General features: G+C 41.0%; 3 protein-coding genes and 2 long non-coding RNA genes across 6 annotated transcripts; 2 read left to right on the top strand and 3 right to left on the bottom strand.

The window, feature by feature from the left end:
* Window positions 1-1070: 1070 nt before the first annotated feature.
* On the bottom strand, window positions 1071-3915 carry LOC143100859 (uncharacterized). Of its 2 annotated transcripts, none has more exons than XR_012981956.1 (4): window positions 3555-3915; window positions 2806-2925; window positions 2380-2479; window positions 1071-1443 (listed from the first exon to the last, which is right to left on the bottom strand). It is a non-coding gene; the product is annotated as an uncharacterized LOC143100859 (long non-coding RNA). The 2 variants fall into 2 exon arrangements; XR_012981957.1 differs by having other exon boundaries at window positions 2384-2479; window positions 3555-3914.
* A 15605-nt stretch (window positions 3916-19520) lies between these two features.
* On the bottom strand, window positions 19521-21270 carry LOC143099796 (uncharacterized). Its single transcript, XM_076262720.1, has 4 exons — window positions 21185-21270; window positions 20739-21068; window positions 20099-20264; window positions 19521-19969 (listed from the first exon to the last, which is right to left on the bottom strand). Exons 1-4 carry the CDS (start codon window positions 21225-21227, stop codon window positions 19690-19692), a joined length of 819 nt encoding a protein of 272 aa, XP_076118835.1. The 5' UTR covers window positions 21228-21270; the 3' UTR covers window positions 19521-19689.
* A 7408-nt stretch (window positions 21271-28678) lies between these two features.
* On the bottom strand, window positions 28679-30907 carry LOC143099795 (uncharacterized). The gene is made up of 4 exons (XR_012981760.1): window positions 30574-30907; window positions 29759-29844; window positions 29389-29476; window positions 28679-29285 (listed from the first exon to the last, which is right to left on the bottom strand). It is a non-coding gene; the product is annotated as an uncharacterized LOC143099795 (long non-coding RNA).
* Window positions 30908-33028: 2121 nt separating this feature from the next.
* On the top strand, window positions 33029-50024 carry sh3bp4 (SH3-domain binding protein 4). The gene is made up of 5 exons (XM_076264410.1): window positions 33029-33127; window positions 36132-36338; window positions 36523-38867; window positions 47100-47288; window positions 48014-50024. Exons 2-5 carry the CDS (start codon window positions 36221-36223, stop codon window positions 48236-48238), a joined length of 2877 nt encoding a protein of 958 aa, XP_076120525.1. The 5' UTR covers window positions 33029-33127; window positions 36132-36220; the 3' UTR covers window positions 48239-50024.
* Window positions 50025-54488: 4464 nt separating this feature from the next.
* On the top strand, window positions 54489-56418 carry arl4cb (ADP-ribosylation factor-like 4Cb). Its single transcript, XM_076264408.1, has one exon. The coding sequence runs from the start codon at window positions 55027-55029 to the stop codon at window positions 55603-55605; it is 579 nt and encodes a 192-aa protein (XP_076120523.1). The 5' UTR covers window positions 54489-55026; the 3' UTR covers window positions 55606-56418.
* The last annotated feature ends 15671 nt before the right edge of the window (window positions 56419-72089 follow it).

Raw genomic sequence — 72089 nt, 5'->3', positions numbered from 1 at the left:
TGGTGGTGGTGGCATTTCTCAAACTCAACAGCAGTGCAAGATCTGGACAGGCTGATGCTACGCACCTGTTAAGCAGATATTATTGCTTGAACATTTTATTTGTTCCATGGTGTTGAAATTTGAAATGTTTTCCCTTCAAGGGGACAGTCAGACCAACAAGCAGGGCTGTGTAGCTATTGTTGGTAGATTGTAAGATAATGTGTCAAATGTCAATTAAATGAAGTGTCAAAATCGTTTGATTAACTAGTACCATTTGTGTATGTATTAAATAAGTATATTTCATAAATGTATACTTTATATTTATATTATAAATGTGTTTCTATCCTCTTTAGTTACAGGTATTGAGAAATGTCCTTGCTTGATGACTGGATCAGGAAATGCCTGTGATGCTTGGGTATTCAGGCAAGCTACAGGTCAAAGATGCGTAACCTTGGATGTCCAGTGACCGCCGTTTTCCAGAAGAAGAAGGTCATAAGTTCCAGAAGAAGGTTTAAAGGACATAAAATGACCAAACATTTGAGGATTTTGCAAGGTGTAAGTTTGTATTACTATTATTGTTTACTTCTCTTACATATTACATACAATGATCACATTGGATCTGTTCCTTATTACAACATAGCGACAGATAGAGGCATTATAATTTTGTGTCTAACTATAACTGGACTCCTCACACTGTAAAACCCGACAAGTTAATTGAACTCAAAAAAATTGGTGAAACCGATTACACAAAAAAATTTAAGTAATAGTAACTCGGTTTTGCTAAGTCAAAGAAACTTACCTTTTTTAATTAGTCTTCACTAGCAAATTTTGAGTGTGTTCAACAAGGTTTTTTTAAGTTAAAGAAACATCAACTACATGAGTTCACGGTAATTAATAAAATTAAGCTTAGATAGCTTAATTGGATTTATTGATGTCAGCCTGAAATATTTCATTTTGCTTCAACCAATTCTTTAAATTAAATGTAAAACTTAAAAGTTTTAATTTCCAGAAAGTTGAACAAACTTGTCAATTTTGATTAGTTTCAACTAAGGACTTGAAAGAAAATTATTAAAAAGGTTGACAAAGGCCAGTGAAATTCTTCTTAATCTTTTATTTTCATGTAAACCATGGAAACAAATACAGGTTGGAGTTCAGAACAGGGCTGTAGTGGAGGCTAAATTCAAATAAACACAGTTTAGATCAAGGGCATAAAGACTAGATAGATAGATAGATAGATAGATCGATAGACAGATAGATAGATAGATAGATAGATACTATCTATCTAGATAGATAGATAGATACTTTATGACAAATGCCTGACCAATGCTAGGAAATTCAACAATCATTTCAATCCAAAACAACAGGAGTCTTCTTTGGGCAGAGGGATGCATTTGCACTGTTCGTGCTGATCAGAATGAGTTCAACAGTAAGGTCCTCAATATCTGGGAACTCCGATTGAGAGACCTGAAGAAATGAACAAAGAACAATTGTGTGTTAATTGAATATCTAATAGGCATTACATGTCAAGTGATACCATGTCATATTAAGTTTAACATTTTATCTTCAAACTTTTCCAGGGCAGTTGCATTATTGAAATAATTACTTGAAATAATACTAAGTAACTTCCCTGGAGTTTCTTGGTGAAAAAACAAACAGAAAAACAAAAGCTTGAAATGTAACTCCAGCGTTATTCGACACATAGCCCTGTTGTTCGAGGTCACGGCTGTTCGTAAGAATAAAATTAAAAGAATTTAAAAAATTGGTGCAACATAGACTGAGTAGTGGCCCAGCAGCTATTGATAACCTACCAGGGAATTTGGCTTTAGTTTCAGTTCAGTTAAAATGCCTTGTTAGGTTAGTTTAAAGGGGTGGTTCAGGATTTTGGACATAGGACCTCATTTCCAAGTTACCAAGTGTGATATTACATTAATACACAGGATTAGGTGTTATAATCCCTTGTGCCAAGATCCAAGATAAAAACACAAGTTGGAGACCGTTTTCAACACGTTTCATCCAGTCCTTCTAGTTGCAGAGTTCGCAGGTGCTAGGCTGGCGCGAGTCAACAGTATGTGTAAGCCTGCCACTAAAAACAGTCTTACCCACTCCATAGTACACCGAGGCAAATAAATATAACGCCTGAATAGACGAGGACTGGGTGAAACGTGTTAAAAACGGTCTCCACTGATAAATAACACACTTGCTAACTTGGAAATTAGGTCCTATGTCCAAAATCCTGAACCACCCATTTAAGCTGCTGGACCAGTATTTGCTTTATGTTGTACTCAATTTTCTCATTGTTTTTCATTCTAATAGCATGCGTTGACCTCGAAACAACAGGCCATGGGTCGCTTAATGCCACAGTTACGCTTTAACTGTCATGTCAATAGAAAACATACTTACTTACATCCCATGTCTTTAGAAAAGTGGCATCATCCTCATGGAGGTAGAAAGGAAGGCCACGGAGCGTCACAGCACGTCGGATATTTACATCTGAGGATCCCTGCATGAGAAAACATGGAGTCAAGCCAGTTAATAACTACAAAATGCAATTCAATAGGATTACCTTTCTTTGATAGTACAGCTTCTGAAACCAAAGCATTCTTTTTATCTTAAGTCCATGGAGGAGTTGTAATCTACAAGACCTCTGCTTTCAAAGGGGGTCAAGCACTCTTAGTATGTGGAAACAGGGCCATTGTTAGTAGGCGGTGTGCAATTTCGAGCAAAAACTCAAAATAGGGGGGTAAGTGTAAAGATTTAAAACACATTTGGTCAGAACCACACATGAAATGAATCTATTCCAAGTATTTGTACAAAAGAAATGCTTACCTGGGATTCCAACATGATTGCAGGCCACCACCGAACCAATAGGCTATGTCTGCGGGGAAGGACGTCTGATATGATCTCCTTCCTTCTCAATGCCAATGTTGTTTGCATCAACTTCTGAATCTGTGAATTGAAGGACGAATACACATTTGAACATACTGACAATCTCTATTAGGACAATCCACCATCTCATGATGTCGCTTTAAATGCCACTTTAAATGCATCCTTAAATGGCCGAGAACAGTTTGCACATTAAATGGTTGTTTTCAACTACACAGCTGACATGCGAATAATACACATTCTGACTGAGCATGAACTGTGTGTGACCGTGTCAAATGAATTTAGGCTACTGACTTAAATGTGCAGACAGTCAGTAACATGACAGTGGACTAACGTTAATGGAGGAAACATTGCTAACATGCTGTAAACGATAATGTTGCAGGACCTGTGCCCTGTTATCAAGCAGTGCACCACAAAGCTTGCACTTCCAAGCTATTGTGTTAAATAGTGCTAACGGGGGTTAATTAGTTCATATTTTTAGTACTCACATTGGCAAATTGAGTTAGATCGCTGGCTGATCCAGCAAGTGCTGGCATACAGCAGCCAAATTCTTAGCTGCTAGTGCTAGCTAGTTCTAACCGGATAAAGTTACGTCACGTAGCCTAAGACAATATTTTCAAACATTCGGGTTTTTAAACAATATGATAAAGGACGTGCTTTAGGGTCAACATGCACCTCACTTTTCCACTTACGTTTAATTGCGGTTTTTCTCTCTTCTCGTCGTCTCCTCTCTCGTTGTCTATTTTCACTGCTCTTGTTCTCGTCTCTTGTCATCTGGTGGTCGACCGTTGCCGGCGTCGCTTGTCACTCGGCGTTGGTGCTGTACACAAGGTCCACGTATGGCAGAAGATCCGCCTACAAATTTGCTACAATTTGCGAAGTTTCCCACGCTTTCTATTTTTTCAAATTACTTAAAGCGGATGAGTGCTGTCAACTTAAAAGTTCAAATTTGTTCAAGTAACACAGACGATTAGAGTACTATTAACTTTTTTTCATTTTTGAGTGTTTACAAATCAAAAACATTGTTTTACTTGTACTGTTCGGTTTTACAGTGCAGGGTTGATACGACTACATGAGTCGTCATACATTTACCCACTCACTCATTTTCCCGTTGCTCACATTGTTCCTTCCCCAACTGGTACACTCACTTATTAGCCTGATGTCGTTATACTCAATTCCTGTCAGAATTTAAGTCTGGCGCTGCTTCGTTGGGACGTGATTGGGGTGTGTTTCAACCAATACAGGGGAAAGAAATGCTTGCCAAATGCCTGTTTTCTGTTGCAAAGCACTCTGAACTGAATCTTCCGTATTAAAAGTGCTTTATAAATAGAGGTTATTATTATTTAGAGTATTGATTGTATTTTCACAAAATAATTAATATCCCTGTATCTGAACAGACAGAGACTGTACATCTGAGGAGGGAGGCAGCCATCAAGACCCCGTGCCTTTATTTTGGTGAAGATGATGATTCTCTCATACATGTACATGGTAAGTAACACTAACCAAGGGCATGTTGAAATTGCAATAAAAATTGCATTTTTATGCCAATTTTTAAGCCAAAAACCTTTAAGCCAGCTCCCAGCTCGTACCTTTTCTCAAGCGTCAACCTAAAGCAGCTTTTTAAATTTTGTAAAGGATATCCATGGCAAGGAGGTGTCAAGAGAAAACCACCCCTTGGAACATGAGGACATCGGCATCGTTGTGGATGGAGGCATCATTTTGGAGGAACCTTGGTCTGTTGCACAAGGCTGTGCAGTGAAGCCAGAGACTTTCTAATGAGGAGACACAGCACTCAAAAAATCCTCCAATCATGTGTTGTGAACTCGGTGCTGGAGTAAGGTTGGTGTCGTGAAGCCTTGCGCACGCGCATTTCTGCCGAATAGGATGCCCGATGAGTGCCAAAAAAGCATTGCATTATGGCTGCCGAGTGCAGGGACTTGCCTAAAAGGACTTTGGTGAAGCTAGGGGTCATATACACATTGAATCAACGTTGAACTCTTCAATACTATTACAAATTCATGCAAAAAGTTGTCATTCAGATGGATGGTGATAAGCTCCTACCCAAGGTTCTCAATCTTAAGAACCAAATCATTAGATGGGCAAGTGGGCCTCTTCTCTCTCTTCCCTGCTGTCTCTCTTTCTCTCTCTCTCTTTATCGTTCATCCTCTCTCTCTGCACACTTTTACACACACACACAGTCATGATTGACTTGATTTGAAAGATTCAATAAATGGTTGTGAACCTTTCTTTCTTTCTCACTGTCTTTCTCTCATTCTTTCTTTCTCACTGTCTTTCTGTCATTCTATCTCGGCACATTTACTTACGCACGCACGCACACACACACACACACACACACACACACACAATCACTCACTGGTAAGGTGTTTGGCTTTGGTCAAAGTTTCACAACCATTTATTGAATCTTTCTTTCTCTCTTTTGGTGCTCACACTCTCTCTCTTTGGCACTACTGCCTTTGCTTTTGCTTTGGTTTGAGAGCGGGAAAATTATTATTTTTTAGAGCAAAGGGTCACAATGTGTGTTCATATGTGTGTTTCTGTGTTGAACATTTGTTTTAATAAAGACAGTTATACCATTTCTGTTTGAGATTTAAGTTAATACTATTTAACCTGAATTTGAAGTTTAACTTAATTTTTACCAATGAAATTATATACAAATATTAAGCAAATTCAACTAAATCTATATGGCTGGATGTAGCTAAATTAAATTGAGTGCAAATGGTTACCTAAAAAAAATTAAGTAATTCTTGCATTAGAGAATATTAAGCAAATTCAACTAAGTCTATATGGCTGGATGTAGCTAAATTAAATTGAGTGCAAATGGTTACCTAAAAAAAATTAAGTAATTCTTGCATTAGAGAATATTAAGCAAATTCAACTAAATCTATATGGCTGGATGTAGCTAAATTAAATTGTGTGCAAATGGTTACCTAATACACATTTTTACTCAAAATATTTGATTGGAGTTTGCTTGGCTTGATTTAGTTGTAACTACTCAATTTAGTTTAGCTTTAATTGCAAGAAAATATTAAGCAAATTCAACTAAATCTATATGGCTGGATGTAGCTAAATTAAATTGAGTGCAAATGGTTACCTAAATAAAATTAAGTAATTCTTGCATGTCATTTTTTTCAGTGTACAAACATCGGCGGCATTTCACTGTCAATGTGTGTCGTAGTGCTACATCTACTCGAGATCTTAATGTCTAAAATACGATCGCGTTCCAGTTAGAACATCTTATTTTGATCTTACAAACGGTCGCGTCAAGACACATTTGAGTTCTGAGAGCTAAGATTTCCAGCAAATAGTACGCTTATGAGCGCTCATGCAATGTGTGCGTCCCTGCAACAAGTGAAACTGGAGGTAACGTGGGCTAGAAGCAACAATAGTTTAAACAACAACGTGGCTTCCTCTAACTATCAATGGAAAAACCATAGAAACTGATAATCATAATCTTTAAATTGACATTAATTAAGCTGGCTACAGTATATGCAACACAATTTATTTATATTCTCTTTGCATATGTTTGGGTAGACTTAAAACGTTTTGGAATTTGAGCTTACAGTTCTGTCACTATTCTGTGTCTTTACATTTATTTAATAGGTATTAGTGATACCTCGAAATTAGGCTACTGTCTGTTAGGCAATTTATTGTAGCCTGCTAACCCATATGCACAAAACATACTTTCTGAAATGATTTCTTGATTTATAACATGAGATATGTCTCCATGTAGGGTAGTGTCAAATAGAGAAGTGATAGCAGGTAGATCATGTAGGCCTACATGTCACATGAGCCACACATACAGGGATGGATTACTGCACGGGCCTACCGGGCCCAGGCCCAGGGGCCCAAGGGGTCAGGGGGCCCTGAAGCCCAAGCCTTTGCATGGAATCATTGCTTCAATATCAACAAATCAGGATGTAGGATATGAATCTGATTGAATTTAGTATTGGCCATTCCCAAAATGCACCAGAATACAGGAAATCACATCAAACAAATTAAAAAAATTCTGGGGGAGGACCCTCAAACCCCCCCTCCCACATATACGACAATTAGTGGGGGGCCCTTAATACATCTGGGCCCAGGGGCCCGAAAGTTCATAATCCGCCCATGCACACATAGGCGCTGCTTCTTCTGTCCCTCTCAAACTGCATTAAAATGGTGTGTTTAGCAATCAGAATCTCAATTTTTTTTCGGGGGAGAAACTCCCGGACACCAATATAGTCGGCACCCCTCTCAGAAAATACTTACAACATCCCTGTAGGGAGTTATTTATCATTTGGCCAGATTGTTTTATTTTCCTATCCCACAACCCCCACACTTTTAAAAAGCTTGATACGCCTCTGGTTACATGTCACATGAGTGTAAACAGTGGACGTAAACAAAGTCAAATTCTTCATAATTGGGCTTGGTAAATGAAGACATACAGTTTCTGATTCGGATCACAAGGGTTTCAGAGAGATTGGATCAGTGATTGAAAGATCTTTACATTTGAATTACCCACTTCCTCTATCAATTCTGAATTGTAAGTGCCATATTGGGTTGTTCAGGTCACTGTAGAATGTCAGTGCATTAAGGGCTGTGCATTGTTGTGATCTTCCATTGCCAGTTAAAATAACCCTCAGTAGATCCATGTTACTTTGTGTAATTTCCGGTATGGTACCAAAGAGAGGGCCAGCATAATAGAGGAGCACAATATACTCTAAATATGCATTACAGCCATTACTGTATTCTGATGTGTTTAAACATTAAATTCCAAAATACATAAAAGTATGACATTTTTGTCTTAATTATGCACTCGCGACTAATGAGAATGATAATTAACTATAGATAAACCAATAATTTGGTTTATCTATAGATCTCTCCCTGAGAAACAGAGTGAACCTTCCACCACAGCTAGATTGAAGGTCGTATGCAGGTTGCACTGGGTCCAATAACAGTTATATCCACCCTTTTTGAAAGCTATTTTTGAGACATCTCAACTAAACATAATGAACAAATTGGTTTTTAATTATCATAATAATATACTCGCCACACATATTGCTTGGATTAATTTAAAACATGATATGGCTCACCATGTGACAAGTGACATGTTTTCTTCATGATAAACTTGAAAAAAATTAACCTCACTGAATGAAGTTGATCATGAAGCTGGCTGTTGACATTTCCACAATAATTCTTACTGAACAGAGTGCTTTTGGAGAATGCTGATTAGGTTTATCTTCCATTTTCCAACTAAAGCATCAGTGGGCGATACAATAATTAAAGCTGCAGTAGGCAAGTCTGACAGATTGAGGGGACTTAGCCACATTTTTCATGGCCCTCCCCCACTACCACTGAGCATCCCCTCATCAAGTTTGTGCTCGTCAGTGCGCACCAGACTGCACCAGACTGTGATTGACAGTCAGATCTCACACAGCCCTGCTGTGATTGGACCAGAAGAACCGGGAGCTGTGGAATTTTGCAAAACAAATAACAGGCTCTAGGTGGAGGTAGAAGTGCGGGTTTTTTTCTAAAACCAGCTGATTTATGTTGTTCTGTCAGAGCATAGTGTCGGTTTCAGTGAATATGATCAAAGAAATCTTGCCTACTGCAGCTTTAACTTTGATTAACCACCATATGAAATTATAAGAAAAGCTTTCACAACATAAGCAAGATTTAATCATGCCTTATAGGTATCTAATTTTAAACCAAACCACCTTACTTTTGGTTTCACTACAATTGGGGTTAAATAGCGAATAATTCATCAAAAAAACAAGGCTGGTAACAACTGATAATATATCCAACACTGTATATGGTCTGTTAGAACTGAGGTATTTACCCTCATGCTCAGATTTATTTTCTATTTTTTTCTTCTTTTAGTTTTTGGTGTGCAAGTCTGGTTGTATCAGTAAATCATCAGACCCGTAACAATTTTTCTCTTGACCTGCCTTTAAAATGGGCTTTACTTGTTATGTACGATTTCTTTTTTATAATCGAAAAACTTTTAAAAGTGTGCATGTTTGTGATATGTTAAATATTTTTGATAACACCTTGCTTCTTGCCTGCCCTTTAATCACAATCACATCAGTTTTTCTCTTTTTCTTTCCTAAAAAAAGCCCTAATGTATCTCTGTGCAGCAGCGCTCTATGAAATCTTTTGTTGTTCGACGAATGAAAGTAATCTCTGTAAGAGCACTTCTTAAACGCACAAGGGGGGGCATGAAAACAAGCCCTGCATTTGAGTTGTGACGGCTGAAGGGATTTCTTCGTGAGATCAATATGTGCGTTTGAATTCTTTTGAAAAGAGGGGTGCAAAAAGAGATGTTGGTATCTCACAAGAACCAGTGGGTCAGGTCGCTTTTTAACTTTCACTGCTTCACGCAGATGAGTAGTCTCATTCTTTTTTTTCTTCCTGAACTTGTGCTGGGTGTTTGAAAAAAATAAGATAAACTTGATTGCTTCACAGAGGTTAGTAAAAAAAAAGCTTAAGACGGAAATTAAAGCAGCCAGGCTTTAATGATCCATTCAGGAGCATAAAATGCAAAACTGATTAAAACAGAACATTTTCTGTAAATGGTTATGCTCTGGTATTGGAAAAACTGGAAAGAAAAGCCACCAGTAATAGAGGTAGCCATGGCACATGTATGTGGAATGATGGCAGTAAAGCAATCATTATAGTCTGCTTTAGACATTATGGTGATTAAACGGCAAATTCTGTGACATTCTAAAACCCCTCTCTGTTTTCCGCGACCAATTAAGATTGCTGCTTCTGTGGATCAATACTCTTCAATTATGAATGATGTCATTAATCGATTTCCTGGAATGTTTAGAGAGTGTGTCTGGTTTCAATGCCAGTATGACCATCAGTGCACAGCTCATGGAATGCGTCTGATGTCCTTGGCATCAAATTGACACTCTGCTGCTGATTATGCTGACGAAAGTGATCTGTAAACAAACTCCAGGATGTTATGGGCAATGTGTGTGTGTGTGTGTGTGTGTGTGTGTGTGTGTGTGTGTGTGTGTGTATGTGTGTGTGTGTGTGTATGTGTGTGAGAGAGTGAGAGAGAGAAAGAGAGAGTGAGTGAGTGAGAGAGAGAGAGAGAGAGAGAGAGAGATATGAAACTGGCTTGGTTTTTCTAAAAACAGACTTGATATACCACAGAATGACAGAGAAGGTTTGTATTCTCCTCAGTGCATACATACTCCTCAGAGCATTCAATAAACATTTTATATTTAGGCGCAAAGTCGTTTTCAACAGTAAAAGTGATATTTAGCAGACACTTCCAAAGTGACTTGCAACAGTGGGCTCAGGAATCGAATCTGGCCCGACTTCTTGTCGGGCTATTACGCTACCACTGGTCCTGCCCTAGCAGGAAAAATAGTTACCAAAATGTACATATGCATATTTTTTCTTTCTGCTGAAAGAAAATGAACTGAACTTTATAAAGTGGATGTACAAGCAGGAACACTTCAACACATGTATGTATACTATGTATATATACTCTATATATATTTTTTCGTTGTTTTTCGTTTTTACTTTGTTGACAGACATGCTTAGGTGTAAAGAGATATGAAAGCTTTATTCTGCAAAATGAGAATGTGTATAAGTATTGAACTACTGTACTTGCCTAAACAACAAATATCATCTTCTTACGCTAAGCCGTCTGTGTCTGCGCCTGATGAGGAAAGTGAGAGAGACAAACTCACCACACTTGTTTGTTCCCATTCACACAAGAAAGGTACAGCAGTGGAAATCTTAATGGGAGGGGAAGATCTGTCAAACAAGTATCTGTCTATTTATTTGTGTTTGTTGCAATCCCACAGCCCGCAGATGTTGTCCTTAATTTAAAATTGTATTTCTTTAAAAGACTTATGTTTTGTGTTTACTGCTTCTAACAGTGATTTCCTTGCAACTGAGAAATGTGAGGCAGCTCCCACGCAGTGCAGGTCAAGAAAAAATAATTTTGGCTGATGGCAGAAAGACCCTGTCCTGACTGACCTGAACTGACCAAGTCCAGTAAGCATGCCAGCATTTGGGCCATTGGATCAGTGACACACATCTTGTCTCACTCACTGGCTTCACTCATTGTACTTGTATCCCTAAGATGACTAGGTAGCCAGAGGGTGTCACAGTAGGTCACAGCATCTCACAGTAGGACTGTTTTGAAAGGAGGCGAGGTAACCATACAACACTTTCTCATTTCCACTGTTCCACACCTGTAATTTTACACTTTTGCTGCAGAATTTTCAACTTGTTTCATTTGTCTTTCACCACCTTTCAGACTAGAATTGATAGAAACAGCAGTATGGAAATTAAAAAAAAATATATATATATATATATAAAAAAAAATGAACTTAGATTAAAAAATGGTTAGTGAACCGACTAGGATCTTCTGTTCCTTGCAGCACTGATGGAGAATGAAGCCAGAAGAGAGAGGCAATTATGTTGTGTGATCTGGGGGGGGGGGGGGGGGGGGGGGGGGTAAACTGTCTCTTCTCTCTGACATGGAAGAGCCCCTCTGGTAATGCCCTGGGAGCTTTTATCCCATCCTCAGAGCTGCTGAGGGACATTTTAAACCCATGTCTGTCCATCAGAGGGTGGAGAAGCTGACAAAGAAAGAGACGAGGGGCCTGAGAAAATGTACCCTCAATGTCCCTGAGGCTTGCAAAAACACATGACATGCTTTTAGGGCATTATATAAATGTTCTTACACAAAGCGTAGGGAAAGCTCTAGTCGGGCTGTAGTTGTACACAACAATTTCCTTCTCTATGCATGGGAACACACAGTGTGTCAAAGTGGAGTCTCCAGACAACATCTATTTGATCCTGTAATTTACACACTGAAAGTCGTTTACCCTTTAGACCATGAGATTGATTATTTACACAGATTCAGACACTGATTCATGAATAACTCATAACTAACATCTCTGAAGGATGATAACATATATCGATTTGGCGCAATCACGATCAATTTTTACACATCCCAATGTTAAGGTATAAGATCAGCATTTTGCTGAAGACGGTGTGACCATTAATGCACCAACACATCCCCAGAGATTGAAGATGAATAGTCAGGGTGATTTGTCACCTCACACAGAGTGCAACTAAGGTTTTTGGAGGGGCCAGGTTCTGTGTGTGCTTGGCATCCGATTCCGAGATTGGTTTCGCCCCCGCGAGGAGCAGCCGTGCGCGCGTGTGCATGCCACAGTCCACCATGGGCAGGATTGTGCATTGCGGGCACCATCATCCATCATCTCGTTTAGTGTAGTGAGACTCCAGGTGACACAGCTCTTGGGGTGTTCTACCGCTGTCAGTTATTTTCGGTGGTAAACTTCTCATACGGCATTGCACTATAAGCAAAACACAAGTCACCTCCCCTATGAACAGTGCTCCTATACAAGGACGCAATCTCAGCAAGAGTGCTGTAGTCATTTGCTATGAGATCTATTATAATTTTTTGGAACAATATGACATATTTCAAGCGGCTCATTGATCTGACTTACAGAGCGTTCGATAGTCATTGTTGAGTTGACTATTATACAGCAACAATCTTGGGGGGGGGGGGGGGGGGGGGGAACAGTGCTTACATGATGAGGACTGTTGCAATCTCATGCTTACATGCTGTTTATGCCAGTTCAGGGTACAGGACTATATTGAAATCTTACTACTGAAATGTCTTATATGGATGCTGAATATTCTGTAGTGTCACTGAAATAGGACTTGTTAAACACTGTATATGGTGGACAAATAGACAGATAAATAACCCCTGTCCCCTACCACCAACCCCAGATTATGCTTTCATTTGCCCGGGTCCTGAGGCAGTGCTGACTGATGGTATGCTAGGATTGTTTTCATCCATCATGCCCTGGAGGTCTACGGTAAGCAAAGGGGGGAAGGGAACCACAAAATCGCTGGTGAAGTGGAGGTTTGGGTATTGCGGAAAGGCAATGTCAAAAAGATCATCCACTGCCAGGAACGAATCCTAATACAAAATATTGAGAGGAGAGTATCCCCACTCTTTCAAAGTCATCCCTCACACGTGATTACTGATGCACTCACACTATCATATAGCTTTGTCACCTGTGACCCTGGTATAGATTTATATATATATATATTTATTTTTTCTTTTTTTTTTTGCTGTCAGAGTGTGCATTCCCTGGGGAGTAAATGCATGACCTTGAAGATTTTGGCCCCTTGTTCTACTAGCAGAGCTACAGAAATATTTGAAATATCTACCATCACAGAAATTATCACACATTAAGAAAATAAACATGTCATAAGTCTTACACAATTCACTATTCCAAACTGTCAGTGTAACCATGTAACCACTAGCCAGGACAGTTAAGTGATTGTGCAGACATAACAATGATTTGCATTCTTCTGATAGTTTGCACCATATAATTGTGGATATCCATATGTCAGACACATTGCAAAGCCTTACAAAACAGTTTGACTGTAGGTCTATAATTAAACAATTAATCAACTATAATGCACTGCTGTTATTAAGTCTGGTCAAATGAGTACCTGTCAATAGCACGAGGGTAAACAAACAATAAGATTAATTGCCTAATTCTCTTCAACAAGGGCATTTGTAACTCAATTTGAATGTGTGGTGAATATTGATTATAGTCAATTGCTGGGCCGTTCGTCATAGATTGCGTCATGACAACACCAGTGATAGGTTTGAGGAAGAACACCAGGGGGAGTCTCTTATAAAGAACTGGCTGAAGCAACAGAGCTCTTCCTACTGCCATGGCTTATTAACACGAGAGCGATGTTAAATAGATACATGTTGAAGACCCCACATCTTGTTGAAGGGGGATAAGCAACAGTGTTCACAACTGCAATCATATATATTCTTTCATTTAGGTTGTGTTGAAATGACTGCAGTGTTTGTGTTTTGAGTGGGGGTGAAGTCATCTAGCTTAATTAAATATTGATGGAGATTTATATAACGATTCAACTACAGAGTAGATGTATGGAAGCATGATGATCACTAATAGCATTAAGAAGCACATGCTCATGGACAGTGTCTGTAACCCTTTTATTTTATTTTTATTTTATCTTTTTTTATTTTATTTTATTTTATTTGTGATGCACACTGTGAGCTTTCTGCAGGTCTCTCAGGGTTAACAGGAAACCTTAGAGTGTTCCTGTAGATTTTGCTGCCTGACCAACAGGAAGTCAAAGCATGAACTGGTGACAACCACAAAAGTCTAATGTTATAAGTCACCCAAGTTACTGTATATCTATATTTGGTGCATATTTAAACATAATGTGGAAAACATATCATTATGATCAAAGAGAACACACAATGGTGAAAGAACAGTGTATGTTTTGGTTTAAAGATCAAATAAATTGGGTAGCTCTTTGTCAAACCCAGTGCAAGTATCAAAATTAGTAACATTGTTGTCATAATGACATTAATTACATCTTTGGCTTAGCAGGGGCTGGATTTGGTGTTTCTTTCCCCCAATATGTGGACCTTTTCAGAGTGCATGCACAACCACTTTCAAACCTATTTCAGATGTTGGATCTGTTTTCATGCCTAGTTTCTCAATAACTCAGCCTGCTTATATTTGAGACATTCGTCTATTTAGGAAAAGGCCTTTAATTCCTTTCATACAAAACGTTAGCCCAGCAAAGCTATACATACATCAAATTGATTACGGTACAATTATGGCCACGGCAGTTTGTGGATCACCACTTTCTTCCACCTTTTTTTTACCATGCTGGTAAATCTGAATGAATTAGATTATTGCCTACTGTGGAGCTCATGGGTTCTGTAGAAGATGAAACATTTAGGAACTCTGGCTAACACTGCCTGCCTCTCATCACTGGCTAACACTGCCTGCCTCTCATCACTGGCTAACACTGCCTGCCTCTCATCACTGGCTAACCCTGCCTCTCATCACTGGCTAACACTGCTAACACTGCCTGCCTCTCATCACTGGCTAACACTGCCTGCCTCTCATCACTGGAAATGTGTGTTTTCAGCAGAACTCCTCTAATAGGAGATACAACAGCACAACAGCTAAAATTCAACAAAATAACATTGATACAGCTATATATCTTGGAGTGCTGACAGGAAAAATGTCAACATGAACTTTTTACATAACAGCATTATCAGAGTGACACTAAGGGCCCTGTTGTGCACCTGCGGCGCAAAGCGTGACACGAGGCTTACTCTCATCTCTGATGCCTGTGTTGGTGACACACGGCTTATTCTTATCTCACACCTGATGCCTGTGTTGGTGACACACGGCTTATTCTCATCTCACACCTGATGCCTGTGTTGGTGACACACGGCTTATTCTCATCTCACACCTAATGCCTGTGTTGGTGACACAAGGCTTATTCTTATCTGACACTTGATGCCTGTGTTGGTGACACAAGGCTTATTCTCATCTTACACTTGATGCCTGTGTTGGTGACACAAGGCTTATTCTTATCTGACACCTGATGCCTGTGTTGGTGACACAAGGCTTATTCTTATCTTACACCTGATGCCTGTGTTGGTGACACAAGGCTTATTCTTATCTTACACTTGATGCCTGTGTTGCATGTGTGGAACAGCCCCATTGCAAGTTGATTTTCATGTTGGCGCCCATGTTAGCAGGATACAGAAGCCACACTGCCTCCATCATATAAGTCTCAGGCTCAGCTCCAACCACGCTGCAACCACAATCCAGCTAGAGAGAATAAAAGGGGTGTTTTTTTTTTTTGCTTGGCGCAAGTGGTTCCGTGTAGAAATACATTGAACAGACCAGCTGATAGTCATAATTTGTTTAAAAGGGGAACGGGAGGCTTCATCTGTACTTTAAAGTAACAGAAATAGGATGAGCACTGGCCACCAACAGACCAGACAGACAAAGGAAGACACCCTCCAAAATGAGGCCAAAATGAGGACACCCTTAAATGTTTGCTTATAGTTTGAATGGTTGATTGTTGAAGAAAGCTGCAACTCCTATACACTAACTCACTAAGATCTCTACAGAGTCAGGGATCATGTGGAGGCTATACACTAACTCACTAAGATCTCTACAGAGTTAGGGATCATGTGGAGGCTATACACTAAATCACTAATGTGGAGGCTATACACTAACTCACTAAGATATCTACAGAGTCAGGGATCATGTGGAGGCTATACACTAACTCACTAAGATATCTACAGAGTCAGGGATCATGTGGAGGCTATACACTAACTCACTAAGATCTCTACAGAGTCAGTGGCCCTCTCCATCCTCAGCTCTGTGAAATGTCTAATTGCAATAATATCTCTTGTAAAATGGTGCCAGCTAGTACTGCTATTTTAATAGAGCTGTTGAAGCCGATCTTATTAATGGCTCGTACATTTGTGTTTCAGAATATCACATCACTGAGTTCCCTCACTATCCTCTGTGAATCGTGTCCCGAATTGTGTCCCAAATTTCACAACGTTCTAACATACAAGTGCCAGTGTTAACCAACACACAACATGCAGAGGTATTATGTGTGTGATTGTGAATGCAAGTGAGAGAGTTGATTTGATAGTACTCTTCACCATCCACCAGTGCCTCTCCGTGATAACAGGCATAGCCAATGTTCACGGCTCATTTGAGTTCATTACCATATTCTGTCTGCCTGATTGCATCGGTTCTCAGCATGGCCTTTCATCTCGGCGCTATAGCAGTCACTTACAGGGAGTTCCTGCAGGGTGCTATCCAGTTCTGGGTTTGGGAGAACGACGTACTGCTGTCAACACTGGAGAAAAAATAACTACAACAACGGCAACACAAAAAAAACATGTTGCTGACAAATTATACAGCATGCCATGTGTCTGAATCCCCCCCCAAAAAACTATGCAAAGGTTTGAGAGATTGTTGTGTAAAACTTTGCTGAAATTGGACGTCACACACAACAATGTATCCTACTTTAATGGTTGACAATGTTTTCTGGTTAAATAACCAGTTAGCCATGTTTGATATGACTGAAATGACAAAGCCTTTACAGGAACAATGAAAAGAGCATGTACTATAATCTCTCACTGATGGTTCTTATATATTTCCTTCCATCATACTGAAGGGCACACAGAGGAAGGGGCCTGTATACAGATGCTGAGTGCAAAGTGTCTCTTCATCTTGAAATGACAAAAGTCTAATCCAAGCTGTCATCTAAATCGTCAAAATGAAGCATTTCGAAGATCTTGTACCATTTACAATGTACCAAACTGTTAACATAACAGAAAAAACCCTCAGAGAAAATGCTACTTCAGCAAGTTTTTCCCTGCACTACAATGATGTACTATTATGTTCTGCACACCAGGCAACAACAGCATTCATTCCTTCGGAGGTTTGGGATGTGACTCAAGATTGGCACAGGCAATGCAATGGGGCCGTGAACATCTGCCACACACCACCTTTCAATGACAAAGAAGAGCTATGCACTGCGCAAAAAAGGACACACAGTAGTCTATGAATGACTTGACACAGCATTTAAGAACTGAGTTGCCAGATTTACATTACTGTGCAAGTTGTTGGGCCCTATTTTGGCGATCTAAAACACATGGTCACTGGCGAATAGCTTAAATACATTTAGGGGTTTGTCCAGTCCACATTTGGGGTGGTTTTGATATCAAACGTTGGGCGCTTGGCACAAAAAGGCAGTTCTTATGTTTCTTAAAACAACACCAAAGCACTATTCCTCTGTCGCACGCATGCTATTTGTTTATCCAGCACCGGCTTTGGAAATAAAAATGTCCACAGACAAGGTAGAGTATGTTGCATGATTTTATGAAAGTATGATGTATCGTGACATCAGAAGCAAGTCAAATTTGTAGTTTCTTATGTCTCATTCCATCGAACTATAGATCCGCTACCCAATCTGGCATAGTGCGGTTATAGCCGATAGAGGGTCGTGAAGCAAATGTAGAAGTGTCGTTCACCCTGTTACAAGTTGATGAACCACTGAAACAATTTTGGAAACATTATTTTAATGTACAAAAAACTCTTTGGTGTTGCTCTAATCAGTCATGGGTGTGTTTTGGGCGTAACATCCTTTAAACCAATGAAAATGACATCTGTCATTCCCTTTAACAGCAAGCAGCGCAACTTCAAACAGCGCATCGGTATTTTGATAGTCAGCGGCGTATTTGAAGGAATCTGCTTGCACGCGAGACCGTATGGAATAGGTATTCCATGCTTTACTAAAACCTAGCAGAGTATAGCCTACACACATCTGCACTCATCTATTGTAGATGAACTCATAGGCAAAGTGAAACTAACTTCACCGTGGTGACATAGTCAATGACAAAACAGTTATACACAGTTAATTACTTTCACTATTAACTGACAATGGGTTACCATCGAAAACATAACCTGAAAAAAGCAACACTTTAAGCAACACTTTACACCCAATAATGTTCGAATGACTGAATAAAAATCCTAAGGGCATTTATCCTGCAGAGAAGTTGCTTACATCTCGTGACAGTGCGTCTTCAGCTGTGCTTCATATGCACCTTTCGCTGTAGACCAGGTTTTTCTTGGTCAGTGGCGTAATGCTTTTTAGATAGTGTAAGATAGCTATTTTTAGATCATGCGCCAGACCACACCTTATGTCGTTAATTGCCACACCCCTGGGCACATTTTTTAATAAAAGAGAAACGCATGGCGAAAAATTAGAGTGTAAGATAGAAATAAACTTTGCGTTGTGATAAGAATACGCTATGCGCTGCGTTTCTGATCGTCAAATAGGGCCCTTGAATTAGTTCAAATCGAAGAACTCGCAACAAGTGTTTGTAAGAGTTGACTTATATGGTTTACTTAAAAATAAAAATATATACCCACAAACAACACAACTATAAGAGGTCGCTTGGGAAATAATTCACACTTGGCCATACACACACACTATCATAATCTGACATACACACTATCATAACTCTCACATAGACCTACCCAAATAGTATTTGTGTCTGAGTAGTGATGTATATGTGAGAGATAGTGTGTATGCGAGATTATGATAGTGTGTATGTGAGGTTATGATATTGTGTGTGTATGCCCAAGTATGAATTATGTGGCACCTCATAAACAACTACATTTAGTGAATGATAATGTGCACATAATATTTTCTTTTATTATCTTTATACAGTTTGCACTGAGGCATCATACTGAGTGCAGAGGTCTCTACAATATTTCTCTTTGAGAAATTGCTTGTTGATTCAATCCTACATGCAGAGATATTATTATACATTGTATTAGTTTGAAATAGAACAGTGTGTGAGAAAAAAAGTATTTTTGCACACTTTCGAGGGTCATTTGTCATCCTTACAGCAGTGGTCTCTGCATGGCCTGGACATGCTAATTATTCATGAGCTGTCATAATTGCACCAGAGCATGCAGTTTCACTGGCTGCATATTTAACCACAAATAGGGTTGTTGTCAGTGCTCTCATGTCTGTCAAGCCAACAGAAAGGAGTTGTCAGTGCACAAAATGGCAGTGAGGTTTTTTCAAAAGTTGTCTGATTTATTTCTATAATGTATGATATTTCCGTTGTTAATGTGGTGTGTATTTTAGATATACCTTATTTGTTGAGTGTTTTGACACAGAAAAAGAAATAGAAAACGTTTATTGGGTTAGGATAAGCTGATTCACAGATACCAAAAAGTTCAGAGTAAAGATAACAAAAAGTTCAGAGTAAAGGTAACAAAAAGTTCAGAGTAAAGGCTTGGATTCAAGTCGTAGAGCCCTTATAGTTGTTCTGAAATGGAAAGTCCAATGTTATATATCATCGTCTGTAATCAGTCAGTACCACAAAAGGTTCCATACATGAAGGTGTGACTCTCAGAGGTTTTACTCTAAAGACTTCCTCCTGTCTCTGTAGCGGCAGTACAGTGAGTTCTCTGCTAAGCTGTGTGCCACACTGGGCTGATGGTGAGATGTGACCAACCCAGAAGAAAAGCCATCACTCGACATATCAGGCGTCATATGTGAACTTGGCATTTTCCTTCTTTTCTTTCTGAAGTGATGGTATGCCATAAAACCAAACAGGTAGAGAGTGAGGCCAAAGAAGAGAATCCAGCGCCCGATGCTCCACACACCCCAAACCAAATCTGGAGGTTTGTAGGTTGTACTGAAGAGAGAGAGAAAAAAAAAAACGCCTGTAAACCCCCAGTTGTTGATTCAGAGAGACAAAATAATACATTCAAAATATAATTAACAATTCATTAATAATTGAAAATATAGAAATGTTGTTCATTACCTTTCCGTTGTTCTTGACAAATTTGTCGGACTGCTTAGTGTTTGTGTTTGTTCATTCGTCGTAGATGGTAAACATAATGTCGTTGACAGCACAGAACTTGTGGTTACCTTGACTTGTGGAGGTATTGGGGTTGTTTTTGAAGTCTTTGGAGACTGATATGGTGTACCTTAATATGAGAAAAATCAAAGGATGATCATAACCATTACTGCATCAATATAACTGTACACATCAGCACTAGAGGAGTAAACAAAACTGAAACCTATACTCCATTCTCTTAAAAAATGTGGGTTTATAATGGTTGTCTGACTATTCTTTGGCCGTGATTGCACACCACCACACAATAACATCATCTTGTCAGTCACTTGGCTCCAATGTTTATTGCCATTGCCCCCCCATAACAGTGTGGGTGGACACACAATCTAAGATGAAAAGATCAACTAGTAATAATTAATAACACTTTTTTTGTGCCAATCTGACACAAATTCTGGCAGAGACAGAAGATACAGTATGATTGTACAAGCAATAGGGAAAAAAATAATATATTAAGTTGGACTGATGACACATATTGCAACATGGTGAAACCTTTCTGGTTTAAATCTGATGGCGTCATTTGTATTACAAAAAGCACACATACATGTACCTGCAATTATTGTTACCAGCACACCAACTTTGACATGCTTGCTGACCCTTTCAATTGCACACCAGTACCATCCACCGTCTTCCATGTTGACATTCTTCATAGTGATGTTGAATGTCCTGCTGTGTTGGTCATCTAATATCTGTATTTTCTCCTTCTTGTTCTTAGCCTCATTTGTTTTGACCAAGACAGTGCAGTGATTCCAGTAGTAGCCCTTGCACCAGTACTTCACATAGGCAAGGTAGAATGTATGGTAATGGCATGAGATAACAGCACTACCACCCTCAACCACACATATTTCTTGCGGAGCAGAAAGTGGTGCTGTGAAAACACCTATACGACAGACATGGTGACGACAAACACGGCATTGTTCAAAATTAAACAAAGTATCGATATCAAGATGAATTGATTTTTAAAAATAGATATATTGTCTCTGTAGACTCCCTTACCCTTTAGGATTAGAATCAGAATAAATGGTATGGGATGTGCCATGAAGAGTTGATAGTCGCTGACTGTTTACAAAGAGAGAGCTAAATAAAGGTTGAGTGGAAATGAGGTAAGAAAAGGAAATGAGCCTTGACAGAGCCCACCGTTGTCGCACTGTGGACTTCCTGTGACATTTGTCATATACACTGTATGTATGGCAGGGCAGGAGTCACAGTGAAACTTACTTTTTTAAATTGCAGCTCACTAACCACTACAGTAGGCTACTTCATTTCACTGAAAGTGTGATACACAGAGAGAGGGGAGAGACAGAGAGAGAGAGAGAGAGAGAGGGAGGGATGGAGGGAGGGAGAGAGAAAAATTGGCACAGGTTATTTTCTTGAGAGCTTCTCGTCTCCGCACTGTGTCATTTGAATGCTCCCCCTTAGAACACAGCTGGGACGCCTCAGCAGCTGCGGCCCTGTCTCTGCAGCCTCGCCAGATGTTGCTCCTCTGCCGTGTCCCACATGATACCGCCGCCTCCCTCTCCGCCCATCGCACTAATTTCATATAAAAGTAAGCAACCCGCATGATAATGTTGCACATATGTGAAACCATCTTAATGGGCTATTATTTAATGCATCAAATCCAAGGGGAAGTGTAGTGAAATTTAATGAGAGGCTCATTAGATGATGCTTTCTTTAATCAAGCTATATCTTTCACATGGCTTGATAACAAAAAACTGCTCGCTTTCTCAAGGACAGTTAACTAACCTTGGTCTGTGCAGCAAAACTGCTAAGGTTGGATGGTTTACTGATGGAAGTCTTTACTAACTTGTTGGCTCATCTGTCATGCTTGCGTTTTCAGTATACACACTGTTGTAACCTCTAGTGTGTAGACAAGTCACAGTCTTGCACCAGACTCAAACTGACAAATTCAGGCGTGAGGGTTCAGCAAGAAGGCTAAAACCCATGGGTGCTATAGTGTCTGCCCATGGGTGCTATAGTGTCTGCCCATGGGTGCTATAGTGTCTGCCAGGTTAGTGGAGGAGAGAAATGTACTCACAGCACAACACGTGTACCTGCTGGCTACCATTACCCACTGGCTACACTTGCTCACTTCTTCACATCAAACAGAAACATGTTGGTCTCCTTTTTGCTGTGGTTTCACTGTGGTGAACATTTTGTCTGAAGCAGCAAGACAAAATCTTCTATGTAGATAGACAGCACAACTGGCAGCATATGCATATCCAGTGTGTTACAAGTTGGGGACATTGGTATGCTCTCTGTTATGACCACACATTTACTTCCTTACCTCATAATCCTGATGCAGCACTTCAGAAGATGGTTAAAGCGATGGTTCGGAGTAATTTCACCCTAGGGTCCTTTGCACCATGACCCCGAGCCAAACACCCTGCCAGAACCTGTTTTCCCTTGGTCGAACGCTGGTCGAGTAGTGCTGTCAGAAACTAATGACTTTCTTATGGAACCTATAGAGTATCTCATAAATTACCCCACTAATAATGCCCTGAATGGTACGAAACTTCTACAGTAGTACAATTATGTTCTATACTCATAAAACGAGGCATTGGAAAGTTTGTAAGTACACCAGGAGTTTATTTAAACTAGATGTACCGCAGAGCGGTACAAAATACGACCGCCGCCCAGTCCAGCACATTTTTTTCACAAAAATAAATGAAAGGCCTATATGATTCTAACTGTCTCACTAAATTGCATTATCCACACTCAATTCTCACTGATATCTGCTAGACAGCAAGTACCAAAACATGATTAGTTCATAGATTTCACATGTAAAATTCATTTTATACAACCCCACCTCCATCTTGCCTGTTCATAATTCTGAGAAAATCTTGAATTGTGTGCATGTGTGCGTGTACATGTTTATGTTTATGTGTGTGTGGGTGTGTGGGTGTGTGTGTGTGCGTGCATGTGTGTGTTTGCCTGTTTATGTGCCTGTGTGTATGCATGTGCATGCATGCGTATGTCTACTGTGTGAGTATGTGTCATACGTAGGATTACTGTGAATGTATGTGTGTGCGTGTGTATCTGTTTATGCACATGTGTGCATATGGAATGGGTTTACATGACCCCTGGAGGCAAACATACGCAAAAAATTGGTCATCCTAGGCTCTACGGTTCTCAAGATATTCCCAGAAAACTGTGTCTGCCCTACCCTCCTTTCGGGGGGTCCAGTCCAGCGGGGGGGGGCTACAGATCAAAACGAAAAGCGATGGTTCCATGCTATCCATGTGGGGTTACATGCCCACCAAGATTCGTGTACCCCGGTCTTTCAGTGTCCCGGGAATCCTTGTTGGTGTGCGGTCACTAAATGTACACATAAATTATTTTATTGTAAGGCCCCCCATGAACGAAAGTCCACGAAACATGGCATGCATTCGGAGGGTGTCATAATGATCCTACAATTTCGTGCAGTTTTGACCATGTCAGCCAGAGATATTGTGATGAAAACACCTAATGTTTTGCTTTTTAATTTTTAACTAGGTGGCGCTATACATGAAATAAGTGGTAATGGGATAGGTTGACATGCCCCCTTAAGACCAACATACAAAAAAATGGTGGACCTCCTAGGCCCTACGGTTCTCGAGATATTCACAGAAAACTGTCTCCGGCCACCTACAGGCCAGTTGGTGTATAGTAACATAAATTCATTTATTGTGTGGCCCCCCATGAACGGAATTCCACGAAACTTGGCGTGCATTCAGAGGGTGTCATAATGATCCTACACTTCCAATTTAGTGCGATTACAACACCTAATTTTTACTTTTTTGTGTTTAACCCTTAGAACCCGATTGACGCAAAGTGCGTCAAAAAACACACCCTTTCTTCTCTGTTACATTGCTCCGGAACGGTTCATCGCAGCGAGATGAAACCTTTATTGCACGACTAAGACTTTCTAAGACTATAAGAGTACTGTATAGTAGAAGCTAAATACTGGTTATCATGTCACATGATATTGTTATGATACTGTTGGTCTCTGTTTGCCTGTCTTTGTTTCTCTGTGTTGCAGGGCGGAGTCAGTGCACAGGTGTTGCTCGTCAGCTGATCAGGGCATCCAGCTATATAAGCGGCTACCTGGCTGGGTTCGAGGTTCCCTCTCTCCAGGAGAACATGCGTTGCCTTTATTGTTAGACCGCATTTTACATTCTACCCTGATTTACACTACACCTTTATTTTTCCACCATTTCATGGATACTGACTGTAGTTTACGTTTGGCCTACATTATTACTTTAATAAATATTTGTTAACGCTTATCTACGTGTGGTCTCATATATGTTAAATCACCACAAACGAGCCTGGTGGTCTTAACAATATTCAAAGTAATAGCTTATGAAACATACCCATGTAAAAAAGACAAAGAGACAATAACAGTGATACTGAATAAGCACATTCACCAATTTCTGCTGATTCAGTGATACACAGTGAAAAGTTATTTTTTTCAAGGTGAACTATCAAATACCATATGCCAAGGTCCATCTGTGAACAAAACAGTGTGTTCTACATTTTGTCTGGTGGCAATGCCATGGTCATGAGAACTCTTGATTATTCTGGGGCGTAGGTCACGGATGGAACAATAGCACCATCTTCTGGTTGAAAAGAATGGTACAGTTGCTCCGTGATTTCAATGGTTTATGAATATCATATTTTCCCTTTTTCAGACATTGTATCACATTTCACATTTGCTTACATTTTTTGAGGCCCCAGACAATTCCATGCAGTATACCCAAAGAAAGAAAGAAACAAAGTAACAAAAATGCAAGAAATGTTGCCTGTGTTTTTGGAATTGCTCCATAGAGCTTCTACACTTGCCCTCTGCAGTGTGCAATGTCTTTATACAGAGACGGCTAATCTGTGATCTTTACAGATATTGCATTAAAGGTGCACAGCGATTATCTGGTCAAATATTATTCATGGCAACAATTATATTACAGATGATAACTGCACCAACACTCAAGTTAAGTTTATATTACAGATGATAACTGCACCAACACTCAAGTTAAGTTTATATTACAGATGACAACTGCACCAACACTCAAGTTAAGTTTATATTACAGATGACAACTGCACCAACACTCAAGTTAAGTTTTTCAAAGAATGTAAATGTGAATGTAAAATGTAAATCAGGTTTCTCGGCCAAGTAAATTTGCACAAGGAATTTGGTCTCTGCATTTATCCCATCCGTGAATTCATGAACACAGCGGTGCTCAAGGGAACTTCTGCCGTTCCCACTGGTTGGGGATCGAACCGGCAACCCTTCGGTTACAAGCCCGGAGCCCTAACCAGTAGGCCTAACCAGTATTTTTCATTCTGAAAAATAACTTCTTTTTAGCCTACTATATTTTGATTTGTTTGGCATGAGGCAGTCATTACTTAACACTGGTCAAATTAATACTGCTACTATTGACCGCTGGTAATCAGAGTCACTATAAAAATGTTGCTTATTTTTATCAACTGCTTTGGATAAAAGCATCAAAAAAAAGCAGGCAAATAAATGAATGCAGTGTATGTTTGACCTCCATGTCATTTCAGCAAAGCCTGTCACCATCACCTTTCTGGCTGCACCTAGGCCTACGGGAGGTGTTACAGCCATTAATTAAGTTTAAACCTCGATTATGTGTTTGGGTCTATATTGTTAATTTATTGAACCTGATAGGAATTTTGTTGTGAGTATGGCCTTGGCATCATCGATATTAGAAAGCTAGATACTGCATTGGGCTCCCGAACGTACGTAAATAGCGCTGCCATATTGGTGGGGGCAGCACTTTTACTGTCTATGGGGGAGTGACAGCAACACTGCAATCAGAGACACCTGTTTGATTTCCAGTCAGAGTCACGTATTTCTCCATTGGCCTCCAGTTATTGATGCCCCCACCAATATGGCAGCCACGTTTACGATGCCACCTAATAGAACTCGACAGTCAATGCGGTATCTAGCTTTCTAATATCTATGCTTGGCATAGCCTGGATGCCAGCCGAATTTAGCCCCGCCCACAACATTTGAGGTTGGGAAGTTCGGTCTGGACTTGTTCCGTTGTGGAACAACTATGCCTGAACCAGAGCAGTTCGGACCAGAAGAACTCCTGAACGGTTTTGTTTAGAGCTGAAAATGCAACTGTGTTTGACAGAGGACAGATGTAGGTTGCTAGTGACAAAATATTAGCTTTCAGTATGGCAAGATGTATTTGTACATGACGTTTAATTACAAAGTGTTTCATTCATCCCGGTTCTCCCTAACAAAAACACTGTTCCTAGAAGGTAGACATTTAGATTTCGCCATAGAGTCTGTTGTAGAAGTAGCCTGACGTAGCCATAATCAATTCTAGTCAGAATATGAGTCTGATACTGCTCATTGGGACATAATTATGGGCCGTGTTTCAACCGACACAGGGGGGGAATGCCTCTGCACTCAATTGGATAGACCTAACCGATCAGAGCAACGAAATAGCTTACCGTGAGGTGTAGGAAGAACACACAAACCATCCTTCTTCTCCACAATGCCTTAACGTTGTTTTCTGGTCTTTTGTAAAAGTTATTGTGCCGTCAATATCTCCTACAACACTACAACACATTAGCAAAATCTAAGAGATACGTAGTAGGGTATAGGCTATTAGGAAAAAACTGATAGCCTATATCCCCTCCGTTTTAAAAAAGAATTATGTTGAACACTGATATGCTACAAACATGTTATAAACAGCTGGGAAAGACTGTCGCAAATCCCTCGAACAGGTGGTCAATCAGAGATTTCAAATGAACAAGGGAACAACATGTCACAATGCAACAGGTTGTTTTCTCTTGATGAAAGTGAAACCATGAGTTTTCCCACATCTCAACTTTGGCCAAAGTTTTCAGAAATAATCATTTTCAAAAGCCATGTCTCCTAGCCACAGCGTTTTTGTTGCAAACCTAGGCCTTATCTAAGCGTGCACAGATGGCGTGATAGACAATGCGCTGTTGCTCACCTGTCCATCATCGTAAAACCCGATTTTATTGGTCCGCCAGATCTAGGGCGAGCATAGTTGCTCCACAACAAAGCAATGCCAGACCGAACTTACCTCAAATGTTGTGGGTGGGACTAAGTTCGGCTGGCACCCAGGCTATTGTAGAAGATATTGACAGTGCAATAATAAAAAAAAACGACTAGAACACAGTGTTGAGGCAATTGTGGAGAAGAAGGATGGTTCGGGTGTTCTTCCTACAGGATTCTTCCCCTGTAGCCTATATCTGTTGAAACACGCCCCATAATCACATCCCAATGGAGCAGTATCAGACTCATATTCTGACTAGAATTTGAGTATGATGATGTCAGGTTAGCCTTGGCATGCAAAAGTAGGAGGAGGTTCAACATCCATATTCTTAATTATTGAGAACAGTGTATAGCCTAATTATTCTATAGGCCTTGCCATAGCAACAATGTTGTTATAGGGAAACTACTTTGATTGCTGCTGCTCTTCCTTCTGTCTCCTCTGTCTAATCGACTTCTTCATCCATTTCTTAACGTTGTTTCTGTATATGTTTTCAGGGCTCTCAAGTTTTGAGGACAGGCAAGACTGACATTCCCCGTCGACAATAACCCTCCCCTCAACACACACTGGCATGGGAGTCGAGCGCTCTAACCACTGAGCTAAAAGCCCAGGCTTCCAACTCAGCGGTTAGAAGCGTTCTTAAGGTTAGGGGTGTGAGGATTTACACGCGCAACTAGCATCACCAGCTAGCATACACCAGCCCCAGGTCAGTTACCAGTTGATTCAATATTAGTTGTGCAAAAATCTAGCCCGTCTTATACACACCATTTGAATTGAAATAGAAATTGTAAAGATTTGTATTTTTTGTAATTATTCCATATTAAGTGTAGTCATATCAGAACCTGAAGTAGCCTACAATCCAAATTCAAGCATGAAACTTCAGAGTATTACCTTTCATTTGAGGCCAATATTATGCTTATGTGGGGTTCATATGCAGTACACTGAAAAAAAAGTTCCTTGAATTTACATGATTTTAATGTGTACATCGGTCCCACATAATCAGAATGTGTCCAGCTGACACAATTTTTACACTTTTGTTCTAGTTAATCGTTTCTTGTAAAACCTACACATTGAAATCACATCGTATTACATAAAAAAATCATGTTGAATGAAGATAATACTTTCATATTTATGTAATACCAATGTATTGTGTAATGCTAAAGTAATTTTATCATGTCAATAGTAATAGATTGTAAAAGGTACTTCTAACTTCATTTATTAATGCTAAAAAAATAAACTCTTAAAGTTTTATGTCCCTATAATACCAGAACAGTGTCTTAACTGTTTTTTCTAGAATTGCAGACATCTGTTATACATCTTTTTACTGAAAAGAGTCAAGTCAGTTTAGTAGTCAATTTTTATTGAAAGCAATATGAAATACACAGTATTGTTTTTTATCCAGCAATTGACAAATGGAAAAAAGTGCAGCAAACATCACAGGAGAGAGAGGAGAAAGATAGAGGAGTGAGAGAGGAAGAGGAGAGAGAGAAGTGAGAGAGGGAGAAGAGAGAGAAGGGGAGAGAGGGAGAGAGAAGGGGGAAGAGAGAGAGGGAGAGAAGAGAAAGAAAGTGAGAGATCAGGCCTGAAGACTGATGGACCAGATTCAAAGATGATTGACCAAAAGGTGACATTTCTAGTTCCTAAAACAAAGATAATGAATAATTAATAATAATAAAAAACATCCACAAAAAGATTCCATGACCCGTGGTCACTCAGCCATTGATAGTCCTTTCAGGTTTCAACATAGTAAAAACAGTATTTCTTTTTCAAAAAATAAAAATGGAAAGTCATTCACTGAAACAGGTTGTTCTTTAACCAACCTTGGGAGTTTGTCTTCATCCAGCTCCATGAAGATTTTTTGCAATGCCTCAAAGGTGTATCTAAGCATGGGCAGGTACATGAGGTTATCAACTCCGACATCAAAGTGACAGCTAACGGCCATGTAGATCTGTCAAAACTTTATTCCTTGGAGTACAACCCCAATGTCCTCTGGTTCACTTGACTCATGTTCTCTTAGGACATAAACCTCAACAGTTGTCTTCAATGACATCAACTTCATCCATGCCCTGAATTAGGCAGACAAATGCACATAACAGTAAGAAAATGAGACCCTCTAACAAAGCCCTATTAAGAAATTAATGTGAAAAATAGACATGTTCATGTACATACCACATATTCCTGCACAAAGTTTTCAGGATCTTCCCCCGTGTAGATACAGAGTCCCTTCAGGAGACACTCGGCCAGCATCTATATCACACTGAAATAAAAACATTATTGATTAGCACGTTAATCCAAGTTTCATTTAAGTCAGCCACTGTTGTAAACGACCATATGATAAAAAGAAACAAAAAGTTAGACGAATACAATATAGATAGATAGATAGATAGATACTTTATTCTTCCCGAGATCATCACAAATTTTAGGATGTGATGAATAATAGAATAATAATAGAACAATATGTGAAGAAGTATCAATATCAACATGATCAAAAATATTAGCCTCTGTAAGGTTTGCATGATTAAAACTCTGCATTACTCACATCAGTAATTTGCTTAATCATTGCTTGGAGACAGGAACTTGGATTGAAGTGGGACAATTGTGATTCTTTTGAAATTCCGTGTTGATCTGAAATAAGATTAGCAGGAAGAAAATTAGTTTCATACCATCACACATATGACAGTGCCAGACAAAACATACGCATACTGCACCACACATCTGGCATAACAGCCATTTATTGGTGTATAAGACACTCATTTTATCAACAGTAAATTCATAAATAAATAAAAGATCAAACTTCAGTGACTCCAAACAGTAACATTACTACATCTTAGACTCAGTAACAAAAAAGTTGTATGCGTACACTGTACTGCCTGTTTTTTTTTGCCTGCACAAACAAATCAAAATATTTATATTTCATATTTTCATCATATGGGGAGACAACTTCCTAGGGCTAAACGTTTTTGGATGCTATAATGTAACTTTGCAAATGGCTTTTTGTCCACGTGGCTATGCTAGCTTGCTTTTAGGCAGCCATTTGCTGGCAACACACTTGGCGCACACAGGCTAACAGGCTTTTCACTCACATACAACTTATTATGTTTCAAACGTGATCAAATTAATGGACTGTACCAAACCAACCCCAATTTAGCTTTACTATGATTTATGTATTTTTCCAACCGCCCAACAGATGCAGCTAACTGGTTGGTTAGGCTAACGTTAACTTGGTAAAAAGAAACGGACCAAAAAATAATACAAAGACATCAAGGGTCAACTTTGCAACACTGTAATACTGTAAGAAAACAGCTAGGAGATTTATTGTCTGATATAACATGATCATAAGGTTGATAAACTTACCCTTCAGTAGGCTAATTCGATTTGCCATTCTCTCTTCCACTTCAGTCACTGATGATAGATATCCAAACTTTAACGGTCAAACCATGCTTCAAACACTTCTTCTTCTACTACTATGTATTGTTTTAATGACACATTACAGCCACCTGCTGCTCTGGAGTATGTCTGAACTTGAAATTTTCACTTTCGATCAACACAAGAAAAATGTCTACATCCAGCATTCAAAATTATCTCTTGAAATCTACTTAATTAAAACACGTTTGCAAGCGGAATATAAAACAATCATGTTGCATATATCAAATTAATTTGTGTCAAATCAAAGACCCCCTATTTCCATTTTTTTCAGTGTAAGCATTTGATTGCCAGTATGCATTTTGGATAACCCAAAGTCCTATGGGGAGTTTTCATAGGGCATTTTACCAAATGCATGAGCATACCTTGGCAAATAATGGTCTAAAGTACTCATGTTGTCATTCTATATTGATCTACTTTTGCACACAGCATGACAAGACCTAATGCTAGGACTCAAGTCATATCAAGTCAAGACCTAGAGGGCTGAAATGTGGTCAGTTCAAAGATGCTTGTTATCCGGTAGAAAAATAAAAGAATAATCTAGCCTTTGTAACTTTGTGACAGTACATCACACAGTTATTCTAATTGTTTTCCAACAGTGTCTCAGCTTTCCAAAAGAGAGCAGACGTTTGATTATTGGCTAAAGTATGTACGAGCAATGCCCTCCTAAGTAAAAATGGGGCAAAAGTATAATTTATAATTGCTCAGATTTGCAAAAGAAATGATTTGACACATGGCACTGACAATTCAATAATGGGCCTTTTAACCACCTCTGAGCATCCACTAACCTAGACCTTTTAGGGGGCTTTCCTCTCAGGGTGAATGAGAGGATGCTTAATTGCTTTTTACCCGACATTTTTGAATACAGATGTAATGATTAATGCATCCATGGCCAGGATATAATTATATAATATGACGTGATTTTAAAAGTGACCTATAACAATAGGCTATGCAATACACTTTAATTTGTTTAGTGCTAATAAAATGATTAAGCCTATTTGGAGAGAGAGATGTTTAGAATGTGACAATATGTCAGTCATCGTGTGAACGAAAGTATGACTAGGCATAGGCTACTTGTTCTGAGCAAGTGCTGTCAATGAACAGGCTGTGAAACTGTTGGCTAAGTTACAGACAGTCATGAACAACTGATGCTAATTTTCTGGGAAACATTCTCTATAGCAGCAGTCACGTTGTCATTGTTTGTGTCAAACAAGTTGTGGATTTGTTGTAACATTAAAATATGGCTTACTCTGTGCTGAAACCATGAACTGATGCTCGAAGCTCCAAGGTGAACGAAACTTGGAAGAAGTAGGTAAAAGCTAACAGGTTCACGTTCAATAATTCACGTTCAACAATTCCAGGATACGCGTTTTTCATTGGTTGTTGCGTTAAATCTTACCCAGATACAATACAGTTATTTTCTGATTGGCTATTGTGTAGCCCCTCTCGTTATTTTTGATTGACTGATAAGTGGCAGGCTCAACTCCAGGGGAGACGCGCTTGATTCCTGCAGGTTCCATAGTGAGAGCGGCGCGGCCAGAGACATTTTGGGCGCTGCCGCAGCATATTAAATATATAAATAGTTTTTCTGCGTGAGAAATACAATGTGTGGCGGGAGAGCGTGACAAAAGACTGAAATGAGTGACTGTCACGCTCAATGCGTGACACTGAGAGCCCTGATTACTGTTTTTAAGACATACTGCATTTTAGCCATTTACATTTTGTACTGTTTTGTGTGTATGTCTTGTATGGAGTGTATGTAGTACTGTCTGTACTGTCTTAATGTTCTGTCTCTCTGTAGGCCTACTGCATGAGCCTAAGCACTAAACCAAATTCCAGGCGATGTTCCATCGTACCGGCGATAAAGCATTGACTTGACTTGACTTGACTTTATCCCTTGATTTCATGAATTTCATGCCGTTCATTTCAACTGTGCATAAAAGCTGCGTCTTTCTTTGTATCCTTGGGGTGGTGCTATTGGTCAGAATAAATGTATGATTTTGAAAGAAAGTGTATTATTCGCACTTTCAAAATTGCAAAAAGTCTAGTTAGTTTAGCCGACATCAGGCAAAATATGTTATAGCCTAAAGCTGAAATAGGCCTAACTGCATGTTCTATGTTCTGGCCTAACTGCATGTTCTGTGTATCTCCTAGGTTTATAGCGTAGGCCTATGCTGAAGCCTATAGCCTACATTTTCTAGCCTCTTTGTTTAGGACCAACCTAAAAACACATAGGCTACTGTTTTCACAAACATTTCACAGAAAATAGGAAAAAGGAAATAAGCTAATTCATAGAAATTGAACTTCTTTTTTGCTCCTCCCAGTCAGTGACATCAGCATGCTTTGGGCATCTCTTCTCTTGAGGGACTTCGGTAGGTGGCAACTGGCGGAGCATCATAAAGTATCGCGGGGTGGTAAAAGGATAGAAGACAGACGCCTGAACATGTATAGCCTATATCCAACGGTGTTACTTTTTTTTACCTAGGTAAGTTAAGTAGTTGCACTTCTAAAGTCTTTCCAGATGTGGGTGTAAACAGTATATGCTATTCGAAACACTTAGGCTAATATGTGCGTCTTTTAGAAGTAGGCTACCGTGGGAAATTGCCGACCCGACTTTATCTGAGAGCTTACAGTCTACGGAATCATTTCTATTTTGTTTAAACCTATGTGCCGACGATATGGATGGAAAACGCTTGATCAACCATGCCATATTCTAAGATCAGAAAATAGAGTTGCCGAAACATTAGAGCCATTTGCAATGACCAAACTATGAGGCTGTCTAAGGCAATGGAGTGAAAGTTTGTTTCGCCGAACATAATTCATATGGTTATAAGTGGTGAATGGATGGTAGAAAAATGATATATCGGATGTTGAGAGAACGTCCTCACACCAAGCACTTTCTTTGGACCGTGCTCAAAAGCGTGACGTTCGTTGCCATGGCATCAAACATTCCACTTTTATCCGCACAGTTGATGCGCGTTCTCGGAGTGAAAAGATGTCCCTTACAAGATATAAAGTTGTAGCCTACCTTGTTTTTTTCTTAGGGTATAATAACTGGTATTGTAAATCCAGTTACAAGTTTACCCGAGACAGAGTTTGCAGGTTTTTTGAAAGGAAGACTCCACAGTGCACGCTGCTGTGAGCAGCTTGGTCTCGGGGCCTTAAGTGAATTAGCCTATGCGTAAAGTAGCCAAGGCTACTGTATTAGCCTGCGGTTGGCCTATTCTACTGTTTTTTAATAGTGATATTTTACTATTGTTTCTTAACTCCTAGATATTCATTCATAAAGCAAGGCTGAACTACCTCCGAGATATTAATTCATAAACTAACACTGAACTACTCGCAGACTGCCAGAGGCCTTAATCTGCTATAAAGACCAAGGAAAATCCCTTGTCTCAAAAATGTCTCTTCTTTGTCTGATGAGAAATAAGCCCGCTCTTACTGAGATCTCACCTGTTTCTTAGGGACTGCTTAGGGGATATAATGTGAGATAAGAATAAATTAAGAAAAACAGTATGTTGACATCTGAAGTTAAATTTAAATTGAGACAAAAGGAGGGAAGCCCCTTTGGAAAAACAGGTGAGATCTCATTTCTCATTTAGCTTATGAGAGCATATTCAGGCTTTTACATTTGATAAAGGCCCCTGCTACATTAAACTGTTTCTGAATCCTTTAGGAAGGACAGCAAACGCAGTTTGTGATATAGGCTAGCATAACTTGTGTATGACTAATGCTAAAATGTGTAAAGCTCTTCAATTTGAAGTATAACAGTTAGCCTATTGACTGCGATTATTAAACTATGTTCATGGTTAAGTATTCTAGAGCTCATTGTGTAAATGAGGCGGCATGTGATTCAAGATTAGCTGGTCTTATGGTTTTAGCATAGTGAGATAGCTTGCATGAGCTGATGAAGACCTATTTTTTTTCTCTCTCTCTCTCTCTCTCTGTCTCTCTCTTTGTGTGTGTGTGTGTGTGTGTGTGTGAGAGAGAGAGAGAGAGAGAGAGAGAGAGAGAGATGGGGGAACATTGTATGTTACAGCTACATCATTTTTGGCCATTGCCATAATCACTTTACATATCGCCACTTGTGAACGTTTTACATTCATTAAAGTGACAACACGAAGGTACAACAATGCATAGAACTTGTTTGTTTTGCTTATCTTCTTGTTTAGTTTGGCTATGTTTGTGCTAAATATTCTCAGTGGTAAAGTAGTTGGGCTTTTGTCCCATCCTCTAGTGTAATGCCTCATTTGTCCCCTAAGGCTGTATCCTTAGAAACTGTCTTGGATGCCCTTCTAGCCTGGAAGGGAGAGTGCTGCAGAAGAGAGAGAAGCATCAAAGAGTTAGACACACTTAAGATTTAGATGCACTTAAGATTTATTGATTGCTAGACTTAATAGCTTCAGTGTGACATACTGTAACTAGGGTTATAGACAGTTATAACAATGGGTAAGAGGGAGTAACTTAATATATAAACTTTTACAGTACACGTATACAACACTGAAATGTTTAATTTCATAAAACTCCCCACATCTCTTTTAATATTTATGCTTTAATGCAGACGAGCCAGCCATATCAAATCATGCATGCAGAAAAGAGTTAATGTGGAAAGGGTCTTCAAAAGCTACGCATTAGCAGATTTAATAATCCTGGTCTGATACTGAAATTGAGATGAACATTGCCCTGGCTTCACACATTGCCCTGGCAATAGCTTCACTTGGTATCATTTGTTAAGGAGTAGGCTACGTGTTCAAGTACAGTAACTGTAGAGAACATCCTATGGCCTTATGTTTTTAGTAAAAGCAGTGTGGTGGATGCTAGAGGCATTTTAGCAGTATACGTTTCAAACCAGCCCTGACATGGCAGCCTGTTTATTAGTTTGTTTTCCGTGCATCATACTTGGCATCAGTCCTGTGTTTATTTCATAACAAAGAAAATGACAAAATAATTAGGCTCGTGAATGAATGGCCTGAAGCCATGATTTTTCTATTATCTTTTTTTTATTATCACATTGGAGTCTCTTGTGGATTTTTGAGCATTCATGAAAAAGCAGCAAAATATACTCATTATGTGTAGCTTGTTTCATGCACTGTTATAACACTAATGGGTACTTATCAGCAGAAAACCTTTTTAAGCTGTAATAATTTGTTGTCATACTTTGGACCACTTGGGATAACAGTCTTAGCCACATAATGCAAATAGTATTTAACATATCACTTAGGCTCTGTGAAAACACATGGTTTTATCTATCTCATAAGTATGGAAAGGTCATGTGATCTCATGTTGTTTAAATTTCCTTTACTCTCTCAAAGCAGTATATTTTAAGACATAGTAATCGTTCTTTTCTGTTTATTGCTGATTGCAACACTACACGTTACATAACAACCAGGCAATAATGGCACGACCTTAAACTTCCCACCATGGTTCACACTTTTGGCAGATATACTCCTTGTGTCTTCATGCTCTTTGTTCTTCTTGTTTCTCTTCAGACAACACGGCCGGCTGTTAACACTTGACATGTGCCACTGGCAATAAGAAAGACCTGCCTGAAATATCTGGGATTAACAAAGAACTGAACATGGCCGCCCATAGAATCAGAACCACCAACAACATAGCCCTACCCCGCTGCAAGTCAGAGGGCACTCTCATAGACCTGAGTGAGGGACTGACTGAGGCCACTCTAACAGATGTCAAAGGTACATCCCAACACTGACATCCAGTTTTACTACATGTATGAATACAATTAATAACTACTTATATGCATTTAATGACAGAAGTGTATAATGTTAATAATATATCATCACTGTTTTTGGTTTTGGTTCATAATCCTAACTAAATGTTGTTCACTATGTTTTTTTGTTTTTATTATTATGATTTTAGTGCTTTCTCCAAGTGCATTGAGGCTTGATACAACTGCATCATTGGGTACTGCGAGGGAAGTTGTTGCCATCAAGGACTACTGCCCATCCAGCTTCACCACTTTGAAGTTTTCAAAGGGAGAACGCCTGTTTGTGCTGGATACATCAGGGGGAGAGTGGTGGTACGCCCATAACAACACAGAGATGGGCTACATCCCAGCAGCGTATGTTCAACCTGTCAATCATCGGGACTCCTCGTTCAGTGACAGTGGGATGATTGACAGCATAGGCGACTGCAGTGAAGATGGGGCCAAGGAGCTGGATCTCCTTGGAGAATGGACTGGAGTGGTCCTGAAGCCTGTAGAACTCCAAAACGGAAACCCCTTTGCTGCCAGGACCTCAACTAACCCTTTTCTTAATGGATGTGTCCAAGAGTATGTGGACCAGAACAGCAACAGGAGCTCAGTTGACTTGCTGCTCTTTGACACCCTCACTCCTTCAGTCACCAATTCCACCAGCAGTAACATCATCGTCAATGGTTTTGATAGCTCCATGTTTGATACAAACACCAGCACAGATATGGCGTTTGATAAAGACAACCCATTTTTTAGGAGCAAACGCTCATACAGTTTGTCAGAGCTGTCCACCTTGAGGGCCCAAAGAGATGCCCCTCAGGGGTATACAGGGTTCTTTGGTGGTTTAAAAGCTCCGGCACCAGAGCAGTTTCAAAGCAGGGAGGACTTTCGGACAGCTTGGCTGAACCACAGGAAACTCGCGAGGTCATGCCATGATTTGGACTCCCTGGGACAGAGTCCAGGATGGGGACAAACACAGCCCATAGAGACAAATATTGTTTGCAAGCTTGATAGTTCAGGAGGGGCTGTTCAACTGCCAGACACCAGCATCAGTATCCATGTCCCAGAGGGTCATGTTGCCATGGGCGACGCCCAGCAAATCTCCATGAAGGCTCTTCTTGACCCACCACTCGAGCTAAACAATGACCGATGCACCACGGTGAGCCCAGTGGTTGAGGTCAAGTTGAGTAACATGGAAACAAAGACGGCAATCACTTTGGAAATGAAGGTATCTGTCGTGGTGAAGATGGACAGTAGACAAATAGCCAAAGTGATTTGCGTGCGAAGTGATTGCAAAGAGGGTCCTTACACTCCTGTGCCTGAGGTGTATATGTATGGCGACACCGTCCAGGTATGCCTTGATAACCTTGAGCCCTGCATGTACGTGTCGGTTGTAGCACAAGCCCAGTCGGTTTCTCCATTCACATCAGTGTGGGAGCATGTTGTAAAGAAGGTAACCCTTGGCGTTTACGGGCCCAAGCACATCCACCCGTCCTTCAAGACAGTGGTAGGCATCTTTGGCCATGACTGTGCCCCCAACACCTTGATGGTCAGTGAAGTTGGCAAACAAGCACAGTCGACACCGCCAGTTGCTCTCCAGCTGTGGGGGAAGCACCAGTTTGTGTTAGCGAAACCGCAAGACCTACAAGTGGGTGTGTACTCCAACATGGCCAACTATGAGGTCAAGGCCATGGGGCAGGAGAGAACCGTGAGGGGCTTCCAGGTCAAGCTTGGAAAAGTGAGTCGGCTGATCTACATGATTGCCACACGGACGACCGGAGATATATCAGACTTTACTCTGAGGGTCCAGGTCAAAGACTGCAAGGACTGTATCCTCGCACAGTTTTGCGTTCAGACACCCCAGCCACCACCCAAAATAGGGCCAAAAACCTCAGTGCAGAGGCGTTTCTTGAAGAAGAAGGAGGCGAACAAAATTGTGCTGTCACCACTTGCCGTCACCACAAAATACCCTGTGTTTCAGGAGCGGAAAGTCACAAATTTAAAATTTGGCAAATTAATCAAGACAGTGATCCGACAGACCAAGAACCCCTATCTGTTGGAGTACAAGAAAGGAGATATAGTAGCTCTTCTGAGCGAAGAGCGAATTAAACTCAAGGGACAGCTTTGGACCAAGGAGTGGTACGTTGGTTACTGTCACGGAAAGACAGGCCTGGTTCATACCAAAAACGTGCTTGTGGTGGGGAAAGTGAAGCCAATTTACTTCAGCGGGCCCGACCTGACAACCACCATTCTCCTTGAACAGAGCCTGAAGCCCTGCAAGTTCCTCACTTACATCTATGCGTCAGTAAGGACAATATTGATGGAGAACGTAGGCAGCTGGAGGGCATTCGCTGACGCCTTGGGGTATGTGAACCTGCCACTGACACATTTCTGTCGGACAGAGCCGGACAGCGAGCCTGAGAAGGTGGCTTCTGTGCTGGAGAGACTGAAGGAGGACTGCAACAACTCTGAGGGCAAGGACAGAAAGTCCTTCCAGAAAGAGCTTATGACTGTGAGTACTTGTTTGCATACATTGAGTCAATATATTCAGTCAATTAGGAAGGAAGGCTGTGCAGGCTGTGAAGGCTATCCTTTTGAATATTCAGTCAATTACTTAATGTTTTTCAAGTTCACAGACAAAATACATGTGACAAAGATCATATCAGTACTGATGATAAATCATAGAGTAGGATAAGAATGATTCTTATAGTCCTCCCCACAACACAAAATATATAAGTTTGAGTCTGCAGTTTCAGTTCCTGTGAAAATCATTGTCTCATTTGTGAGCGAATGTTCATATTTTACCACTTCTTGTCATAATCATAGCCTTTGTGTCATGTTGGCATGTGTTTGAAGGTGTGGTGCAGCTGGTTAATTAGGTTTCTAAAGCTCAAAGGGATGTTTTAATGTCAAGCAGACCTTGTGGGGGAAAACAAAATTGAAATTAGCTAGAAGCTTGGTGCTGGAGGAGGTGGAGGATGGCTTTCCATTTGCTACTGAACTACAAGGAGATCATCTTACCATATTGTAACATGAAAAAAGATCCAAATCAAGGGTGTCAAGGAATAATGGTCAGATTGCATCTGCATACTGGCAGATTTATCAAGAGGCACCTTTCAATGGAAGAACTATACATTATACCGGTGAGAAAGCATTGTGAAACTTCAACCATCCACTGATTATGACATGCTGTATCATGTCTTGCTCTCCAAGTTGCACCACAGTGGTATTGTGTAAGTGACACTTAGGTTTGAAATAGTTCCCTACACAACTAATCAGTGGTGGACATTACTTGACATTTACTCAATTACTGTACTTAAGTCGCTTTTTCATTTATCTGTACTTTACTTCAGTATTTAAATTTTGTTAAACTTTTTACTTTTACTCCAGTACATTTCGAGGCCAAATATCTTACTTTTTACTCCACTACATTTTGTGACAGCTGAAGTACAGCTGAAGTTCCTTTTGGAAAAAAGACTGTCCAAATACATGTGTTACATGTATATTTTCTATTAAGCGAGCTAGGCTTTAAATAATGGTGTTGCCTAACTTATGTTATTATCCACTATATACTGTACCTTGTTGACCCCTTTTCACAATATTGATGTTACCATAACTAGCCTCTTGATGCCATCGAGCAAATGATAGACAATGATAGACAATCTGACACTATCAAACACAAAAGGGAACATCTTGATTTGGTCTGAAATTGTAAAGCATTCAACAAAGAAAAATGTGGTTACTTGGAAATATCTAAGATAAGATATCACATTAGCTTGTTTTTAGTTCTTTCTACATACAACAATTATTAGCTGATTTTGTCCTTGAATGGAGGAGAAAGGCTTAATGAATGCCTATGTCTGTGCCGAATCATTTCAACAATAGTTAATGCAACTGTATTAGTCATAACACATTTCAAGACTTTTTCTTTCGATACTTAAGTACATTTGAAGGCAAGTACTTTTGTACTTCCACTCAAGTGGAAATGTAAAAGGAGGACTTTTACTTTTACTGGAGTAACATTTGACCATGTGTATCTCTACTTTCACTCAAGTACAGGATTTGTGTACTTCGTCCACCACTGCAACTAATTGACTTAAAATTACAATAGGTTGCATCCTACAATGAACTGGCATCATTTTTGTGAAGAGTCATAAAGGTAACACTCAAAACTTCTTGTTTGCATTGTTCCCTATGAATCCTCCCCAGCAACAAGGTCTACGTGGGTTTCAGAGTGTTTATCATTATGGAGCAAACAGCTGTCTTTAGAGACTTTGAAGAAGTCTGTCCAGTGTCTACTTATTTTCACTTGTGTGTTCTCTGGTTGACTGTAATCCACTATGTGAAAGGCAAACAGCAGTACACCATGCATTTTCTAAGACATGCTGCTGTTGCTGACTTCACTGTTGCTGACAATAAAGTGTTTTATGTGGAGTTGTGAGCTGCTGGTAAAGATTTTGGACCAATGACAAATTGCTGTATTTAAGCAATGTTCACACCAGCCTCGCCCCCATAAATGTATCTAAAATGACCGTCTTGTTGAACAGAATCAGCCACTCACGCCTCAGTGACTCTATAGACTGATCCATGCAGAATGCATCTAGGTTTGTATAATTAATGATGTGTCACAATGCTGGCAGCATTGAGTAGAGTGTGCACTGTACAGATGTGTTCGGCATCAGCACCCCTTACCACAGTTGTGCTGGAACACCTGCATTTAGCCGCTGAGCCATTCATCTTTGAATTGTGCCTTGTTAGCACATTATGGGAAAAGATGAGTTTGATATTTGAAGACTATTTTTGTACTAGGTGGATGCACATTTGCACATTGCTTGTCATGTCCATGCACAATCTGTAAGATGTAAAAGAGGATCAAATATAGTACACCCAGGTAGTTCATGTGCTCATGTGTTTTCATTTGCAATCATCTAGTCATTTAATCAATCATTTTCAATCTTCCTAGTTCTTCTCCTGTCAATACTACACATAGACGTCTATCCCTCGTTTTCACAGCTGTGACAGTCTCTCCATTGATATTGTTGGATAATGGTGAAGATGAACTGACGAACTGAGTTTTGAGTCTCAGCTGATATAATCAGCTAGAATCTCTAGTGCTTCTGTAGCTTTGTTCCAGTCTGACAGTTCTGTTTAATATTCTGGTTGGTGAGGGGCCTGCAAGTGTATTTTTAGAAAAATAGGAAATAGCGAAAGGAAATCAAAAGGAATTTTGTGCACAGATGAAAGGGACCTGACAGAACTCCTGCACAGATATTAAGCTGCATCTCTGTCCATGAGGGGTAATTGTAAATGTGGATGTCTGTCTTAGAGTTTTATTTTCTGATTGTCCCAGAAAAATACCATCTTTTATGGAAGAATTGGTTTAAGGATCCATGTGTAGTAAGTGTAAATATTTTCTTTCTTATGACTATTTAACCACTGTGATGTTTAAAATACAAATGTATTTCATTAGGCTTCAAACATTAGGGTTTTTCATAGTTGTACAGACAATGCCAAGCAAGTGTGGCACTAAAAACAAATAGGAGACAGGAGGCTTTGTATAAGACATCGTCCTCAGTACATATCGGCCTCATCAGCTTCGCCTCTGATAGGGACTGGGGCAGTAGCTGAGATGAAAGCACTTGGCTTTTTTTTTTCTCACCTACGCTGCAGACTTCCTGCAAGCATTCTGCTCCCTTTTCCCTGTGTCAACAAGGCAGGAAGGCAACAGCCGTGACTCCACAGGAACCTGCAACAGGATGTTTCTCATGGCAAGAGCTGCGTGTCCTCAGCGAGAGAAGCTCAGAACAAACTTTTGGATTAATGTTGATCATCTGGCAGAGTGTGACTTTAGAAACTTTAAGATGGGAGGTTACCCTTTTTCTAAGTGTGTGCTTTGGAATATATGTGCTTTATATACTGTGCCTTGGTTCCCCAAAGTGTAAACTACACATAACTTGAAGATAAACAGTATTTTCAGCTTTGTTTTTCAGTGTTTCAGGCATTTCAGTGTCATCACATAGCATAATAGATTTATGTTAATTTCTTGGTCAACCCTGTGCGTGCTGAAAGGCCTGCATGCATGCTTGCTGCACTCTCAGCTGTTCAGTGGCCATGCCAGTTTACTCTAAACAGTGCATTGTCTTGCCCACCAGCAGGGTCAGTTATATCACACGTGTCGGAGTGGAGTCTTACCAGCCTGAGCCTCTCCCCAACTGGTGCCTCTCAGATTAAAGCCTTCCGTAATTGCTTACATCACAAAGGCATTTAAACACATTTATTCTGTACAGAAAGCCGCCTCGTGCCTTGGCTCTTGATTGGCTCTCACTTGATGGAAGTTTAACATCAAAGCAGGTTGTTTTGAGCTGTAGCAGTTCCCAGGCTTTTTCCCACCAGAAATTCCACTTCACTGAATCAGCGGCTAGCACTGCTCACATGCACACACACACACACACACACACACACACACACACACACACACACACACACACACACACAAACTCAGCATTTTGGTTAGCCTAGTTGGAAGCACTCAGTAAATATTTGCACACTAAGCATTAAATGCAATATTGACCAAGGTCCTTCTTTTTTATAGAATTCAAATATTTCATGCCAGTCTTACTCATGTGCTGTAATGATCATGATACAGGCAACAGCTCTTGGTAGTGTGACTCTTACATTCTTCTGAATTCTACAAACTTCTTATACATCAGCATTTCCTAGGCCATGTGCTCCTGGACAATAATAAAGCTTCAAACGAGTTTAGGTAGAGTGCTTGGCAAGGCTAGATCATCTCAATTGGTCTATCTGTGAAGATTCCATGAAGAGATGAGAATGAGGGTCTCACACTGGTTTCATACGAGACAAGAGAGCCAATAAAGGCGGTAAATTGCTGCGTATGTAAATGCGTTGCACTATGGACTCCACAAAGGAAACTGAAGTTTCTGTCATACCTGGGGTTGTATTGTTCTTCAAAAAACAAAAAATAGCCTACATACCATGAGGCACGTTCACATGCACGTGAAAATAGCACTAAAACCATACTATTTCAAGTCCTGCTGTGTCTTTGGGTCACTAACCAGAGATTTGCAATCATCCTTAGCGTCAGGACATGTCTTTTGTGAAGAATCATGGCTCTACAGATGTTTCCTGCTTCATTGTTAGTCTGTAAACACAAGTGCCATATAAGGACCAGGAGGCGCCTGCCGACCTCCCTTAACTGACTCAGAACATGGACTCAAACTTCAAAATTCAAACTTGCCCGAAGGGGCAGAGCATTCAGTATGGTATTTTATTCTAAATTGAGATTTGCTGCTCTGTCCTATCATTACTGAGATGGCCAGTGATGTTCTTTTTGCTAAGATTGATGTTGTATTGGCAGAAACTTGGCAAATTGTTTTAATTTATAGCTCTCCTATTTCCTTATCTCTAGAGAGAGATGTTGTTGATTTATCAGCAGCAGTCATTATGTCTCCATAATACAGTCAGATTGTAGAGATGAACCAGTGAAGCTGGCGTGGTGTGTTGAGTATTGAGAACCTAACTTGAACCTAATTGGGAATGGCAGGAGGAAGAGTGCGAGGAGAGTGGAATGCTTGTTGAGGCAAGATCACTTTCTGAGCCTCTGAAGCAGTAGAGCTCACTCTAAACATGACATTTTCAAAACATGGTTGCTGCTCCACATCCCTGTCTCATTGATTTGGTCTGTTATGTTCAACAGAAATTGACAGATAGTTTTGAGCATGTCTTAAAGTATGATTTGGTTGTAGCTTTGTGAACTTAGAAATCCTGCAGAGGAAACAGGTGCACATTAAAGGCAAAAGTCCTTGTGTTTGTAGAAGGAATAGTCTTTTTTTACACACTCACGCTCTCGCTCACACAGAGTTTATTGTCAACAGAATTGTGGGATGTTGATTTGTTTAAATTAACTTACTTCAGAGGAGTCAGAAAAAAACAGTTGTAAACACAGGATGTAATGAAATCCTCCTGACCAGCCCTCTAAAAACACATTCAAGGACAAATATGAACACAGAAAGGTAGAGAAAGGGGAGAGAGAGAGAGAGAGAGATTCTTTAACACTCCAGTGTGCCAGAGAGAGAGTGCTGAAGAAACCCCTGAGCAGCTCCTGCTGGTGCCAGTGTTCGAGGCTCACATGTGTAGATAACCTGGACCCCTGCTATCTCATTCTCCTGTCTGAAATGGAAGCCGTCTCTCAGTGCAAGTGTGAGTGAGCGAGACAAAGTCAGAGGCCATGTTACACAGCCGCCACTACTGCCTACGACCCCCCCCCCCCCCCCCCCCCACGGATATCCTGTCATTCCTTGCATTCCTGCTTCCAGAACCAGACTTGGAGCTTCCAGAGATTAGTAGGGTGTGCCTGATCATGTGTGTCCTGGTGCTGCCGTCTCTATCTATCAGGCTGGGCTGAACCTGACAATGGAGTCAGTACAGGAATCAAAATCATTTACAGTGCATCTTGTCATGGAATGTGTATTCTTCTCCATTTGTGTGTCTGTGTGTGTGTGTTTTGTTTGGTTGGTTAGTTATTTGCAAGGATTCAGTGGAGCGCAGTAGAATTTGTGGTTATTTGTGCCATGACTGCTTTTCCTCAGTAACTGTTGAACATGTATTTGCCTGTTGGAAAGAATGGCAGTGTGTGCGTGTCTGTGAGACAGGGAGAACCCTGCAGCATGTCTGTGCTTGTACAGCTGGTGTCCTTCAGGATTTAGTCTTGCGAGAACAGAACATGTGTCATATGTGTGATAATAAGTGGATGTTTCACAAGGTATGTTAGGCTGTTCATTATGTCCCTTCTCTCCCTGGGCACTAGGCAGGAGAGAAGGAAGCGTCGACTTTTAGGGAGGAGAACCACCATTCATGCCACAAAGCCAACAGGATGACCCCCCACCCACCCCCAGAACACACACAATCACACACTAACACACACACACACACACACACACACACACACACACAGACTGGCCTCCTTCGCTTCATTTAAAAAGCGAAGTTGTTACCTCCAGTGCCCCCAGCTTGCCTCATAATGCCTCATAATAGCACGTGGTTTCCTGGGCCTCGCCCTATCTGTGTGTTCATCAAGCCGCCCAGTATGCCAGCAGCTGCACAGGCCTGGACCAGCACGCCAGCAGCTGCACAGGCCTGGACCAGCACGCCAGCAGCTGCACAGGCCTGGACCAGCACGCCAGCAGCTGCACAGGCCTGGACTAATTGCTGGGCTGTCTTGGAGCAGTGCTGAAAAACGCATTCAGTACGCCAGCAGCTGCACAGGCCTGGACTGATTGCTGGGCTGTCTTGGAGCAGTGCTGAAAAACGCATCCAGCACGCGGCTAAAACCCAACCCCACAGATAAGACAGGAATTTAAAAATGTGCGCACATGTACACACACACACACACACACTCCTCCACTGCAGCTTCTACGTTTCTACTGCGTGTCGCAACAAAACAATTCATCACACAGAGGAGAGCACAAACATAATGTATGCACTTACAAGAATGAATAAGGTGTGTGTGCTAAAGGCCATTTACAGGTAGTATAGACACAAGGGAATTTCACAAATTGAATACAGCGGTTTAAATGGCTCCGTCATGATGACGCTACAGTTTTGCTTTGAGAATGAGAGGACACTGAGTCATTGATAATAGATATATAATGCAATAATGCCAACTGAATAGTGGGAAGGGTGGGTTGGAACGACACAAGGCTAGGACTCTCACTGTGGAAGATGAGTGGGTGGCTCCAATACATTACATTACATTACATTACATTTGGCTGACGCATTTTTAGCCAAAGCGACTTACAACATGGTAACAATTTTAAGTTTTAAAGCGATTCTCAACAATTTTAGGACAATTTAAAGAACAGTTTAAGAACAGTAGAGTACAGTAAGAATAAGTGCATCGGTGAGTGCTGTTACGTCTCAGTTCAAGACGGCTGGTGAGTGCTGGGATCAGCAAGACTTGTTGTGAGTGGTGCTATGAGAGGAGATGTTCTCTAAAGAGCTGGGTCTTCAGGAGTTTTTTGAAAATGGAGAAGGATGTCCCTGCCCTTGTAGGAACTGGCAGTGTGTTCCACCAGCGAGGAACAACAGATGAGAAAAGTTTGGTTTGGCCTGAGCGTACCGGTGGTAGAGCTAGACGTCGTTCGTCTGAGGAGCACAGCTCTCTGGTGGTAGTGTATGTCTGTATGAGGGCATTCAAGTAGGTGGGAGCAGAACCGGAGACTACTTTGTAGGCAAGGGTTAGAGCCTTGAATTTGATAAAAACAAACTTGTGAGGGAAGTGACTGGAAGTCCCCCTTGATATTCTCAAGGGCTCCTCTGGCTGTGAGAAGAGGGCATGTACCACTCTGGTAGCATGAAGAGGTGGACCCAGGGACCCAGAGCCCCTATTTCTGTGTCAGGATGTCAGGTGATAACAACACTGGTGTGAGTCAGAGGCCAGGCTGATTTATACACGCTGCAGTTGAGTCATGAGAGTGAGGATGAAGCCGTGTGGCAGATTTATTAAATTCAACAGTGGTTCATTTCATCCAATCAGATTTGCAAAAAAGATGCAGCCGTGCATCTGTCCATGCTTGTGAGCTTAGCTGTGGAAATGGAATTAGTTGCCAGGGTCATGATCTTGTTATTTATTATCTGATGAGAACGAGGAGTAGAGTTTTAGGAATGGTATTTTGTCAAGCCACAAAATCTAAGCAGCAGTCGCTCACAACATTTTCTTCCATAGGCTCTCCTGAGGATGGACTGTCAGGGCTTGGTGGCACGGCTGGTCATGGACTTTGTGCTGCTGACCACAGCTGTGGAGATCGCCGGCCGCTGGAGAGAGCTGGCCGACAAACTGGCCAAAATGTCCCGGCTGCAGATGGACGCCTACGAGGCTCCGCATCGGGACAGGAACGGAGTGGTGGACAGCGAGGTGAGACAACCGACGAGCTGTGGAACTGGCTTGGGTAGATTTGATTTTGTTGCCATATGCCATATGTTGGCAGTGGCTAGTGGATAAAGCCTAATACAACCAATAGTGAAGTTGTAGATTCGTGCTTTAGATAAGTGGAGGTGAGACCGCAGAAATGGAACTAATCAGATTATTAAGTATAAGTATACTCTTTTGATCCCGTGAGGGAAATTTGGTCTCTGCATTTATCCCAATACGTGAATTAGTGAAAGACACTCAGCACACAGTGAGCACACAGTGAGGTGAAGCACACACTAATCCCGGCGCAGTGAGCTGCCTGCTACAACAGCGGTGCTCTCGGGGAGCAGTGAGGAGTTAGGTGCTTTGCTCAAGGGCACTTCAGCCGTTCCTACTGGTTGGGGTCCAAACCGGCAACCCTCCGGTTACAAGTCCGAAGCGCTTACCAGTAGGCCACAGCTGCCCTCTATATACGTCAACACAAAGCACACATGTTCACACATTCACTTATAAAACCCTTATGTATAAAAGGCAATTATAAGTATAACTTTCAGGGACTAATCAGTTGTTTACATTCAGTACAAATGTTATTATAGATTACAATTTCAGCTTTGCCATAATGTCCTTGAGTCCAGATAAATGAGAAAAAATCAATAGCCTGCAGTCTTTGAGAAAAAATCAATAGCCTGCAGTTGTTGATCTCACTCTCTGTGTCTCTGTGGAACCAGGCCATGTGGAAGCCTGCCTATGACTTCCTGCTGACGTGGGCGGCTCAGATTGGGGACAGCTACCGTGACGTGCTGCAGGAGCTTCACCTGGGCCTGGACAGGATGAAGAACCCCATCACCCGCCGCTGGAAGCATCTGACAGGCACGCTCATCCTTGTCCACTGTCTGGACCTGCTGCGCAGCTCGGCCTTCTCCTCGGCGCACCAGGATGACTGTGCTATTTGACTGTGCTAAGAGTGCCCTGACTGTGCTATTTGACTGTGCTAAGAGTGCCCTGACTGTGCTATACAGTATGAGTGCTATATGAGTGCCCTGACTGTGCTATTTGACTGTGCTAAGAGTCCCCTGACTGTGCTATATGAGTGCTATATGAGTCCCCTGACTGTGCTATATGAGTGCTATATGAGTCCCCTGACTGTGCTAAGAGTGCCCTGACTGTGCTATACAGTATGAGTGCTATATGAGTCCCCTGACTGTGCTATATGAGTCCCCTGACTGTGCTATATGAGTCCCCTGACTGTGCTATATGAGTCCCCTGACTGTGCTATATGAGTGCTATATGAGTCCCCTGACTGTGCTATATGAGTCCCCTGACTGTGCTATATGAGTGCTATATGAGTCCCCTGACTGTGCTATATGAGTGCTATATGAGAGCCCTGACTGTGCTATATGAGAGCCCTGACTGTGCTATATGAGAGCCCTGACTGTGCTATATGAGTCCCTTGACTGTGCTATATGAGTCCCCTGACTGTGCTATATGAGTGCTATATGAGAGCCCTGACTGTGCTATATGAGAGCCCTGACTGTGCTATATGAGTCCCCTGGCTTGACACCCGGCCCTCCTCGCTACAAACTGCACTTTCACAGACCTCATCCTCCAGCCCCACCCCCCTGCTTTAGACTGGTCCCATCTCTGCATTTACAGTAGATCATACTCAGCTTATACCCAATGTTCAGCCCTTCGCAGGGCTCCACAATAATGACAGTACTCTTCATGTTCAGAAAATCGTGCTTGTTTGCACCTATTCTTCTTCGTTCGTCTTTGAAGAGGGGTTTATCCACTCGTCTCGTCCACTTACTTTCATAACAGCTGGTCTTGGTTTTCAAAGACCCCTGTAACTGCTGCAGAGAAGTCTGTCCAAGTAGCCATGGTGTAGGCAAAGAAGGAATTCAGACTATTGAGTATGCACGATCACTTGTTCTGATCTGATATAGAGATTGCACAGATGTGGTTAACTAAGCTCTTTGTCCTGACTGCTGGGCTAGCATTCAAACTATGAAAGGCTACTTCTTACAACAGGCTGTTACCAAATCTGCAGTATTCAAATATTTGTATTGTTTCTTTCTGACACAGGATATATATTTTTTTGAATATAGCACAAAATACTTTTTGAACCACTTTGACACTTTTTTGATGTTAACTAAATACACTGTAAAAGAGAAAAATACAAAAAAACATGATATCATCATTTATATATCAAATATTTATCAAGTATATATGGCAGCCAAACATATGTGTTTTATGTATGTAAAAGTTTACGGTTTATGTGTTTCAAGTTAATCTGTTACAGAGAACCTTTCCTTCCTGATCTCTTCTACCAAAACCCAGTTAATTTAGGTAAACTGTTCTACCAAAACCCAGTTAATTTAGGTAAACTGTTCTACCAAAACCCAGTTAATTTAGGTAAACTGTTCTACCAAAACCCAGTTAATTTAGGTAAACTGTTTTACTAAAACCCAGTTAATTTAGGTAAACTGTTTTCTTGCCTGACAGTTTTGTACATTTGTATCAAACATTGATGATCAAGATGTTTTTTTAAAGATGAAATGCTTTAAATGTGTATGTCAAAACACTGTAATTTTAAAGGCCAAGGATGTCTGGAAAAAAAACATGTTTATGCATTTCTTGTGCTGGATTCAGTGCTGTGTACTGTAAGCTTATTTAGGACATTTATTTGTTGCATGTTTATTGAACTACATACCATCATTTGGAATAAAATATTAGCCTTTACACTGTAGTTTTCATTCATTAAATTCCTTCATTGTGATTCATTGTGAGTATGATGTGTATTGTCAATGCACTTCTTCTGAACTGAGTGAAATATAGGCAAACATTTTGTATCTTACCAACCAGACCAATTCTGGAGGGAACTGGAAATTGCTATGCACCTCACTGTAAAATGGCATTACTGTAATGTAGATTGAAAACTCAGCAGTCTGAAAGGTTAAGATACTTTTTAAAAGCCCGGTCTTTTATTGAAAATTTTGAGTGCAGGTATATTTTGAAAGGAAGGCCATACTAGTGTGCAATATACAGTAATTATTACAGAACCGATTTATACCTGGATGATACTTCAATAAAGTATAGTTTCTCTTCCTTTAGTATATAATTCATAATTTATCTCATAATTACGAGATAACCTGATTCTTTTTTTTGTGATGTGAATGCAATGCGCCACCGTAGAGAAAGGTCCATATTATAAATAAAAGATCCCTTTCTCCCCATGCCTCATTTCTGTAATGTAACCGCTTTCATCATCTTCTCTCTTCAGCTCCTGGTCTGTCTTCCTCTTCCATGTTACCTCCTCTCTCCTTGATTCTTTTATGAGTTGGTGTGCCATCCTGCTGGGAACAGTGCATGGCATTCACCCACTGAAAGGGCTCGGTGCGTGTTCAGAAGCGAGCCAGGAATTACTCATGGGATACCCCCTCATAGTAGAGTATTCCCAGTCTTGGCCTCAGAACTGAAGTTTGGAACCGAAGTTTTGGCTATCCCATTATGCTTTGCACCGGGTTTCCTTATGTCACAATGGATTTGATCACTTTCCTCTCCAGACACCTCGCAGTGACTCTGCTCTGTCAGGCTGCTCTACTATTTTACTCAGTCTTGCATTAAATATTAACTGCCCCAGCATGTAGGGAATGAGGGCAATGCTTGGGAAAATACTACAGCCCTTACTGTACATGAATGAGAGAAGGAGGATGATGTTCCCTTAATACATATACATTGAGGGATTGAACTTCAAAAGATTTCCATCTATTCCCTATTCACTGAAATATCCAAGGCCTCATGAAGCTCCTGACAACATGGAAATGACAGGCGATGCAATCTTGCTCTGAATGCAAGAGGTCGAAACAGGGGCAGGGGAAAGGTATTGCTCCTCACCCACCATGTTAGCCTCAGGGGTATGAACGACCTTTCAGATCACTGAAACACTTTCAGATTATCCTCAGGGTTATATATATATGAAAATCCAATTTAAGTCAATTTGTCTTCTCCAAAATCTCCTCTCCATCACAGGAGGAGCACATAAGGGCCATCTGTGTTATTTTAGAACTGACACATTGATGTTGTAATGCAATCAACCCTTATTCAAGAATACATCAAGCCACATCAATATATATGTCACTGTAACACATTCTATGAAATACAATAAGGGGTTATCCATCCCATAAATGCTTTCTTATTGGATTTTAATGTGCTCATGTCCCCACCCAACTATGTCTACTGTTGAGTAAACAGCAATTACTACATTTTTACAAACAAACTTTACAGTATGCTGTCGTCATAGTCCGGAATGCCACAGAGATGAATTTTCACCCAAGCATTGCAACTTGTGTGACCTACTTTTGTTTAAGCTTGTAAATGTTTAACAACTTACCGCTTAGTCAAATTTGTTGTGTGCCTCTACCTTGTGAAAAAGCGACATACATAAAAAAAAAAAAAGAGGCATCCAGGAGCTATGATATAAGATGTCTGTGTGTGTGTGTGTGTGTGTGTGTGTGTGTGTGTGTGTGGGTGTGGGTGTGTCTGTGTCTGTGTGTGTGTGTGTGTGTGTGTGTGTGTGTGTGTGTGTTTAAGCTCTACTGAGGCTAGCCTCGGCAACTCGGTACCAAAAGTCCACCATAGTGTGGGTGTGTCTGATGCAAAACAGAAGCTGCCAGAAAGTACCACTCTTAACCTGGGTGTCTCGTTCTCTCTCCTTCTCTCTGTATACATGGAGATGAGAGAGCAGGGAGGTCGTGACTGGTACTCCCAGGCTTCATTTAGAGAGCATTCCTTTGTAGGTCGAGCTGCAGTTGGAACACTGGCAGAGATAGTCTCAGATTCATCTATCAAAGGGTCTGACAAGAGAGGAGAACAATCTGCTAACACACACTGTACATTTGAAAGGGGTTTGTTTCATTGATTTCTCTTTGACTAAATAGGTTTCCTTTACAACAAATAACAAGAACTGAGGGAAATACCATTGTCCCAAATTCAAATTTTCATATTTGTCTAGCTTAATCTGTCCTTTGAGTGATTTCATCACAATTTACATAAATATAAAAATACAATTTACATGATCGTAATTGAAAATGGTAAAATTGTAGTTCTTTTCTGTATGACCAGTGATTAGTACTTTTAGCAATATAAACAGTTTCACAACACATGTACAGTAGGGCTACAGTCCCAATATGGTTACTTGGCACAGTAGGCCAAGGTTAAACTGTTTCTGTGGCTTTAGTTAACCACATCTTTCCCTATGGAGCTTTACCTGTAGTTCAGCTACTTCTCATGTAAGATCTTTGGTAACTTGCAAAGCAATCCTTTTAAAGAGGGCAGAGGCTTCCGCAATACTGATTAAACATATTTTGGGACTCCGTAAGGCAGTCAAAATATAACTCTGCTCTCCAAAAACAACCAATCTGCATTTGATTTTAAAACAGAGATGACATGCCACAACACATTATATTACAGCTCTCCTTTTGATAACATTTTGCAAAATGTCAAGTCACAGGTCACAGCCTTGTTCCATAATGAACACAATATGTCATAGCTTCTGTGTGCTACTTCAGTTAGACTACTTCTTTACTCTGGGATTTCATACATGAACACTGCCATCTAGTGACGAAAAGAAGAAATGAAAGTCAAGTCACAATTATTATTTCACTGACCGTCTGAATATCATGTGCTGTATGCAGGGAGTAGGTAATTTCTCTGAGTAGTTAGAGCTTTCGCCTGACATGAGATATATGGCTGGGGGGATTGGACTCTGTGGTCAGAAGTTAGGTGCTAGTGTGGTAACCTAGTAAATATTCTAAACTACAAAATGTCTTTTTATCTTACTTAAAATCAAACCGGTTGTGTCCTATTCCAGCAGTGTATTTTATAATTTTAGAACTGAAAAAAAGGCAAAGGTTTCCCAAAACTTAGATAGTTATTGGCACAGTATCCTACTTCCCCAAGTTAATTTATGCATGATATACCAACTGCAACTGATTCACATTCACAAATATTTGCCTAAAATGTAAGCGAACTGAGAAATGATAACTGTTCCAGTATCCCAATAATAATAATATAAAAATCCTATGAATCTATTTTCTATCATTTCGCAATGCAACTAATAATGATCACCACTAGATGTCACATTACAACTGTATAAACTCAGCAGTTTTCTGTAGTTCTCCAGGAAACGTGCACTGTTTATAAGCAGGCAACTCCACATCTATGGTAGCTGCTTCTGAATAGACATCAACAAATGATATATATCTCTTTTAGACACCACTGGAAAGTGGAAACCAACATGTGTAACTATTTATTTCCATTCCCTAATGATTCAGCAACATGACATTCTCCTTCCCCTTCTTTTTGCTTAGAGCATCTATTTGTGCAATATCTGACAGACCTGTTGAGACAACTAAGGTAGGCTATTCCTCAACACAGGAGCATTAAAACTGGTAAGCATTTCATAATAGTATCTGGTCTGATGGTGGTGTAATTGTGGCAGGATAGTAGACCTACTCTAATGTGCACTTTAGGCTATACTAGTAGGCATACTTCGTTTAGGTCAAGAAAGAAAGAAACAAACAAAAGCATGTGTATGCCAGATTAGCATAATACTGCTCTATTAATTTATTTATTAGCATTATGCAGAGAATCTCTTGGCAACATAGCCTACAACTATGTATGTGTGTGTGTGTGTCTAAGCAAGCTGGTGAAGAGGTAGGCTATAGGCTACTAGGCCTATAGGCGTTTTCCACAAATCAGTAGGTGGTAGTAGCATTGCTCCCAAAAAATGGCACTTTGAGTTATAGTTATATACATACACTTGAACTACCGGTATATTGGTTATATATTTGTTAATTCCGAAATAAATCTACCTCTCTATCCCATACAGTCACTGAAGTGAAATTTTGCTCGCTTTGGTGAATTACTCCTAAATAAACTATCAGTAAGGCCATGAGGTAACCCGATGGTAAAAAGCATCTTTCAGATATCTCACCAATTAGCCTAAATATAGCTACTTTGATTGCATATAAACTTGCTCTGCTCATTTTCTCGACTGATTACTATCTTCGTCTCTGGCAACTTCACCGGTACAGCGATACACTTTGGTCAGAGAAAGGTTTGTTTTTGAATTTGTGGGCGGAGTATCTTCAGCGAAACGCCGCTTTGCAGTCTGATTCTACAAACATTGTAGGCTGTAGTCAGTGCGTGCTGCTTCCACCGGTGTGGTAGCCGACCTGCCACCAACCCAGCTGTACGTCTCTCTGTCTCCGGACTAAAACCGATAAAAGGTACTCTTTATATACATTACAGAGTGACTGGATGTATTGATTCTGAAATACTCGGCGGATTTATTGGACAGAATTTTGGGAAAACAGAAAAGGAAAACGCACCTTTGCCTCAGTGTTGGAGAAAGCAAAGGTGTTTTCAGGCCAGGACGCCTTCTGAACCGGTTGAACGAGACTGAGAAATCACAGTGGGACTAAAAAAAACTAAGGGTTGCCTATAGAATGCAAATGTAAACCTTATTATTAGTCTTCGCGGAGGGGGACGCTCTCACAGCAAGGCTGCAACTCATAGCTGGTCAGGTGTCGGGATTATACATCTCTGGCATTTTCCACAGAATTCGTGTCATGCGACATTGAAGCTTTTTTCTTGACGCGTGGAAAAACAGTCGCATCTTGGAACTTGATGCTTTCGGTCACGTAGATACAGCTGAAAGCTGCGCATCTCTTGACATAAAATGGGCAACAGTTTCTCTAACGTGTCAGCCTTCCAGTCTCTACATATTGTGATGCTGGGTTTGGACTCTGCTGGAAAAACGACTGTCTTGTACCGTCTTAAATTTAACGAATTTGTGAACACCGTACCAACAATTGGATTTAACACAGAGAAGATCAAATTGAGCAATGGTACGGCTAAAGGTATCAGTTGTCATTTTTGGGACGTCGGTGGGCAGGAGAAGCTGCGGCCCTTGTGGAAATCCTACAGTCGGTGCACGGACGGCATCATATATGTTGTCGACTCGGTAGATGTGGACCGACTTGAGGAGGCTAAGACGGAGCTTCACAAAGTCACCAAATTTGCGGAAAACCAAGGTACGCCACTGCTGGTAATTGCTAACAAGCAGGACCTGCCCAAGTCTCTTCCCGTGGCTGACATTGAGAAACAACTGGCCCTCCACGAGCTCACGCCATCAACAACATATCACGTTCAACCCGCCTGTGCAATTATTGGAGAGGGACTTCACGAGGGCATGGATAAACTTTATGAAATGATTTTAAAGCGACGGAAATCGCTGAAGCAAAAAAAGAAGCGGTAGGCCTGCTATGGTCCATGGAACCGTTTCTAGCACAGTTATATGTGACATTGTTTTTTGGTATATTTACCAGTTCTTTGTTGCACCGTTTACATTAGGCTATTCATTTGAAGTGTTTTCAAATTGTTCTCATTTGGAATATGTTTGAAATTGAAGCGTAAAACATGCCTAACGTGTTTTTTTTAACACAACACCTCCACCACGGGGCAGGTGGTTTGATGTGTTGAACCAAAAACTTGAGTGATACGAGTTAGAACAAAACAAACGCCAAGAACGGGCTGGCCCGTTATTTGCTGCTTTCCACGGATTTTCAAACCGGATGGTGTATGGAAGGAGTTGAGCACTGTGAGGATTTTGGACACACTGCAGTTGATAATACGGAATGCCCGTTTTCACAACCATTTTCTCATGGGCATGTAAGATTGGATGTGGACCATGTGTTGAAGGAATCTCATGCCTGCTGCCAATGTTCATGAAATCACAACAATATTAAACATTGAGATTCGAGGAACTATTGAAGTGTGGACACCACTCCAGCTCGACCACCATGACATGATACTGTAGAAATTTTGCCTCTGTCTCAAATGGACTCAGTGCAGGTTTTCACTTTGTTCCTGGAGACATTGTAGCCCTACATCATGTGGCGTGGACTGTCCCTAGATTTGCCTGCAAGATGGTCCACCACTACTGAGCACTTTTAATTTCTTACCAAAATATTAGAGTGAAACACTGTATAGCAAAACCGATGATGATCGTGTATTGAAAAAAAAACATGATTACTGAAGTATTTTTATTATTAAAATGTTTGAAACAATAGTATACCTTGTTTTATTTGTGTTACAACCTTTGTCCTGTAGACCCCTCTCATAGACCACTGGCTTGTACACAAGTCTTTGATTCAAACCCTTTTCTTTAGTGTGAGACAAATGCTATGGTCAGGTATACATTCTTGTTGGTCCCTTTCATTAAAGCACAATTGGGGGCCTTACAGTGTGAGTCCCTGGTGAAAGCCTTCCCTTGGGGGTGGGGTGGGAGGAGGAAAATGTTAATTTCAAAGCCTCAGCCTTTGAGACCTGTTGGACGCCATTACAAAATGCTGACAGAAAAAAATACTCATGCTACATTTGAAAAGAAATGTTCCAATCAGTCCTTTCATCTCAACACAACATGCATGCCCTCTTTATTCTCTTCCCCATGTACCCAGACACACAGATACCACAGCTACTCTGATCTGCTGAGAGCTGGCCTGTGCTTATTCCTTAAATTTATGAATCTGCAATGCAGTGTTTGGCTCATTTCCCCCTTACGGCTGCTATTTAGCCATAACTAGGCATACAATGGTTGTTAGGTTTTATTATACAATGACTTAAACTTCTATAATGCTGCCACCTTTTATTACTTTAGTGTTGTTATGGTGAGATGACATACTATCTATGCCTTATACAGTGGTTACAGATGCATTTACAAGAAATCCTATCCATGAAAGTGTCAAGGAGAAAGCATTGGGTGATCAAAAATGCAGCATTTAAAATGTGCACATTGCATCATCTATTTCCTGATTAATTTCCCTCATATTTTTCATGGTAGCACATAACCACTATGGTAACTGAACTGTACCAGATAGTTGCATGAATGACTTCTCACCATACGGTTTAGTAATGTGACACTTAATGAAGATATACAGCTGGAGAGCGCTAACAGACGTTTTTATCTGATGGGACTAGGAGAACGTATAGTACACAGTTTCCCAGCCACATGTACTGGGACAATGTTTTCTTTCTGTCTTGTCTGTGTGAAAGGCCTGAAAGTTCAGCAATTAGCCACATTGGTGACATTTTCAGAAACTGGTTTGTGTTACATGGATCGTTGACTTGAAGAATGAGTTCCCTGTCGTAACTGACTTGTTTTGAGTAACACTGGTTGGACTGTCCCCACAAGTGTTTAAAATATCTCTTTACTAGGATAAGTCATTGGTAGTGATATTTTATTTATATAGAACAAGTAATGTTCATCTTAAAATTAATCACACAACTGTATTTAAATTGTTTTATTAATCACTGGCTTTCAGGTAATTACCTGATTAACTACACAAGTACATTAATGCAGTTATGTCTGGTCATGACAACAGCAAGTAATGCTGTTGTTAGAACAATCGGAATAAGTTAACTTGATATTATATTGACATTGAATACTGAATAGAAGCATGAACACATGACTTCTATTCAGTGACTGCACTATCTACCTTCATTGTAATGACCAATAAACAACAGGAAAGAAGCAACAGCACAGCACAGAATGACAAATCTGTATTGTATCCTAATGCTGGAGACAAACACCTAATTATGTTATGAAGTAGGTTTCTCTGAGAGCAACATCCGACATGTAATTCAATATGCGGTATTATTTAGTTGTGCACATAGAAAAGAACTGGCTCTTTTTAGTATATTTGTCTGCCAAGCCATGTGGGCATGACAAGCCTCCTTTTATCCTCACAAGTATCTTATATTTCACCAGGCTTTCAGGCGTATTGCCCAAACAAAAACCTTTTCATTTTAGGGCCTCTCTCAGGTTCACCTGCAGCAGTGCCTTTGTGCAGGTCAAGTAGGCTAACATTACAAATGGGCCTTCAGTGTAGTAATCTGACAAATTTGCCCAAAACAGTCAGTTCATGATTATTTGCTTTATTAGTTGATATGTCTGTGCATCACTAATTCTGCCCAAGTCATTTGACAGAAAAAAAATCTCATTACTATTTATGGTGGCACAGTTGTGTCAGTAGCACAGTTGCTGGGGAGACAGCCCGAAATAGCGACGTTAACAACAAACATCTGCTAATAACGCGGATTATTATTTAATGAGGATAGGATGATTGGGAGGAGGCATGTTCTTTAAATGTGATCCCGCAGATGATATGTGAGAAGGGTGGGTGGATGGGTGAATGAATGGTGTGTGTTTGTGGAGGGGTTAGTGGGGTGAAGCCAGTTGTTCAATGTTTCATCTTCTGAGTCATTAAACTTTCATGAAGGTTGTTTTTTTAAGACAGTCTTCATGGACGCCATGACAGTGGTCCTTCATGTCTCGAGGCCAAGGGCAGATTCTAGGGACGATTTAAAACATGCAGAGAGTGCCATGACACCTAACGCCGCGCTAAGTGAGAGATGAGCGTCACCCATTTCTGTGGAGCAACAGTGTTTCACTGTTTGTCACGTACATAGGGCTCCCAAGCACACGTCAGCTCTAGGCCTCTCCTTTCCCCTATCAAACAAGACACTATTGGTCTCCACTATTGCACACTGGGTTGGCATGTGTGTGTTCTGCGCCTTGAACTGTGTCTTGACACAGAGGGGGAGGCAACTCGTCAGAAAGGGTAAATGAGGAGGGCCGTCACTTAAATGTCCTCTCTCAAAAAGCACCCAGTAATGCCTTTGGAGGACACGACATGACTCCAAAGACAAACGACCAAAGGACATGATTTTAATTGAAAATAGAGTCTCAGATACAGAAGAGAGAGCAGAATGTTGATAACTCACACTCCTCCACCGTGATGCAATTAACCCACTGGTGGTCTGAATACTTACTAATATTGAATCTGACGCAAATGATTACCCTCGGAAATATGGACAGATAAGCTGGAGAGCGTGCTTCCGAGCACTCTGACCAAAACATTCTAGTGTGCATTCCAGTTTGCATGACAAACATGTTGATACTTTTTGTCAATTTTGTGTTAATTTTCAAGAAATTGTCTTGGTTACAAGCCTATGAAATTGTCTTGGTTACAAGCCAATGAAAAACTGCAATGTGAAACACTGAGTCACCGAGCACTATCTAATCATGTGAGAGCGTGCTTGTGTATCCTACACCAAGGACACTTGTAGCTACTTTGTTTTCTCAGCTGTATTGTTTCCTGGTGGGGGCCGATAAGGCACAGATTGTTTTTTCGCTGTTGACATATATAGGTCAATGTGTATTTTTAAGTATGGGTTCTGTCTCTCTGTATGTAAGTAGGGAGATGGGGGAGGGGGGGGGAATGTGGGTTTCCTGTCTCCATCTTCCAGACATTGTATCAAGGACATACACTAACAGGAACGCTATGACGCCAACAAAATCTGTATCTCCAATAAGAGCCTTGTAACCACAGTCACTGTGTGCCCTGTTTATGTGGAGACAGCTGCATCTCCAGCATCTCTTGGTGCCTATGTGGGGATGAGCTGCCAATCAAAATCGTAGCATACCCCCCACCACAATCCCCTGCTAGTCTTGAGATGCGGATGTGATGATTGTGTTGCCAGAGTGACGGAGAGAGACACTCTCTAATCCTGAAAGAGAGGGAGGCAGCTAACAACGGTGTGTGTGTGTGGGTACAGTACCGGTATGTTTGTGTGTGTATGGTCTATGTAGGTGCATGTGTTAATGCATAATATTGGTTTAGGTGCAGGCATGTATACTTACATTTGAGTGTGTGTGTGTGTGTCTGTCTGTATGAAGGTGCATGTATTGATGCATATGTTGGTTTAGGTGCATGCATGTGTGCTTGTTTGTGTGTGTGTGTGTGTGTTATTGTGTGTGTTTGTGTCTGTATCTAAGTGCTTGTGTTGATGCACATGTTGGTTTGGGTGCATGCATTTGTGTGTATGTGTGTGTGTGTGTGCATATGTGTGTGTTTGTGTGTGTGTGTGCAGAAGGGGGATGGGTGACTTGGCCTGAGGAGAAAGGGAAGGGGAAGGAAGGATGTGCTGTGTGGTGGGGGAGGTGTGACGGAGGAGTGGAGAGGGGAGGTGTGACGGAGGAGTGGAGAGAGGAGGTGTGGGCGGGAGGAGAGGAGAGGGGGTGGGGGTGCAGTCTGTGTCCCTGGGAGAGAGAGGGAGGCACAATCAGGAGGAAGGAACCTCAAGGGACAGACTCTGGGTTAGCGGAGCTCACACAGCAATCCAATTCCTCCCACAAGCTCCCCTCCCCTGCCCTGCCCCTCCCCTCCCCTCCCCTGGCTCATACCACCACCTGCCCCCCCACTCCTTCTTTGCACACAAATCCTCTCAGGCCGCCCTTTAAGAATGGGTGCCTCAGTCCCTCGTGTGGGGTGGGGTGGTCTGTGATCACTGAGGGGGAAACAAACACCAACCTTAGCTGCACACAAATAAATTAGTAGACATTTAAGAGAGAGAGTGTGTGTGTGTGTGTCTGTGTGTCTCTGTGTGTGTGTGTGTGTGTGTGTGTGTGTGTGTTTGTGCTTTGTTTCCCAATGACTTTAAAATAGTTGTTAGATTCAAAAACAAAGCATGTTGCATCGTAACAGTTCTCTCACATATTCCCAGCACTTTGAGGTGACTGCCAAGAAACGTTGAGCTTAATTATTCACACTGGTGATTACCCGCAGGTGTTCTATCACCGTAGGTTTGTTTGATGAGGTCATTGTAAGATGAAAAGAAGGCGTGGTCTCTGAGAGCACTTTTGCTGAGCAGAGAAGCATAAGAGCACTTCTCGCATAACACAAACAGATACGTTAGGAGGAAATGGGTTTAGATAAAGCCATAATGTCCCCACTTATGAATACCAAAACACTGGAGCTAGCGCTTTAGCCGCGACCACTGAAGACATTTTGGTGAAATTAGCATGCAGTGAGAAACCCACAATCTCACACATGCAGGGGTGGGTTCAGGGTGGGGGATGGCTGAGCAAACATCATCTGTCAGGAGAGAGCCGACAGCAGCCTTCCCACCAGTTCATTTGTCCGTGACCTTTTGCTGGGCCCAACGGAGTCCGAGCTCTCCTCTCTGTCCATGCCGGGCCACCATCCCCCTACCCAGCAGGCTCCGAACACATACTGTCCCAGACACCTCAGCCCTGCTGAAAACAGCAAGGGTCGGAGGATTGGGCTTTGTTATGTTAACTGAAGTCAGTTGGGAAGTGTTGCTGTTGGAGTCAGACAGACAGAGGTACAGTACAGAGAGAGGGCTTGTGTGATTAAGGCATTTCAACGTTTAATGGAGCTTTTGATATTTGATTTGTATAATTTATGTATGTGATTGTGTATGTATTCCATGTGTGTGTGTGAGAGTGTGTATGTATTCCATGTGTGTGTGTGAGAGTGTGTATGTATTCTGTGTGTGTATGTGTGAGTGTGTGTTTATATGAGTGTGTATATTCTGTGTGTGAATATGTGTGAGTGTGTATATGTGTGTATGTATTCTGTGTGTGTGAGTGTGTGTGTGTGTGTTTTTGTAATTATCCCTATTCTGTATGAACCTGGATACATGTGAGTGGCCCACCCTTTTGTCTATGACAGGGCTGATTAATGTCCTGGTGTTTGGTTCAATGCTGTCTACCGGTAACATTCTCATTGAATAGAGCACAGCGCTTACTCCAGCAATACTCCATGCATACCCATACCTCAGTATATTTGTCTTCCTGCCTGTACCCATTCCTCCCACTCACCAAATCCAGGATAATTAATCTCCTGGAAACCAACAGTAGGGGCTACAAAACATCAGAACTCCCCCCCCCAGCCCCTACCCCCCTCCCACGGCTAGTAATGTATAGATGAATTATGCATTTAATCCGATGACAAAGGAGTGCTGTCAAACACAGAATAAATAAACAGGCTCTCAACATGGCCAGGCATGGGAATCCATCATTAACTCAGCAGGGCGAGCCACCTGTCTGTGATCTTCACTGATGCCACAGCATCTGAGAAACAGTCAGAGAACATAAGATGTAATGTGAAAACATTCCCCACTTTTTTTCCTTCCTAGCATCATGTCATAATAATCTGGCACCTGGTTGGGCTGCTACTCTGAGAACTAAACCTGACCTTCCTTTCATTAAAAAAGAGCCTCCTCCATTGTCAGAGAAAAATGGGTCACGTTGTGTTGCCATGCATTACCCCCTAACCATCCCCTCAACCCATTCTGCTTTTCAGGTCATTCTACAATGGCAGCATTGTTTGCCTGGCATGTTTTCCAGTTTAGCCAGTTTAGAGTAGACAGCTATGAGGAAGAGGTCACTTTTGGTGTTTTTCTGAAATTCGCTAGTCAACCACTCTAGGCTTGCTCAGTCACAACTGAGTGGTGTAGCCTTCAAGATCACAGTATAAAGAATGCCACCACTCAGGAATGAGGTCGTTGCTGTTTTACTAGCAACAATGTCCAATGAACCAGAGCAGCCGAAACTGCTTCAAAATCATTTTGGTGCTACACCGAATATGGTGAATGAAGTCTCTGACATGGCCAATGCACGCCCAGAACACTTGATATTGTTCTATGTAATGCTGTTGATTGGGTAGGATGTCCACTAGATCATGGGTCACAGCCAGATGTGATAACTTGACTGACCACTGATAAACAGGTTGACATATGTCTATTATTGCACAGAGAGCACTGACTGCTAATTAGATAAAAATGACATCATTATACAATGTCCTTTTTACATGCAAAGCTTTGGGGAAGTAGAGTGCATAGAAATGTGTGCTGATGTCAGTTAACTGGAATGCTAAACTAGACATAAATTGCCTATTGTTATCACATAGATTATATTATTAGAACTACAATCGGAAGTAGATATGCGGTCTTATCTGTACAAATGAAGACGAGTGGCATTGCATCTACTATTGTGTCACATGAGGAGAACGTGCTGTAGCTTTTTTAAATACGTTCCACTCTAAAGACTACATGTCCAATACCAGAATATGCTGATCCCATTAAGGCGGGTCACGTTTTTTAAAGCAGCACCATGTTTAGGTTTAGGTCCCTCTGCTGCTCTGCCTCTCAATGGCAGGTTGAGTGAAACAGGGCCTGGTCTGAGGTGTATGTAGACTAGCCAGTTGTCCACCACCCTTGCCCAGCCTGCATGGTTGAACTGAGGCCTTTGGGAATGATGACTAAAAACAAAGTCCTATTCTCTCTGCTGTGGTTCTGTGATTTGTTAGAATGGACCGGGCCATTTCAGTAAGGTGTTCATTAGAGCAGCCAGCTGGATCTGAACTGGACCAAAAAAAAAAAAGCTCTAGTCGATGTGTGAAGGCTGAAAGACAACATTTGCTGTTTCTCTTTTTTGAAGGGGTCCATGAATCCATGCACACCCAAGCAGAACTGTGCCGCTCTCCTTGGGTCTGCTACTTGGTGACAAGTGAAGCGAAAATGATTTCCTCCTTCAAATCTCCCCGGCCCTCGCTGGGAAACTCCTTTCAGATGGAAATGTGGCAGACTTTTTGTTGCCCTACTTTTCAGTTGCCCTGCTCCTCCACCTCTTCCACTCACCCTCTCAATCTCTGAAGGAACGCACATTTTTGTGCAAATGTGTCACTGCTTTCTGTAGTTTATCACAACATTTATAATATTTTAGTAATCGTTCCTTAAACTTTGAAACATTTGAACTTTAACTGACCTGAAAATCAGGGGCCTGTTGCCTATCTAGTGCTTCTGAAATTACATGTACCACAAACAGATGGCTATTTTAAGGAACACGAGTCTGTGCACATCTTTGTATGGTGGGGGGGGCATGCAAAAGTGACCTTGAGTAAAAGGGAAAAGGAAGTCGCATCTTGCATGACAAGATACAATTACGACATAATTCTTACAGCATGACTGAGAGATGTCTCATTGGCAAATGTTGCCGACCCCCTTACTATTGAGCAATATTTGTCTGTGAATGAGAGCATACTGAGATAATCGTATGATGAGCACCGTCAAAAAATCACTCATGAATATTGACTTATATTAACTGTTATTTTATATGATTGTAATGTTTTTTTTACACTGTTTACATGATGAAAAAGAAAACAACCATTACTATGTAGTTAACTTACACTGAAAATCTTCAGCACCTAATGTCCCTCTCTGTGGATGAATTCATTAATCCCAAGGCCAAACAGACACTGGAATTTTGACATGATTTTAGCCCTGAATCAGTCAGATCCAGCAAACCTTTGACAACAGATTAGAGCATATAACAATCAACATTCTAGCAGTTCAACATACAGTGTGAGCACAGCAATTTTGTCCAACTGAAATGTTTAGTGTGGCCATATGCCACAGAAAAACTGCAGTGTCTGCACGACTTAAAGGGGTGGTTCAGGATTTTGGACATAGGACCTCATTTCCAAGTAAGCAAGTGTGATATTTATCAGTGGAGACCGTTTTCAACACGTTTCATTCAGTCCTTCTAATTGCAGAGTTTGCAGGTGCTAGGCTAGTGCAAGTCAACGGTATGTGCTAGCCTGCCACTAAAAACAGTCTTACCCACTCCAAAGTACACCCGAGGCAAACAAATTATAACGCCAGACTATCGATGTAAATGTCTGTATTGATAGTGTTATTTCTAACGTTATTCTATCCTTGCATTTCAACGATCGCATTACATTTTGATGGACTAGTTTCTTAGCAGCGGCGGAATTATACTTCTCCGGTTAGTAGTACTGCGCCGAAAAGTAAACAATAAAGCGCACTCCAATGGGGATACCTAGTAGTAGCCTTGGTAATAGCAGTCCGCCGCTGAGTTGCAAAATGACTACTAACAACTTCAGGGACCAAAGTATAACTATTGCAACGCGATGCAAGGGTAGTTGTATTTCTTACACTATTCTATCAACACAGACATTTACATCGATTGTCTGGAATTTGCCTCAGGTGTAGTTTAGAGTGGGTAAGACTGTCTTTAGTGGCAGGCTAGCACATACCGTTGACTTGCGCTAGCCTAGCACCTGCGAACTCTGCAATTAGAAGGACTGGATGAAACGTGTTGAAAACGGTCTCCACTGATAAATATCACACTTCCTTACTTGGAAATGAGGTCTTATGTCCAAAATCCTGAACCACCCCTTTAAGGACAGTTTGTGAAAAGAGTTGTATTTTAACAGACATGTGCCAAGGGAACTGAAAGATCTGTAGCAATCAGTGATACATCCTCCAAACAGCAGGTCCTCTCACACTACTCCTACTCCACTACTTTTACCAGCCAGATGGAAGTCTAGCACTTTAAATCTTCACACTTCGGATGTGTCAAAGCAATAACACTATTAGCTCAAAACACACTCACTCACTGCTGCTAACACCTTGCTATCTCAGGTATGTGTCAAAGTAATCACTCCCTCTGTTTACATCCCATGATTAGAGTGTTTATTCTTTCCTATCTTCACATTTTGAATGGTGAGGAAGGTACAGCTGAATTTCATGGTATTGAGGAAGCATTACGTGACACCTAAATACCCATTTGTTAACAGCAATTGGATTTGGTTGTTTGTTTGATTAGCACTTGAAAAGTTGACGCCTCTGAAGTACAGTTGTCCTCACAAATACACTTCCACCCTGACTCCAACAAACTCCAATCCAGCTGCTGTCTTACTCAATAGGCTGGTTTCTCGGACATTGATTATCCTCACCCCACACTGCAAGAGAACTTCAGTGAAAATCTCCACTAAAAAAGAAAAACAACAACTTTTAGTCTAAGGTCTAAGCTTAATCCCATATCTGGAAAACCAGCCCAAATAAAACCTAAGACAGATAACCCTCATCTAGTCTTCTGCTTAGTCTTCCGTCTGTGCTTGTCATTGTCTGTCAGAGCCTGGCCATGTGCTAAATGTTGTACCCTGAATGCGGCACATTCTGCTGGTGCATGGAGAGGGCAGTGGAACATTCCCATTAGGCAGAGGGTCAAAGGTTATTTCTCTGTTGGTCAGTAAGTAAAGGAGCAGGACACCAGAAGAGAAGGGTTGCTTTTAGATGGAGGGGAGGAGATTATAGGGGTCTAAGGTCAAAGGGTGGAGGTTGTTGCATCCATGCATGACTAAGCAAACAAACCAGACCCATGCCAATATCCGCAGTAGACGTAACAGCTTTATAGTTGATGTCAATTCCAATTGTGCCATGATTTTCTTGCATATGTGTACATGTAAATTCCAACTGTGCCATTATTTCTTTTATATGTGTCCATGTATTTCTGTATTCTGTATATCTGTGCCCAAACAACTTTATTGTGGGGGACTGTCTTCAACACTGTTGGCTAATCATCTTCCGATATCCTGTTGTTTATTCAGTATTGTGAAATTAAAATTAAAAATGTATGTGTGTTAGCCCATTATTTTCTTACTGCACTGATTCTGTGTCTTGCAATTTCACCTTTTAACTTTGCCTGCCTGGAGCTTTGAACAGTTAAACTACAATGGCAGTGCTGTGAACAGAGGTGCTGTAAATCTGTGGTTTCCCTGGAGCTGAGTGGGAGGAGAGGGACGCAGGCCTGTTTTCCTGCTTGGCACCTGATCATTTGTGTGAACAAGTCTAAACAGCTTTTACTGTAGGCGGTGATTGTAGTAGTTTGTACAAAAACCATGTCAAGGGCTTCTGCGTAATGCTTTTTAGATTATGGAGGAATGAGTATTACCAAGCTATAACATTTGGGCATGATTATCCGGCACAAAATGAAACTTGATGGATGTAGTTGTTCAGACAGGTTTAGCAAATGCCTACTTAAACACAGTTATGGGGCAAAATTTGGCCAATCCTTCCACACAGAATCATTAGCAGTAGGGATTATTATATATATATAATAAAACCTTTGATGGCCTAACATAACTTCAGGGCCTTTTTGTCTGAGCTCCTAATGGCTTGCCAGTGGGATTGGGGATGGAACGAGGAAGGCGTGCGTATGATGCCAGGACGTGAGGATGCTGCGGATCCCGTAATGGCTGTTTAATTGTTGATGATGGAGGGATTTCCTCGCCTCATTATCTCCACCTACAATCCTCCTCTCGACCTCATGCTGCGGTGCAAATTAAGAAAAAAGCTCCATTATGTCCTTAAAGAAAGACGCTGTGTTCACTGTGCAAAGCCTTTGATTTTTCTGGAGAAAAATGAATGGCGCAGGAGTTGTTAGTTCCCGTTTCGGAACAATTTTTGAACAGCCAGGGTGGGCCCTTGGGCAGACATAGACTCCTGTGTTTGAGTGCTGACTGTTCTCTTTTCTCCGCCACCACCATGTGAGTGTGCACATGTGTGTGTCTGTGTGTGTGTGTTTAAAATCCGTATTAAGTCTTTTCTTTTCTGCTGACAGCAGGCGGTTTCTTTAACGATGGGACGTGTGGAAAGAGGAAGTCTATGTGAGAAGCGGAGGATATCAGCAGTTCGGAGGTGATACTGCTGGCATCGCACCTTCCATGTGCGTGAGGCAACGGCTGAGAGAAAATCATTATCACTTCCTGCCACAGTGGAAAATCTGCACAGATGATTACTTATTTTTGGGTGTCACTTCAAGCCGACTCAGAAAGGAGGCCTCTGGTTGAAGCGTTATGTGAAGGTGATAATCTATTTGGCATGCTCTCTTGTTGTTGAGTCTGTCAGAGTCAGTGAGTTTGAGACAAAGTTAAATCACACATTTAGACGTCTCCAGAAATATACTGTATGTATAAGACTGACTCGCCGTCCATTTGAAATCATATGACTGGACTAATCTAATGTCATCTCACAACATAATGAAAAGACTATCATGTGAGGTGAAGGTAACAAATGGAAGTTGTCTGCTGACCTGGTGTCTGGAAGTCCACTGAGGGCATTAACACACGGACTGGCCTTGCCACTGCAATCATATGGTTAATGAATCATGTCGTATTGGCCCTGTGAATAGGTGAACCTTGGAAGAACTTCCAAGAAGTCTTCATGTTGAAAACACATTGTGCACATAGTTAAGAAGCCAACAGACTGTCTAGAGTGTAAAAGATCTGTTTTCCCAAATGGTGGTATATGCAGCCCACCAGCACAATAAAATACAATACGTGAATATGTGAATTTATCTTCACTGAAGTGACAAGAAATGCAAATGGGAGTTAAATAGTTTTTATTGTGGAGTAATATTAGAGCTTTGTTTTGGTCATCCCAAAAAGCTAGACGGTGACCGGTTGACATGGCAACCATTCACAGCTGTCTGTAGGCACTGGGTTCACCCAAGGGGGGTGCACACATCCATCAGAATGCAAAGGATTACGATTGAATGGAGTCCAAAGCCCCACTCTCTCTCCATGGTGATGGCTTCCACTCTTGGCAGCCAATCAGATCGCTCTAATTCACGCTCTGCACAAAAGTGCAGCTAATTAAAAGGTTACAGGGACATGTTTGTATGCCACGTAGACAAACACCTGACAGACATAAGAATCATTAGATGCCACCGCTTTTGTTTTATGAACAGACATGGCAAGAGACTTTTTCTTCCCACCAGCCCGTTCAAAACGCCAGAATGCCAATCCCTGCAAAATGTCCTTTTCTATCCTCTGTCTATAAAACTATTTGTGAATGTGAATGTGATATGAAAAATGTGAAAAGATAAATGTGATGCATTTGTACATTTGGAATATCCTCCACTGAGAACACCTCAAGGCTACTTGCAGACAACTGACATCTTCCCCTCATAGAAAAAAAATCAAAATCCTCCACACCCATTAGCTAACTATAGTTAACTTAGCAAAATTAATAGGTTGCCATTGGATTTGAGGAGACTTACATTTATTCAAGGAGACTTACCCTCACTAGAATCTTTGGATTTCATTGGATTTCTGGTTGGTCTAGCTAAACGATTAGCAGTGTTTGTGTTCTTCCATCTGTGTCCCTCAATCTATCCAGTGGTTGAGAACACATGAACCACCCGTTTGTCCGAGTCAGTTTGTCGAGCCCTACCTGTGACAGTGGTAAGACCAGTCATATCTTTGTCTTGCTAACCTGTGGTGTGTTCCCACTATGTCCCTAACACATACTATTTAGAATGCCTAAGTGACTTCACACTGATAATTATGGTGATTATGTGCAGACGCACCCAAACACTTCTTTGAGGTAAGCCGGACACATCACACCCTCAACTGGTCAAAATGTTGGCCATGTGGCGGAAAAAGAGGAACTGGGATGTCTTTTTTTCAAAAGGCAGTAAGAAGTTGCATGAATGTTGCGATCGATATTTGCTTTTAGTGCACAACTTAACCCTATGCAAATTCACCAGCAACACAAACGTGCAGTAGGCTACACAGTGCACTACATGTATGAAGTATGCTAACAGAAGTATCAGGAGTGAAAATGTTTAAAATACATAGCAACCATCTTCTTTGGATGATGAGTAAGCTGTCTATTCCATGGGCTCAGGTAATCTAAATGAGACATTTAGGTTATTTTAAAATACACTGAATTTGAATACAAATTTTCATTTCTTTGTGTCAACTTTTACATATCAAATAACAGTGTCAACTGAACTCCACTCTGAACTCATATTCGTCGCTTTAAAAGACTCCATTAAACTGTTTGGAGTGGACTGTTTTCCCAGAGGACTGTGGCAAGCTTAAAGCACTGCTTAAAGGCTACCTTTACAAGGCCTCCTGTTCAAACATCCCCTGCTGAGTACAGATCTCATTCAGATCCTGTCTTTGATGGAGCAGGCGGAGCTCCTGCTCTTATTTGCACAGCACAAAGACAAACCCATGAGCCCACGAGGTGTCTCCAGGCTAGGTGGCTTTAGCTGTTAGCAATGGAAGCCCAGCCTCACCTACACACCATGAGGAGGCCCCCGGGGCCACAGACTGGTGGAGGAAAAGCACTGGCAAGGCAGCTCATCTCCCACACGGGGATGCGTTTCCCAAAACCATACTTGCTAACCTGTTACCAACTTAGTTGGTTGCCAATAAAAAAATTGCATTGCAACCAACAAAGTTGCTAACTTAGCTAGCAAGTATGGTTTTGGGAAACGCACCCCAGCGTTGCAAAGATGCGATGCAGCAGAGGGGTCAGGCTGTGGGAAACTTCCCCCCCTGGCACAATAGTGTCATTGTCCAGCCTCCTGTCGACAGAGCTTTCTTAGGAACCGTTCCCACACACGGCCAGACTTGACGGGGAGTTGAAGCCCGTCTTTGTGTGGGGGGAGCCAGGGGGTCAGAGGTAGTCCAGAGAGGTCTCCAGCTGGAGAGCGTAAATTCTGCCCCAATTCAAATAGCCTTTAAATGAGACGCTCTTTTTTATGGGCTACTCCCTTTGAAATAATTTTCGTTGTCTGGGAGTGAGAGAGTAAAATGTAACTAACATTACGATAGCAGAGACTATGAAACACTGTGTCAATTGGATGGTAGGGAAAATGTGTGATTTGAATTCTATACAAAAAATCCTCAACATGGAACTTTGATAGAACATGCTGAAAAATACTACACTGATATTTCAGTCAGTCATGCTGTCAATCTGAATGCCATCCAGTCACACGTGGTAGCCAAAAAAAGAAGAGCACAGAATTGCAAGATTGAAGGGTCAGACGAGAAGTGTGGCCAATATTCACGTTTGTGTGTGCCGTGGCATGTGTCTATGTGTGTGTGTGTGTGTGTGTGTGTGTGTGTGTATGTGGCATCACATATGTGTGTGTGTGTGTGTATGTGTGTGCATTTTTCTATATGAGACAGAGGGACAGTATTCCCTCTCATGTCCCAGCTTGCAGTTCAAACTCTGTGTGGGTGTGTGTGAATTAGGGAGCGGAGCCAACAAGTCAGATGAGCATAGAAAGTTTTAAGCTCTAAAGATCACACTTGAGTGATTCTACTGTAAATGTCACCAGTGCTGTACATGCTCCCACAAGTCACACATTGCAGTTTTTATTTTGGCTACTGCCTTGTATGTCGAAATATTCACTTGTTTGCCTTTTCAGTGAAGGTTAACCCCCTAGGTAATTCAGAGTGCAAGCAGTTTTGGTTATATTGTTTTGGAAAAAAGTAGACATTTCTATGTGTGTTTGTTCATGTGAATACTAGTGTTTATCTTATCAGTGCTCTGATATCGTGCCCCCACAACACAAATACAAACCTATGAGCAAATATTGAGTCATCATTTAATGCTTCATCCCACTCTCACTCTTGTTGACACAACTCCGTCAACTATCATTTGCCTTGTGAAACACAAATGTTTGCTATACTGTTGTCATTTCCTGGCCAAAGGGGCCATGTTCATTACTACCACACCCTTGAAATACCTATCTTCAGACTCATGTACAACAAAGATGACTATTGATGGTCATTTTGATGCATTAGTTGAATATAATTCAACAAAGGGTGTCATTTGTGTAAAAAATAATATGTATTGCAATCCTTCACTGATTCTCATTTTGATTATATCAAATAAGAGAGGCATAGCTCAAACACTAATAGCCAATAAGTTTACAGATAAGGGAGGGACTATATATATTTGGTTGAAAAGTGTCTTTGTCATTTTGTTATATACGTAGATGCAATCTGTGTAGATATAATATTTTAACATTTAACCATTTCAATATATTGAATTAATGTCACTTAAACATGTATACTCACATGACTCTATGATGAAATGCCTGAGTACCATCTGTTAATGTTGTGTTCTCTTGGTATCTGGGGTTTGGCTGAAGCTGTCATTATGTGGTGGATTTTATACATTGGCCAAATGATAGGACAAACTGTAACTAAGTTCACTTTTGTTGAAAAGCATGGATGAATGTGTCAGTGATATGGTAGCATAATG

This window comes from Alosa pseudoharengus, unplaced genomic scaffold (assembly GCF_046254945.1).
Source record: "Alosa pseudoharengus isolate Yale_2024_CS ecotype anadromous, Long Island Sound unplaced genomic scaffold, YU_APseudo_1.1 YU_APseudo_1.1_scf_3, whole genome shotgun sequence".
In the NCBI taxonomy this organism is placed as follows: Eukaryota; Metazoa; Chordata; class Actinopteri; order Clupeiformes; family Clupeidae; genus Alosa; species Alosa pseudoharengus.
This window is presented reverse-complemented; position numbering and strand designations above follow the sequence as displayed.

Bases quoted from the DNA above. Each gene is read 5' to 3' on its own strand.
- LOC143099796 (XM_076262720.1), bottom strand. From the start codon at position 21,227: ATGGCACATCCCATACCATTTATTCTGATTCTAATCCTAAAGG. The intron at 20,265-20,738 runs GTACATGTATGT...TCTCATATTAAG, and splicing joins GCTGGTAACAATAATTGCAG to GTACACCATATCAGTCTCCA. The intron at 19,970-20,098 runs GTAATGAACAAC...CTCTCTCTTCAG, and splicing joins TTGTCAAGAACAACGGAAAG to TACAACCTACAAACCTCCAG.
- sh3bp4 (XM_076264410.1), top strand. From the start codon at position 36,221: ATGGCCGCCCATAGAATCAGAACCACCAACAACATAGCCCTACCCCGC. The intron at 36,339-36,522 runs GTACATCCCAAC...TTATGATTTTAG, and splicing joins CACTCTAACAGATGTCAAAG to TGCTTTCTCCAAGTGCATTG. The intron at 38,868-47,099 runs GTGAGTACTTGT...TTTCTTCCATAG, and splicing joins TCCAGAAAGAGCTTATGACT to GCTCTCCTGAGGATGGACTG.
- arl4cb (XM_076264408.1), top strand. From the start codon at position 55,027: ATGGGCAACAGTTTCTCTAACGTGTCAGCCTTCCAGTCTCTACATATT.